This window comes from Lolium rigidum, chromosome 3, assembly GCF_022539505.1.
Source record: "Lolium rigidum isolate FL_2022 chromosome 3, APGP_CSIRO_Lrig_0.1, whole genome shotgun sequence".
Taxonomy (NCBI): Eukaryota; Viridiplantae; Streptophyta; class Magnoliopsida; order Poales; family Poaceae; genus Lolium; species Lolium rigidum.
In genome coordinates, this window is record NC_061510.1 from 152,615,589 (window position 1) to 152,687,677 (window position 72,089).

Sequence of the window (72,089 nt, forward strand, 5' to 3'; positions counted from 1 at the left end):
CTACTGAAAAAGAATTGTTAGCTGTAGTCTTTGCTTGTGATAAATTTAGATCTTATATTGTTGATTCAAAAGTTACAATTCATACTGATCATGCTGCAATTAGATACCTTATGACAAAGAAAGATGCTAAGCCGAGGCTTATTAGATGGGCACTTCTTTTGCAAGAATTTGATTTACATATTGTAGATAGGAAAGGTGCTGATAATCCTGTTGCTGATAATTTGTCTAGATTGGAAAATATTGCTTATGATCCTGTTCCCGTTAATGATAGTTTTCCAAATGAACAATTGGCTGTAATAAAGGTGAGCTCACGAGATAGTCCTTGGTACGCTGATTATGCTAACTTTATTGTATCCAAGTACTTGCCTCCAACCTTTTCAGCTCAGCGAGAGGAGGAAATTCTTTTATGACTTGAGGCATTATTTCGGGATGACCCACACTTATATAAAGAAGGAGTGGATGGTATTCTGCGAAGGTGTGTTCCCGAATATGAACAACAAGAGATATTGAGTAAATTTCATGGTAGTGCTTATGGAGGACATCACGGCGGAGATAGAACCGCGCAAAAGGTTCTACAATCAGGTTTTTATTGGCCAACTCTCTTCAAAGATGCAAGGAAGTTTATTTTATCTTGTGATGAATGTCAAAGGGTTGGTAATATCTCCAGACGCAATGAAATGCCTATGAATTATACTCTTGTTATTGAACCGTTTGATTGTTGGGGATTTGACTTCATGGGACCTTTTCCTTCTTCAGAAGGTAACACTCATATACTTGTTGTTGTTGATTATGTTACTAAATGGGTGGAAGCCATACCTACAAAAAGTGCCGACGGTGAGACCTCTTTAAAAATGCTTTTAGATATTATTTTTCCTAGATTTGGAGTACCTAGATATATTATGACTGATGGAGGTTCTCATTTTATTCATGGAGGTTTTAGAAAAACTCTTGCTAAGTATGGTATTAATCATAGAATTGCTTCCGCTTATCACCCTCAAAGTAGTGGTCAAGTAGAACTATCAAATAGAGAAATTAAATCTATCTTGCAGAAGACCGTTAATAAATCTAGAAAGAATTGGGCTAGTAAATTGAAAGACGCACTATGGGCTTATAGAACTGCTTACAAAAACCCCATGGGAATGTCACCTTATAAAATGGTTTACGGAAAAGCTTGTCATTTACCTTTAGAACTAGAGCACAAAGCTTATTGGGCTGTTAGAGAATTAAATAAAGATCCTAAACTAGCCGGTAATAAGAGGTTGCTGCAATTAAGTTCTCTAGATGAATGGAGAAGTGAAGCTTATGAAAATGCTAAACTCTTTAAAGAGAAAGTTAAAAAATGGCATGATAGAAAGATCATCAAAAGAGAGTTTAATATTGGGGATAAAGTCCTATTGTATCGGTCTCGTCTCAGATTCTTTGCAGGGAAATTACTCTCGAAATGGGAAGGACCATATGTTGTTGAGGAGGTGTATCGTTCAGGAGCAATTAAAATTAGCTCTCTCCAAGGCAATGCTACGCAAGTGGTGAATGGACAAAGACTCAAGCATTATATCTCGTGTGATTCTTATAATGTTGATGTTGATATTATTCAAGTGGAAACACCGGAGGCTTTCATCAAAGGACAAATTGACAGATCCGCCGAACTCGACTTTGAATAGGTAACAGATCGGTAATGAAAAGTTCGCGATTTACTTTCCGAACAATATTTTTGTCTGTTTTTGGAAAATATGAAAAATTACGAGATCGAAACGGAGTGGAAAAGACGCACGAGGGCGTGACACCACAGGCCGGCGCGGGCCCCAGCCTGGCCGCGCCGACCTACGGTGGCACCGCCTCGTCGCCCCTTTCCGACTCTGGTTCGACCTGGTACTTTCCGTTTGTTCTGAAATTTTTATTATAAAATCACCCGGACCCCTGGAGGTCCGTATATCGTTTTCTCGACGTGTTTTGTTTCAAGCTGTTTCTGCCAGGATCTGTTTTCAGTTTAGAAGCACCATGGTCTCCAAGAACAATGGCAAGGAGCTTCCGGATGAAGATAATCAAGATCGTGAGTGGAGAGAAGAGGACAAGAGCGTCAAGGAAGAGCGCACGGATTAGGACTGGAGGAGGACTTCCCCGTCATTACCTAGCTCCAAGTACATCTTCTTCAGGCATTCACCATCCCTTCCGCAATCTAATCTACAATAATCAAATTGAAAGGACCCCCACGGCAGCATTGCCTAGCAATTGGGATATAGATCGTTCTAACACTGCAGGAAGGACGAAGCCTGAAGCTGAAGGTTGGGGAAATAACTCCAAGAATTGGGACTCGCCGTCGGACATACTTCTTAATCGCGTCGAGCACAATTCGAAGATGATCCGCAACCTCATGTACAAGATCGACGAGCTTCAGGAGCTTGTGGAGAAGCTTGTGAGGAATTCATCACCACCATCGCCAAAGGAGTAATTCATCATCAGTATTGGCATCCCCTTGGTTTGTTCCAAGCTTGGGGGAGTGCCGCGGTATCACATCATTACTACCTTTTTACTTTTTACTATCAAGTAGTGTCATATCATGAGTAGGGAAGTTATCGTATGAGATGGGTTGCAGTGTGGAAGTATCTCTCCTTTAGTTTGTCTATGTATCCCTTGGTGTGAGTTATCGTTATGGAATATTAATGAGAAGTCTTATCATTTACATATTGCACACCTTATTTTAGTTTGCAATTTCCACTATATGATTGATCTTGATTTTAGTATTGGTACCACTTTGGGAGCATTAAGTAAATCTATTTGGTTTTGGCAAACTTAGCAATGGTCAATAGCAACAACACTTTGAGTTTAAGAAGAATAGAGGAAACAAATGTAGAAGATGTTATTATCTTTCTTATCGGTTCTTAGCTTAGTATTCTGAAGTTAAAACTGTTTGTGCTTACAAGTAAGATACATGATTGTTTCTATCACATGTATATTTGTTTGTTTCCCTCAACTCCTATGCTTGCTATTTAACCTTGCTAGCCAAAGACCTGTATCGAGAGGGAATACTTCTCGTGCATCCAAACCTGAACCCAAACCCATGCCATTTGTGTCCACCATATCTACCTACTGCATGGTATTTTCTGCCATTCCAAGTAAATACTTCATGTGCTACCTTTAAACAATTCAAAATTTATTACTTCTTATTTGTGTCAATGTTTTATAGCTCAAGAGGAAGTATGTGGTGTTTTATCTTTCAGTCTTGTTAGGCAGCCTCCACTAATGGACTAGTGGCTTCATCCACTTATCCTATAATTTTGCAATAAGAGCTGGCAACGGGGTTCCCAGCCCCAATTAATCAACTTTCATTAATAATTCTCTTCACATGTTTTGCCCTGATTCATCAGTAAGCAACTTAATTTTGCAATAGACACTCCTCCATGGTATGAGATTGTTGGAAGGCTCCCGAGGATTCGGTTAGCCATGGCTTGTGTAAGCAAAGGTTGGGGGGAGTGTCATCCTTAAATAAACTAAAGTACATGTGTAAACAAAAGAGAAGAGGGATGATCTACCTTGTTGGTAGAGATAACGTCCTTCATGGGAGCCGCTCTTTGGAGGTCTGTTTGGCAAGGGGGTTAGAGTACCCGCTACCAGTCGTTGACAACAACAAACACCTCTCAAAACTTTACCTTTTGTTCTCTTTATATGATTTCAAAACTGAAAAAGCTCTAGCACATGATTTAATCCCTGCTTCCCTCTGCGAAGGGCCTGTCTTTTACTTTATGTTGAGTCAGTAAACCTATTTCCCTCCATCTCAAGCAAGCATTTGAGTTGTTGTGATCAAACTATTATATTGTGATTTGCTTCATCATGTCTTTACTCTTTCTTGTTTAGTACAAGTTTTACCCGAATGAATATAGCTTTGAAAGTCATCAATGATTAATATGATTGAGTATGCAAGTTTACCATAAGTTTTAATATGAGAGCGTTGCTCAATAGATAAAGTATAATCTGTTAACTGTTCTCTGACCAAGAACAAAGTTTGCCATCACCAATTATGATTTCTTATGCACCTTTATTTGTGATTACCTTATACTTGTTTCAAGATTGAGTTATATAAGGAAGTTGTTTACTATAATATCTTGTGTGAATGAATATGATGCTTCTAGTCCGTATTTTATTTATCGACTCCTCACTCCATAAACATGTGGACCTGTTTACAGAGTTCAGTTTCGCTTGGGGACAAGCGAAGTCTAAGCTTGGGGGGAGTTGATACGTCCAATTTGCATCACTATTTTATATCATAATTTGCTCGTTATTCATTGATATATTTCATATTGGGACACAATACTTATGTTATTTCATCTATTTTGCATGTTTCATGATTATTTGGAGATCGAGCACCGGAGCCGAGATTCTGCTGGAAAAAGCACCGTCGAGATGCAATATTTCGGAAGATCAACCGTGGAAGGAAGTTTTACGAAAAATCCTATTTTTCCGGATGACGAAGGAAGCCGGAAGGGGAGCCGGGTGGACCCAAGGTGGGCCCACACCATAGGGCGGCGCGGCCCATGGCTCGGCCGCGCCACCATGTGGTGTGGGGCCCCCTCGGCCTCTTTCGCCTCCTTTTCTTCGCGAAACCCTTCGTCCCGAAGACCTAAGCCACGGAGGAATCCTCACGAAGGGTTACAGCCCGCCTCGCGGGGCGGAGAACACCAGAGAGAAAAGAGCTCTCCGGCGGGCAGGAATCCGCCGGGGAAATTCCCTCCCGGAGGGGGAAATCGACGCCATCGTCACCGCCATCGAGCTGGACATCATCTCCATCACCATAATCATCATCTCCACCATCATCACCGCCATCTCCACCGCTGGACATCGTCACCGCTGTAACAATTTGGGTTTGATCTTGATTGTTTGATAGGGGAAACTCTCCCGTACTCGATTTCTACTAGTTATTGATGCTATTGAGTGAAACCATTGAACCAAGGTTTATGTTCAGATTGTTATTCATCATCATATCACCTCCGATCATGTTCCATATGATGTCTCGTGAGTAGTTCGTTTAGTTCTTGAGGACATGGGTGAAGTCTAAATGTTAGTAGTGAACTATGGTTGAGTAATATTCAATGTTATGATATTTAAGTTGTGGTGTTATTCTTCTAGTGGTGTCGTGTGAACGTCGACTACACGACACTTCACCATTTATGGGCCTAGGGGAATGCATCTTGTACTCGTTTGCCAATTGCGGGGTTGCCGGAGTGACAGAAACCTAAACCCCCGTTGGTATATCGATGCAGGAGGGATCGCAGGATCTCAGAGTTTAAGGTTGTGGTTAGATTTATCTTAATTACTTCCTTGTAGTTGCGGATGCTTGCAAGGGGTATAATCACAAGTATGTATTAGTCCTAGGAAGGGCGGTACATTAGCATAGGTTCACCCACACAACACTTATCAAAACAATGAACATTAATCAGTCTGTATGTAGCGAAAGCACTAGACTAAAATCCCGTGTGTCCTCGAGAACGTTTGGTCATTATAAGTAAACAAACCGGCTTGTCCTTTGTGCTAAAAAGGATTGGGCCACTCGCTGCAATTATTTATCTCGCACTTTACTTACTCGTACTTTATTCATCTGTTACATCAAAACCCCCTGAATACTTGTCTGTGAGCATTTACAGTGAATCCTTCATCGAAACTGCTTGTCAACACCTTCTGCTCCTCGTTGGGATCGACATTCTTACTTATCGAAGATACTACGATACACCCCCTATACTTGTGGGTCATCACCTCTCCAACTCACACCATTCTCATGTACTGGCCGCCGGAGTCGGAGAAGAAGCCGACGATAGGAGCCGCCCCTGACTTCGGAAAGTGGTCCAGGAGATGCGCCTCGACGCGTAGAGCAAGTGTGCGGAAGCACGCATCCAGGGGAGCTAGGAATCGGCCTAATTTCAACAATTCCTTCCGCAGCACCTCGCTGGAATCGGCAAATTCCTCGCCGTCTCCGTTCGCAATCGACGGTACCAACCCTATCATCAATACCAGGGTGAGTACGTGCTTCTTTAGAGCCTACTCGCACAACATATAATCGTCTGTGGCTCAATTCCGTGGTTGATACGTCTCAAACGTATCTATAATTTCTTATGTTCCATGCTAGTTTTATGACAATACTCACATGTTTTATATACACTTTATATCATTTATATGCATTTTCCGGCACTAACCTATTAACGAGATGCCGAAGCGCCAGTTCCTATTTTATGCTGTTTTTGGTTTCAGAAATCCTACACAGGAAATATTCTCGGAATTGGACGAAATGAACGCCCAGGTTCTTATTTTTCCACGGAGCTTCCAGAAGACCGAAGAGGATACGAAGTGGGGTCATGAGGCGCCGACACCACAGGGCCGCGCAGCCAGGGTGGGGCCCACGCCGCCCTATGGTGTGGGGCCCCCGTGCCTCCTCTGACTCTGCCCTTCCGCCTACTTATACTCTTCGTCGCGAAAACCCTATTACCGAGAGCCACGATACGAAAAAAGTTCCAGAGACGCCGCCGCCGCCAATCCCATCTTGGGGGATTCAGGAGATCGCCTCCGGCACCCTGCCGGAGAGGGGAATCATCACCTGGAGGACTCTACATCACCATGATCGCCTCCGGACTGATGTGTGAGTAGTTCATCCTTGGACTATGGGTCCATAGCAGTAGCTAGATGGTTGTCTTCTCCTCATTGTGCTATCATGTTAGATCTTGTGAGCTGCCTATCATGATCAAGATCGTCTATTTGTAATGCTACATGTTGTGTTTGTTGGGATCCGATGAATATGGAATACTATGTCAAGTTGATTATCAATCTATCATATATGTGTTGTTTATGATCTTGCATGCTCTCCGTTGCTAGTAGAGGCTCTGGCCAAGTTGATACTTGTGACTCCAAGAGGTAGTATTTATGCTCGATAGTGGGTTCATGCCTCCATTGAATCTGGGATAGTGACAGAAAGTTCTAAGGTTGTGGATGTGCTGTTGCCACTAGGGATAAAACATCGATGCTTTGTCTAACGATATTTTTGTTGATTACATTACGCACCATACTTAATGCAATTGTCTGTTGTTTGCAACTTAATACTGGAAGGGGTGCGGATGCTAACCCGAAGGTGGACTTTTTAGGCATAGATGCATGTCTGGATAGCGGTCTATGTACTTTGTCGTAATGCCCTAAGTAAATCTCATAGTAGTCATCATGATATGTATGTGCATTGTAATGCCCTCTCTATTTGTCAATTGCCCAACTGTAATTTGTTCACCCAACATGCTATTTCTTATTGGAGAGACACCACTAGTGAACTGTGGACCCCGGTCCATTCTTTTACATCTGAAATACAATCTACTGCAAACTCTGTTCTCTGTTGTTCTTCGCAAACAAACATCATTTTCCACACCATACGTTTAATCCTTTGTTCACAGCAAGCCGGTGAGATTGACAATCTCACTGTTACGTTGGGGCAAAGTATTTTGATTGTGTTCTGCAGGTTCCACGTTGGCGCCGGAATCCCTGGTGTTGCGCCGCACTACACTCCTCCACCAACAACCTTCACGTGGCCTTCATCTCCTACTGGTTCGATAAACCTTGGTTTCTTACTGAGGGAAACTTGCTGCTGTACGCATCACACCTTCCACTTGGGGTTCCCAACGGGCGTGTGCTTTACGCGTCATCAGTAGTCTCGCCGGAGTTGCTCCGCCGCGGACATGTATGCCGACGATGCTCCGGTGAACCATTCAAAAATCTAGCACCACCACGGTGTTCCGCGTGTCGAGGGGAGTCGAGAGAGCTTAGCCGCGCATCTGGGAAGGCCGTAAATCGGCGGCGCCATCCCCAGTTGACCGCCGGCGTTCAACCATCGGCAAGGTCAATCGCTCGGTCAAACATGACCAGTCATCGCTTGTGTGGCAGCCGACGTGTCACTGACCCCACAGGTCAGTGACTAGGGTTAGGGTATGCCACGGTAACAAAAGTGTTGTTCATTTAAATTTAATTCCAGAAAATTGCTGCAACTTTAAATAAATCTAGAAAATTCATATTAACTCAGAAAAATACAAATGAGTTATCAAAATTCTTAGAAAATAAAAATCTATTCAATAAAAATATAATATGAAATTTTTATTTTAATAAAAATTCAATTATTTAATACTTGTTATTTAAGCCTTATTTATTAATTCTAAATTCAATTAAAATTCAATAATTAGGAAAACTTTCCAAATTAAATAAAAACCAGTAAATAAATACAGAAATCATTAAAACTAATTTTCTTTATTTGTTATTTTGTTAAATCATTATTAGAGAGATTTAAACTCTAGTTAATAATTACCTTAATTATTAATTCATTAAAAATAATAAAATGTCAAATCCAGTATTATTTTTATTTCATAGTTATTAATAACTTCAACTTGATAATGAAGTTATTAATCATAGACCTATATGGTAATTAGAAAACCCTAATTCCATATTGAATGATGTTACAACCTTATCATTTCATGTGATTCCTAAAACCCTAATACAAATAGGAACCCTAGCTTCATTAATCATTATGAAACCTAAATTGTCTCTAAACCTAAACCCTAGGTTAGAACATGTGATCATGATACTATAATTTCATTCATAGCTCTATAGTAGTGTTATCACCAGAATTTGACCGAGTCAGAGGTGGGCCGCGATCAAGATGGACTCGAAGAATATATATATAGAAGAAATACGTGAATCGGCCTTACATGCAAAGTTTGGGTTAGTTTGCCCTTGTATCTGTAACATATTAGATTGCGTGTCGGTTAGTTAGAGTTTTACTCGTGCACGGTTAGGTGCACGCCCGAATTAGAAAGTCCCTTGGACTATAAATATGTATCTAGGGTTTATGGAATAAACAACAACCAACGTTCAACACAAACAAATCTCGGCGCATCGCCAACTCCTTCGTCTCGAGGGTTTCTCCGGTAAGCACCATGTTCGCCTAGATCGCATCTTGCGATCTAGGCGAGCCTAAGCCTGCCCACGTTGTTCATGCGTTGCTCGTATCGAAGCCTTTTTGATGGCGAGCAACGTAGTTATCTTAGATGTGTTAGGGTTACCATTGTTCTTCGAATTACATGCTTTCGTTATGCAACCCTTGCACATCTAGCCGCCCTTACACCTATCTTAGGTGTAGGGGCGGCACCCCGCTTGATCATAGTTTAGTAGATCCGATCCGTTACGATTGCTCCTTGTTTCATCAAGGATTAGTTTAACATCCGCAATAGTTAGGCCTTACAAAGGGTTGGAGGATCCAGCGGCGTGTAGGGTGGCGTTTGCTAGCCCTAGAAAGGATGTTCCGGGATCAACCTCGTGTTGGTTTTTAGGCCCTGTCTAGGATCGGCTTACGGTCCCGTGCGCGAGCGCGAGGCCCAATCGTGAGTAGGATGATCCGATTATGCGGTGAAAACCCTAAATCGTCGTAGATCTAATTAGCTTTATCTTGATCAAGCAGGACCACCATATATTCGGACACCTCGTTCGAATCATGGGTGGATCGGCTCTTTGAGCCGATTCACGGGATAACTCGAGAGCCGATCGAGGCTCGTATTTAATGTTTACGTGTATGCCATGCAGGAAACTAAGCGAGGCATCATCCACACCTTCCCGACCGGGTATAGGTCGGGTGGCACGCCCTTGCGATAGCATCGGACGTGCGACCGGGAGGCTTTGCGGGCCGTCGCTACGAGGGACCGGGGCCGGCCGCAGCCCTAGTTGTTCCCGGCTCTACTTGTGTTGCCCGTCTCTGCCCGCCAGGGGGTTTCTGACGTCAACACATTCTGGCACGCCCGGTGGGACGACCTTCGACATCCACATCATCGCCATCTACATCCGAGATGGCGGAAGACACTCCGGTCACGTACGAGGATCTGCCTGATGAGCTCAAGAAGAAACATGACGAGATCAAGGCAACCCTCGAAGCCGAACTCATCGGCTCTTTCCACCGAACCCGCTCCCATGGCGTCAGGTGGAAGGGTTTCACACCTGAAGGCGCACTCGATGGAGTGGACCTGTCCGCCCCGTCGGAAGAACGCACCAGGTCACTGCGGCAGGAGATCAACTACATGGTGGCTCATTCGCTGCACCGCCACTCTGAGAGCCTGGTGAACACTTTGGAGCGTGTCGCTCTGCGCGTGGTCCAGGAAATCATGAGCCACCGGTATTCTCCGTCGGGACCAGCTGCGGGGACTTTCAAAGGAGAGATGCCACTCCAGCCCCGGCCGTTCGCATGGGCAGCACCGGAGCTGCCGAACTCATCGGCATACGTCGTCTACAAGATTGGTGGTGATCCTAGTGACTACCAATTCCTACCGAGGCACCCAAGGAGATCCCGCACGGATACGCGTGCGCATACGTACTCGGACCGCAACGCTCGGGCACTCTCGAACCAGGCTGCACCGTCGGGGGCCTCCGGAACGGCGGGAGGAACGTCGGGAGCCGATCTCGAGAAGCAAACGTGGCTAGCTAAGTACGCCACTCCGACAAACCTCCACAGCCCAGCTCCTGCGGTTGGCTTAGAACCGGAAAAGCAAGCATGGCTGGTTAAGTATGCCACCCGGCGAATCTTCGAGGGTTCGACACCTTCAGCCATCACGACGGATCAGATTTGTGCAATCCTGAAAGATCAGTTCGGCATGATGCCGAAAAGGAAGGCGTTCGGCTACACCAAGCCGTACCCCAACGACTACGAACTGATCCCGCTACCACCCAAATATCGGCTCCCGGACTTCACAAAGTTTAGTGGATCGAGATGGTTCCGGCTCCATCGAGCATGTGAGCCGATATTTGGCACAGCTGGGCACGATCTCGGCATCGGAGCGAGTTGCGTGTGAGGTTCTTCGCACGGTCCCTCACAGGATCGGCTTTCGGGTGGTACACATCGCTGCCACCGAACTCCATCCGGACTTGGAAGCGGTTGGAGGAGCAGTTCCATGAGCAATATCACTCGGAGGCTTCCGATGTTGGTATTGCCGATCTAGCACAAGTACGACGAAGCGCGGGGAGACGAGTGTCGGGAATACGTCCAACGCTTCGGGACCATTAGGAACCGATGCTTTTCGGCTCATATAAGTGAAAAAGAAGCGATCGAGTTAGCGGTGGTGGGTCTCTCATCATCGATTAAGGACGTGGCCTCCCAAGCGGATTACCCTTCATTGGCGCACATGGTGCGAAGGCCGTCGGCATATGAGCAGCGCCACCCAGATGTTTACCAGGACAAATTCAAGCGTGCGGTGACCCTGGTTGAGGCAGACGAGGATGAAGGTGCTGCGGGAGATCGAGAGGTAGCAGTGGCTGAATGGACTCAAGCGACAGGCCCTGTGACCTGCAAATGGGTGAAGCCACAAGGCCCTCCAAAAGGGTTCGACTTCGACGTGACCAAGACTGAGCAGATTTTTGATCTCTTACTCACGGAGAAGCATATAAAGGTACCCGAAGGCCACAAGATCCCCACGGTGCAAGAGCTGAACGGAAAGCCATACCGCAAGTGGCATAACACGTTCACCCACACCACCAACGACTGCAGGGTGTGGCGGCGGCGGATCCAAATGGCGATAGAAAACGGACGGTTGATTTTCAACCAATACGCCATGAAGGTCGACACACACCCTTCCCCGCCGTAAACATGGTGGAGTATACTTACCATGGAGGGTGCCAGCCGGATTTCTCGTGCAATATCAACATGGTAGGACCTGGACACCACTACGGTAAGGACGGAGATGAGGGCAGCTGCTCTCATAGCAAAGATACGAGAGGAAGCCGCTCCACGCGATCGGCTCCGCCAAGACGGCAAGCGCTACGTCACGGAGGGAGAGGTGAAAAACATAAGGTATCAACGACCTCTCTCTGATCACCTCCTCAACAAGTATGTGAGTCAGTATGACCAACGCCGGCGATACAACGGCGATGATGAAGAAGATCGGCTGGCTAGGGACGACAGGAGACGTCGTCGGCATGATCGTGATGAGGATGAGCACGAGCGCCGTGCCAAGGAAAAGTTGGGGGAGCGAGTCGACGAGGATAAGCACTGGAACTGTCCCTTCTTCAGACACTGCTGGGATTCAGGAATGAGCCGATTGCCCACAATCGGCAATTGCCCAGAATGCAACCAGAAGAAGAAGGAGACAGCCAACGTGTCCGTGTTCAAGTGCCTAGGGCCTCTCCCGCCACAAAGCAAACGTGCTGAGTCCCCTCGGTTGGAAGATCTCGAAGATTCGAGAAGACGAGGGAGAAGAAGAAGACAGTACCACCGGCCAAGGTGGTGCCACGATGGACTCAGCCGTTCCCGAAACGCGGGGTTCAGCGATTGCGCGGCCTGGAAGAAGCCGAAAGGTTATACTTGCATACATTGAGGAAGGCAAGGCCTGATTCGGCCGCGAAGGTTCGGCGAACCCTGGATGAAGAGGGTCGTCCACGGAAAATGGAGTGGCGCCCCAAGCAAAGGAAAGCCGATGATGAAACATCGGCTGGCACAAACATGGTGCTCGTTCTTCCGACGAAGCTTAGTGCTCCACGATTATACGATGCACTCAAGGTGGACGACGAGCAAGCGCACCAACATGATAAAGTCAGAGATTGGGCTGGTTTTATCTACCGGCCTGAACGAGTAGCAAGAGCACGTCAATGAGCAAATGTGGCGAGGCTGATCCTTGTGATCGGCCCCAAAAATTTATGAAGGGACCTCACAAAACCTTCACCGAGCAAGCAACATGGAGGCCGATTCCAGCAATCGGCCAAAATTATCCTCACCATTCATTCTGCATGGGTTCAACATGTAATCCAACGAGCCGATACCATCAATTCTCTTGACAGAATCGGCTCGGGGGGGCACCCAGGTGGATAAGACACGAGGATATGCAGTAGAAGTGTCTCATTCTTTGATGATGGGTATTGAGGTATGGGGGCCGATGCATAAGTCGGCTGTAAAAAATCCAAAAAATCGAAAAAATTTGAGCACAGCCGATGCAGTAGTCATCGACTTAAGGATATAAAAGCCGATGCAGGGCCATCGACTCAAGAGGTATAACTGTCAGGGGATCAATGGAGCAGGAAGTGGACCACGAAGAGAGACTATGATGGGAGAACTCCTCAATGGAGTGGTTCAATGGTTCAATGGCTCGGATCTTCTCTCCAAGAACATGCTGAGAACAGCATGGGCGTGCAAATCAGGGTAAGGAAGGAGCTGATCTGACCTGCAAGGCGCAAGAAGTAGATTGAAGAAGCTCGGGGGGCAGCTCACCCTGAAGGTTCTCTGCTTTGGGGCTACGTCATGATTTGAGGCTAATGTCGGCACATGTGGCTGATTCGCCTTGATTAAGGCTCGGGGGGCAGCTCGCCCTAAAGGTCTTTGCTCTGGGGAGCCGATTTGGTTGGAATCGGCTAGCCCTACGACACAACCGAGTCCGGAGAGTGGTGTTCTGTTACGGAGTCATCGGTTTGAGCATCCAAGACAGTTCCGGGGCTCTTTTAAAGACGCTCGCTCAAGATCAAGTCGCCAGCCTACTAAGATCGGTTGTGCCATCGTCATCGGCAGAGCTGGCTAGCTTGGAGGGATGGCTAAATTGGCTCGTCTCGCGATTATCGTGAAACTGATGCGTTGCCATCAGTCATTAAGCATGGATTAGGCCAACAGTCGACAAACTCAGCATGAAAGAAATCGGCGAAATCAAGTTAAGGGAAATTCTTCATTAGTATTGGGATTTCTTACAATGGAGAGCCGATTGCTCAAGGAAGGAAGAACAAAAGAAGGGTCTATTGACCAATCTACTACTTGCTAGGCCTATACTAGTAGATCCTAATCTACGGGCCATCATCTGCCCTCATCGTCATCCTCGGAACTCTCACTCGGCACTGCTGCCGATGGGCTCCTCGTCGCTACTCCCGTAGCCCTCCACGGGAGCTTCATCCCCGTCTTCATCGTCGCTGCCGTCGTCGTCCCACCACATGCGGAGGCGTTTCGCCGGCGGGTAGCCCTCGAGGGAGTCATCGTCGTCGTCGTCGCCTTCCTCTTCCTCTTCTTCAGAGGTGGGGCAGCCGTCCCGGGGTACCGGTCGTCCTCGCTTCTCGACTCCGAGTTCCCCGTCGGCGAGGAACCGAAGATCTTCGTCCCCGCTGGTCAAGGACTTGTCGTCCTCGGACCAAATGGAGGAGGCGTGGCTCTCCTCGTCCCATTTTTCACGGGGCACGGATTTCCGGCGGCGTCTCGCGGGAGGAATCGGACCCGTAAGAAAGCTCGAAGGAGGAGGAAGAAGACATGGTGGCACAGAGGGTTTTTTGGGGCTAAGGCGAGGAGGACGAAGGAGGCGCAGGCTGTTGAGAACGGTTAAATAAAGGGGATATGAGGGAAATTCAATGCCACGACGGTTTCCGAGGAGATGTTGCCCAACGAGGAAAATTTTACGGCCACGTGGAGAAGTGGAGAGGGCAAGGCATCATGATGAGGATTCTCGCGGCGGTTTTTTGCTCGCCACGACATGACCCGACGAAAGGAAAGCGTAATGATTTTGGAAATGTCATTTCCAAAACCAGGGGGGCATGTGTTATCACCAGAATTTGACCGAGTCAGAGGTGGGCCGCGATCAAGATGGACTCGAAGAATATATACATAGAAGAAATACGTGAATCGGCCTTACATGCAAAGTTTGGGTTAGTTTTCCCTTGTATCTGTAACATATTAGATTGTGTGTCGGTTAGTTAGAGTTTTACCCGTGCACGGTTAGGTGCACGCTCGAATTAGAAAGTCCCTTGGACTATAAATATGTATCTAGGGTTTATGGAATAAACAACAACCAACGTTCAACACAAACAAATCTCGGCGCATCGCCAACTCCTTCGTCTCGAGGGTTTCTCCGGTAAGCACCATGTCTGCCTAGATCGCATCTTGCGATCTAGGCAGCACTAAGCTTACCCACGTTGTTCATGCGTTGCTCATACTCGAAGCCTTTTTGATGGCGAGCAACGTAGTTATCTTAGATGTGTTAGGGTTAGCATTGTTCTTCGAATTACATGCTTTCGTTATGCAACCCTTGCACATCTAGCCGCCCTTACACCTATCTTAGGTGTAGGGGCGGCACCCGCTTGATCATAGTTTAGTAGATCTGATCCGTTACGATTGCTCCTTGTTTCATCAAGGATTAGTTTAACATCCGCAATAGTTAGGCCTTACAAAGGGTTGGAGGATCCAGCGGCGTGTAGGGTGGCGTTTGCTAGCCCTAGAAAGGATGTTCGGGGATCAACCTCGTGTTGGTTTTTAGGCCCTGTCTAGGATCGGAAACTACGGTCACCGTGCGCGAGCGCGAGGCCCAATCGTGAGTAGGATGATCCGATTATGCGGTGAAAACCCTAAATCGTCGTAGATCTAATTAGCTTTATCTTGATCAAGCGGGACCACCATATATTCGGACACCTCGTTCGAATCATGGGTGGATCGGCTCTTTGAGCCGATTCACGGGATAACTCGAGAGCCGATCGAGGCTCGTATTTAATGTTTACGTGTATGCCATGCGGGAAACTAAGCGAGGCATCATCCACACCTTCCCGACCGGGTATAGGTCGGGTGGCACGCCCTTGCGATAGCATCGGACGTGCGACCAGGAGGCTTTGCGGGCCGTCGCTCTGAGGGACTGGGGCCAGCCGCAGCCCTAGTTGTTCCCGGCTCTACTGTGTTGCCCGTCTCTGCCCGCCAGGGGGTTTCTGACGTCAACAAGTAGCAACTAAACAATTGCCTTGGCTTCATAAGATAATAGAGACCCATCTCTAATACATTGGTATTAAATGTGTTCATGCTTAGCTGATCAAATAGGACCAACCCTAGTTCCTATCTTCTGAGACACCAAACTTAGTTATCCATGCTTAGCATCACACCAATGTGATGAACCTCAGGAGCAACTATGCCAAATCTTGAGCATTACCTAACCATATTCCACTAAACCCTACTAGTGTAGGATACTTATCAACCATCGTATTTAGGAGCCAATTATTCCTTACTAGAACCAACAGTAAAACCTAGACCCCCTCAACCCTAATTGATATACTTCTTATTATTTAAGAAGTATGTTCTTCAAAAGTTATTCTTTTGAAGTAAATATAGAATCATCATCAACCCTGCCTATAAGGACCTATAAACCCTAGCTAGCTATCACCAATAAGATGAACCAATCCTGATAGCAACCTTGTATGAATAATTGCTTAGAATGCCCAAGCTTAATTCAACCTTACAAGCCCTAGGTGTCGATGAATCCAACGTTGCTGTGATTCATCTAATACTTACTTCAGAGACCAATTGGAACTATAGGAAACCATAGAACCCCACAAACCTAACTGTCATACTTGTTTATATTAAAGAACATGTTCTTCAAAAGTTATTCTTTTGAAGAATATAACTAGTAATCATTAACCATGCCATATATTACTAAAACCGACAACTGTTCTTTACATATTAACATTATGCCAATTATAATTCCTTGTGTGCTACATTGATTACTATGCTTTACTATATAACTTGTTTATAATCCCAAGTAATCAAACCTTAATAAAGAACCTTGTTTGTGAACCACTCTAAAAGTACAACACACCCTGAACTAATCATTACCACTCACTAATCCTAAATCATCGGGGTTAGGTCATGTTTAGAGCGCTTGCATCTCATACTTATGCATTATTGCATCCTTGCCAATCTTTTAAACATCGTCCTTACCGGACGATGATGCTATTTCAGAATTTGGAGTTATTGCGTATCGAAGACCTTGTCTGCATAATCTTGCAGCCAAGAAAGGCAAGTTCATCACTTGCTCATGTCATTTGAGTATTTTTACCAAATTACTTGCAAAGTACTATGTTTATCACAATTGCATAAAAAGCAAAACCACTATTTTCATAACTATGAATATGACTATGTGGTGGGCAATGGAACCATGGATTGTGTTGATATGGTGGAGGTTCCATTGCAAGGGTTTATACCCATCTAGGATTAAACAACAAATGTCGTCCAGTGATTCTTGTGCCGTAATAACCGTGTTAACCATAAGATCTGGAGTGGGACGGAATAGTCAATCGTATTTCCACTTGTACATCAACGGACGCGCTTTACCGTAGACACCTGTATTCCAAGGGGGCAAGCGGTAGGCTGGGGAAGCCATAAATTCCCCACGGCATTGTCCGTAGACACTTGTCGCCCGAGAACAGGCGGTAGGGTCGGGAAGCCATAAGTTCCCCACGGTATTGCGGTCTATGAGGGGTTGCATCTACCGGCGAAGGAGTTTGGTTCGATCCCAGATTGTTATCGTGGTCGGGGCCATCCTTAATTGGTATAAGTACACCGGCGAGGACCCAGGGTCGGGGATGCAACAAAGGGTGGGTGTGCGAGGTAGCGGAGGAATATGATTGGCTATGACCTTATACCGGGCCTCACACCAAAGGAAGTGTGGACGAGAACATGACTCGGTTGGCACCAAGGTTAAGATCTCTTATGGGTAAAGCAACACACCTCTGCAGAGTGTAATGAATCGTGACCTGTCACTTTCTGTTCCGGGTTTTGAAACTGCGAACGCTGCCGGAAAGGAACTCCATGAAGTTCTAGTAAACCGGTGAAGGCTGACGGACATAGTTCTTCTGAATAAAAGAAACATTTTGAAGAAATGGTTATGAAAACCTGCATTGGTATTAGACTTTCTGGTCTGATGCTGTAGCTAGTGCATTAAACACCTCTTTCCTATAATGAACTTGTTGAGTACGCTCGTACTCATCCCACTCTTAAATCCCCTGCTTAGATATGGAGGCATCGAAATAGGATCTACCATGCAACTCGAAGACCGAGGAGTCTACAACTACTTCAAGGGAACAGGACCCTGTCAGAGGAGTCAGATACCACATCCAACAAGGAGAAACCTAGATTCGCAATAGAAAGGAACGAGCTTCCTAAACTTAGCTCCTATTTAGCTAGAATCTATTCATAGCCTCTGTAGCTAATTAAATACTCTACAAGTAGAGTTCGTGTTAGGATTAGACCACGAGTCGTTCTTCTGGAGTTTATTTGTAGTTTTACCTCATTGTAAAGTAGGAGGCTATGATGATCTTATGTAACAGAGTCTGTGTGTAATTCTATAGACATGCCTTGGACCCGCATATGTTTCGTTGTACCACCTCGAGCGATATAATACTAGTGGAATGGTGTTTCATTGGTGTTATATCAAACTTGCATACTACACCATGCAGTGGTATGTCGGGTCACCACACAGATGCTCCTCCCCCAACTCTGGCGCCGCCAGCACCGCCAAGCTCGGCAGTCGTGACCAAGCCCGGAGATTGGCTAGCGTCCTCCATCACGAAGCGTGATGAAAAGAGGGCCCAAAGCCTTGGTCTAATCTCCTCCGACGAGGGGAATGTGATTCTCCCAGGTGCGATCTCTCGGCCCAATCCTCCTGCTGGTTTTACCGTGATGTTCTTGTCGTTCTTGTATCGGGGTCTCTCGCTTCCTGCTCACGAGTTCCTTCATCGCCTTCTGCGGTCTTACGAAATCGAACTGTGGCAACTTACCCCCAACTCAATCCTTCACGTTGTTGTGTTCATCACCCTTTGCGAGGCGTTCTTGGGCATCGAGCCTCACTTTGGGTTGTGGAAGAAAATCTTCTTCGTAAAGAGAGACAACAGTAGCAATGGACCCTTCGTCATTGGGGGAGTGGGATTCGTTGTCCGTTCAGAGGTCAATTATTTCAGTTTTCCAATGAGAGAATCCGTGCAAGGATGGAGACTGAAATGGTTTTATGTTAAGGATTCCTCAACAATCGAGTCCCAGCTTCCTTGCTTTGCCGACGTCCTTGAAGCCAAACCTAAGCATTCTTGGATGAACATCCTCTCTCCCGACGAAAGGACATCAGCCGATGAGTTATTTTCCAAATTTCTTCGGATCAAAGAAACCGACGGCCAAACCATGATCGGCACAGAGGTGGCTGCGGTGTTCTTGAAACGTCGAGTCCAGCCAGTCATGGTCAGGGTTCGTCCGATGTGGTTGTATTCGGGTCCGAAGGATGAGACCAGGATAAACATTGCTGAACTATCGGAAAAGGAGCTGCTTGACGAAGTTCGACGCCTCACTCTCTTTAGTCAAGAAGACTCGATCCCGTTGATATCTTCTTATTCACCTCTTGATGCCGATCATCCGCTGACATAGGTAAATTTTCCTTCTCACACTCTTATTACCCTGTTCCACTTGGTTGACACGACTATTACTGTTCTTATTTGTTCTTTCCTTCGGCAGATCCCCATAGTTTCAGAAAACTTGCATGATCTACCAAATGACACTTTCGAGGGAAGAGGTTCCTCAGCTCCTGTTGATTTTCATACTGCCGAGTTCATGAGCTCAAAGAATGAACACGATGATCCGATAGATTATGAAGCTGTCTTCACCGACCTTCCTCCCCCAGCCAACGATACTTGCGACATAGCGGGATCAGTGCGTGATGAAAACGCTGATCATGATGCCTTTGTTAATGCAGCTGTGGAGGAGGCCAGAGCTTCGCCTGCGAAGATATCAACTGGCGGCTTTGCCGATGAAGACGATCTCTTTGACCTGTAAGTGCCTTTTTCCTAAAATTCGTATTTTGCTTTCATCATTCGCATTTCTTTCATAACTCTTGCCAACCATTCTCTTTCGTAGTGACGAAGGTTTCATCGAGCCTCCGTCTAAGAAGGCCAAATCTGACGCAGTTACGCCAGACGTCGCAGCTTCCGAAGCTTCGGCTCCTACTGCAGCCCCCGCGGCCCAAGTATCGGCCGCTTCCTCCCTTTCTAGGGGGAAGGATATTCCTTCGACTTGCCGCCGCCACGACCCCTCCTTCAGGAAAACCTGTAAGTCTTTCTCGATCATAACGCAAACTTTCCTGAATGTGCCTTGATTAATGATTCTTCGTCAAACATCTATTTTCCCTTTCCTTAAGGATCTGCGAGGCGTTATATCTTCTTTGGTGGCCTTCGCCTCCCAATTTACTTCCACAGAAGCGAGACAAGGTTCGGCTGCGAGAAGGAAGTTAAATCTTCTTCCTCGAAATTGGAAGGCGCAATCAAAATAGCCAGCGAAGCTCGCCAAGAAGTTGACTCCCTGAAGGAGGAACTTGGCAGGCTAAAGGAAAAACTGAAGGAGGAGGAAGCGTCTAGGCTGGTTGCTGAAGCTTGGGTGGCCGAAAAAGATGATCTTCTTCGCCAGTCTTCTTTGGCTTTGCTTGGTAATTCCTGTTTATGCTTCTTTGTCGATTATTACTTTGCGAATGCGATCCTTTGTTGGTAATCTCTCCTATTTCATTCTCTTGCAGAGGCCGCTGACATCCCTGCCCATGCCTTGGATAAAATTCCAAACAACTCTCCGGCGAATGGTGTGTCAATGACTCTTGCCTCACACCAGCTTACACGGGAGCTCCTTGAAAAGGGCAAAGGTGCCATGGCGCGGATGCACTCGATGATCTTCCCAAAAATTAGTCAAGACAGGACTCTGGGGCAGCTGATCGATGCCTTCGCAGTCGACACCAAGGAGGTTATCGAGGTATTCAAACGTACTTCGCGTACCTATGGTGCCCTCCTAGCCTTCCAACTTATGATGGGTCATGGCTTCAAGGCCGATATTAAGGAGATGTCTAGGGAGCTGCCGAAAGATCAAGATGGGCAGTTCATTGATTTAAGCATCTTCAAAACGTCAGCTCTTAAGTAAGCACGCCAGCTCCTTGAGCTGGTTTCATCAAAGAAAACATCGGCTGGCCCAAGTTTATCGACCCAGACCCAAGCCCCTTGATTTTTGTAACAAACTTCTTTTTGAATTGATGTGAAACAATGTTACGTCGCAAAACTTGTGGTTGTAATAAATTCCGTGCTAGCAATGTTGCTAGTACACTCTTGTTATGACATTTTTACTTGCACTCTCCCGATGAGAGTTACTTTCAATGCTTGAAGCGATACGATCCGTCATACCCTTGACGCTGTTTTTGTAGGTTTTCCCAGTGCCTGCGTTTGTCGATGATTCTTCGGGTGCTCTTTCTGAAGATGATCGAATCCAACGTATGAAGGATCGGATCGCGCAGATGGAAAAGGATCTGCGCAATACCTATGCCTTGGCTGCCATTATCAAGAAGAAGAGCAAGATTGCAGCCGACGTAGAGCGCTATGCTCTTACTAAACTGCATAAGGCCACCGAAGTTTGAACTGTAAGTTCCCTGGTCCTTGCGCTCATTACTCTTTGTCAAAAATGCATTGTCTGATCTTCTTTTGATTCCTTTGCTAGTCATAGCTCTGAACCGTGCTGAAGAGAACAAGCGGATTCACGAGCGCGTGAACGCATTAACCCAGCTGTCATCAGCCGATGAGATTTTCTGGAGGGAGCACTCGAAAGCTTCGGCTGTCGCCCAGTTCCTGGATCGGGTTCAGCAGGTCCGCCACTTCTTCGACAAGTGCTACAAAGCCCCAAGAGTAATTTGGAGGATGATGTTCCCCTTGAACACGGTCCCTCCTACACTGTTGACTACGATGTACTGAATTTAGGAACACCAAGAAAATTCGAGACTTGGTGCGAGCTCGAGGTTTTGCGGGGGCCGGATTTACGCTTGCCCTCGTCCTTGCACGTTATCCTTCGACAGACTTGCTATCCATTGCCAATGCAGTGGGCGATTTGGAATTTCTGTACCCGAAGGTGATACTGCCGTCCAATATAATTGTCGAGAGGCTGGAAAAAGACTCGAAGGTACCTGAAGAAAAAGATACTTTGCAAGAGTAATTCAGGGTCAAGTTCTTATTGTAAATAGATAATTTGACTACTTCATCCAAGCGTTTGGATTGTGTAGTTGAAACTTATTTTTTCGGTAGGTACATATATATATGTACTTTTGCCGTGTTAATGCCGTTGGCAAATTTTGAAGGAGCAAATCTTAATTGCCCGTTTAAGCGTATGTGTATTCATTGGTCAGCAAATTGTTTGAGTGATCAGCTCGTGTTGCAGGTCTTGCTAAACCCGTTGTATGTGCAACTTTGCTTTCAACCGATGTATGTTACGACAGCGAGCTCCCGAATGTATCCGAAGCACTAACTCTGCTAGATGAGCCCGTTGTTCTTTGATATTTCCATAAGTAAAATATCGAACGTGGGTTGTTTTATATGTATTTCCAGACTCTTGCTATTTACGGCGCTCGTAGAGGCATCTGTAGCAGAGGGAAAGGTCAGCGTCCTTGTTTGTTTTGCATCCTTTAGCGCTCGTAGTTTCAGAGGATTTTTCGGAGCACAATCTTTTGCCGCGTACTACGTTGCACCATCGTTCGCCGAGGGGCGTAAGCAAGGTTTACGATGATGCGGTTTGGGTGCTCCGAATTACTGCAATGCTTTTCAAGGAATCAAAACTTAAGTTCTCATTAATAAAGTAAGCACGGGACTAAGGGGCGAAAAAAGGAAGGCCCTGTTGAAAAGAAAGGAAAAACTAAGCACTATTCATCCGCCTAAGCAAGGAAAGGGTTCTTCTTATCTTCCGGCTTGTCGACCACGTTAGCGGTTTTCGAAGCGTCGTTGATTTCACTAGGGGTCTCGACGGCGATTGCCAGTGTCTTGCTTTCTCCTATGACTTGCTGTGCTCAGTCAGCTGCCGAAGCTTTTCTTGCCGAAACTTCTGGGGCAAGGTTGGCTGGCTTCTTCTTCGTTTCCCTGACGTGTTTTTCTTCCTTATTATCGCGTGGCGATGACTTGGAAGGGAGATCGGTGATTTCCTATTTTAACCCAAACTTTGCAGCAATCCTCTGAAAGTCGCGATCACAATTGTCTGAGCGTGAGAAACTTCCATAGACTGTGATGTTTGTCCCGTTGCTCCCAGGCATTTTCAGCTTGAGGTATGCGTAGTGCGGTACAACCATGAACTTGGCATAAGCTGGTCTTCCGAGTATAGCGTGGTACTCGTGATTCCCAGTTCACGACTTCAAACTCGATCTTTTCCTTCCTGAAGTTGTCGGGTTTGCCGAAGACGACGTTCAGGTAAACTTTGCCAAGAGAGTACGCCGGTGAAGTGGGGAGAATCCCATGAAAACAGGTGTCAGTATCCTCTAGCATTCTCATGCTGATCCCCATACTTTTGATTGTGTCGACGAATATCAGGTTTAGTCCGCTTCCACCATCCATGAAGATTTTGCTCATCTTGAACCCCCCTATTTGCGCCTCGACTACTAAGGCAGTGTGTCCTGGTTTTGGTATGGTCATCGGGTGATCTGCTCGGCTGAACGTAATGTTCTAAGATGACCACTCGACATACTCAGGGATGTTCGCCATGATACTTTCTGCCAGATTGATTTCTCGGGTGAGCTTCTTCATTTCTCTTCTTGAAACACCAGTCCTGTGGATCATGCTCATCTGCCCACGTGGAGGTGGAAACGCCTCATTGGGTTGGTGAGGCTGAGCCTGCTGGACCTGGTGCTGCGGTGGGGGTGGTGGTGGTGGCGGATGTGGCTGCTGCTGGATGAGTTTCTGCATTTCAATGAACTGCCTACAATCCCTGAGCAAGTGGCTTGACTTCGATTTGTTGTCCTTAGAGTCGACGTACGAATGCAAGTAGCAAGGAGTGTTTATCTGTTCGGCAAAGGGTAGCTCGGGAGTCCTCTGTGGTCGTGGTTTGTAGTTACCGCGGTTTCCAGAGTTGTTCCGATTGCCATCCTGCCGATCATCTCGTCTGTCGTCGTACCGATTGTCCTGCCGATCAGAGTATCCTGCAGCTACCAGGTTACTATCATCGTAACTGCGGTTTTTTCTTTTCTTATGGCGATCCCTTCGTCCACTCGAGTCGTGCTTCGGCTGGTCGTCATCTTCGTCGTCACTGCGCTGTTGCGGCCTTCGTATGTTGTCCTCGCCATCAGCCCAGCTGTTGGCGATTTCCATTAACTTGGTTATAGTTTTTGGCTTTTTGCGCCCGAGTTCCTCTATGTAGGTTTCACGTCGGATGCCATCGCTGAAAGCATCGATTGCTCCGTCGACGAGAGACATCTTCGGCATCGTTTAAGAGCTTGGTGAATCTCCCGATGTATGCACGCATCGATTCCTTCTGCTTTTGCTGGCAATGCCGCAATTCCTCAATCCCGACGGGCCTTTTGTATGTTGCTTGGAAATTGGCAACGAAAGCGTCTACTTGGTCGTCCCATGATTTGATGGAACCCTTCGGCAGGCCTCTTAGCCAAGCTCGTGCTGAATCCTTCAGGTAAGCTGTAAGCATTGCATTGCTGCTATCTGATTTCCCTTGTGCAGAATCACGGTCTGCAAGTAGTCGTCTATCCAGGACCTCGGCTCCTGCTGTCCATCGTATTTGGCGGCGTCAGTAGGGATGGGCTTGAACTTTTTGGGTGGCATCGCCTCGCGGATTTTGTAGCTTAAGCAATCAGCCCCCCTTAACTCGCCGTCGTTCTCCTGGCTTTCATCCGAAGAATCACTGTCATATTCCTCCCTAGCGGCGCGTCGCCGTCTTGCTTTGTCGATTCTACTCTGGTTGATCTCATCTCGAGCATCTCTCGCACGATGCTTTGAGCCGCTGGCCTGTAACGTGGTTCTTTCCTTCTGCGGGACCAGGTTGTCTCCTAATATTGCGAGACTTTCTAGGGCACCCCGATGGGCTTGGGCCATAGAACCTTCAGGGCGCTGATTGATGAGGTATGCTGCGAGATTGGCAGTTGCTCCCGCGACGGTTTTTGGCCGTGGCATGCCCGCGGTGTCCGTGGTCATGAAGGACTTGGTCAGATTCGACGTTATTTCTCTGGCGTCATCTTCCGAAAGTCTGGATAACCTTGATCGGTGCTTGCCTGCTCCTTGAGTGCTTCGAGAGGCGCTTCCTCGCGAGCCCCTCCGTCGTTCACTAGATTGGTCGCGGCGGATAAGCGTCTCTCGAGGGTGGCTTGCTCTTTCGATAGGCGCTCCCGGTTTTTCTCCAATATAGAGCGATAAGCGTTGAGGGTCCCAACCGAGGTTCCTGCGGGGAGCGGCGTGTTGTTAAGCACGGCTGCCTTGGCTGCTGCCCACTCTTCCTCTGCGATGGTGTAATCGCTGTTGTTGTTACTGGCGCTGTTTCCAAAACTTGCTCGTCTGCTGGAGGGGGGGTGTGATCTCCATCTCCCCTGTTCCTTGTGTTTCCTGTGTTATTGGCGACATAAACCTGGTGGTGTGCCGTTTTCCGGGTGGCACCGTGGAGGATGATGTCGACACTATCCTCTCCCGATGAATACTGGGCGTTGCAGATGAACGGTGTGTCGCTTGATCCTAGCCCGTGCCTGGTATCGCAGTTCAAGCAGTAGTACGAGGTCATCTCCGAAGATGCGGGATTATCGGATCCGACCGACATTGAAGACGTTGAACGAGGGCTTGACGAAGGCGAGTTCGTTGAGTCCGTCAGACCAGCCGAAAGGTCGACTGACGACGACGTGCTTGGACTTGTCGATCTGGAGGCGAGTAGTTCTAGCAGTCGAAGGACTCCTTCCGAGTTGACGTTGTAGTGGACGCTGCCGAAGCTCATCTCCATGTTTCCTTGTAGATCAGAAAAGGTCGAGCGAGAAGAGTCGCTGTGCGGGGTGAATTCATAGGAGCCGAATCGAATCGGGCTTCCTAGACTTGGCGATGATGGCGTCGATGAAGCTGCTGATGACATGACTGGATCTGCCGATGATCGATCTTGTGCCGACATGCTTCCCACAGATGGCGCCAATTGTCGAGGGTACTCCTCGGCAATGCCCTCCGATTGGGGCTTAGGGTTGATGGAATCCTGTAGGCTGACACGAGACATCGGTTCTCAGACAAGCGGGGAGAGCAATTTACCCAGGTTCGGGGCCCTCGATGAGGTAAAACCCTTACGTCCCGCTCGTCCGATCTTGATTATGAGAATATTGGGTTACAATGGGGTGCCGAAGGTTTCGGCTGAGATCTCGTCGAAAGGCTAAGTGCTGCGGCGACCTAGCTCTAGACTTCTGGTGGCTAAAGTTGCTAAGATTGATTGTCCCTCGGTAGCCCCTCTCCTGGCCTTCATATAGGAGGCCAGGTCTCAAGAGGTCCAACCGGGTACGACTAGGTTTACAGGAGTCCTAGCTCTAAACTTTCCTTGTTCGGCTCCCTCTTTGTCTTGTCCGTCAAGGAATCTTCTGCTGCATCGTCCAAGTGCCCGCCTTGCCATCGAGTACCTTCATGGGCCTCCAGTTAGATTGTACAGGATAGGGCAATGTTGGTTACCCGAAGGGTAATGCCCACGTCAGATGGTGCACATCAGGGAGAAAAGAAAGATGGGAGTGGTCATGATATCGACATGGACAACAAAGGAAATGATATGGAGGCAACTTCCAACACTAATGAGCAAGATGCTTCACATATGAATAATGGAGGTGATAGAATGCAAGAGAAACTTGGTAATTTGGATGCTATTCAGATTGGCACAATGCATGTAAAACTTACTCCTATAGGTATACCTCCTTGTGCAAAAAATTTGAACCAAAAAGAGCTATTTTATAAGGCTTTATCACATGTTGATTTTGTGTCACTAAAGGACATTTCTTGCACGGATTTTGCTGCAGATCAGCACGCTAGAGGATCTCCCTCGGGATCTCACCTGGTCGGTCCTTGGGGCGTGGAGCCGCTGTCTGCCGTTGGGCAGCTGGTGGCCGGGCGACAGGCCAGCGCGCATGCAGCCAATGAGGAGGGCCGACAGCAGCAGCAGACGCTGCCAACTGCGCCAGCTGCACGCGTGTGCGTCAGCTCTGCGGAGGCGGTCGACCAACTGGGCATGGCCATGTGTAGGAGGGAGGTGCGCGAGGGATCTTCTGCGGATGCTGACTGCCGGCAAAGGGAGTGTGGTCTCCCAGAGCCACAGACAATCCTGAGGACTGGTGCCGGCGGGCCAGGGCGGGGAATCTTTGCAGGTGGCAATGATTTGCAAATGATGGGCACCGATTCTGTGGCAGCAAATGATTGGATGAACGAATCTGTTGTGCCAGGCTGTTCTGCGGGTAATGGTATGTCTGAGGATAATTTAAATGATTCGATTTCTCATGATTTTGATTTGGGGAATGTGCAGAATTGTAGTTCGTTTTTAAATTCCAATCCCTTTCACGATGGAGGTTTTTCTGATGGTGCAGGTTTTGTTTTGGAACACACATTGGTTAGTTCGCTGGAACAAACTAATGGAGGTACTACATATAGGTTGATGGCTGCAAGGGGGGAAATTAATAACATTGGTCTTCAGGACTCGGTGGGGATTGCCTCATCTACAATGACTAATGGTAATACCCAGTGCCTTTTTCGACTTCACCGAATACTGCAAAACCATCGGTTTCTTTATCCCTAATAGATTGTTCCTCTCAAAATATGTCAGTTCAACCTACCATGGAGGAGGTTATTGCTTTTGGGGGAATTCCTAAACCTTCAGTGGGTGTGAGGACTAGCTCTAGGCTGGGATGCCGGCCTAATGTGGATATGCCTCAGATGGAGAAGGCAATGATGAATGCACAGTTGAGGGATAGCTCTTCCAGTGCAGGTAAGCCTTTAACTCCTAAATATTTTATTGTTAATATACCCGATTCTAAAATTATTCTTAAGGCGGAGCATTTGGGAATATATTTAGGACAGTCCAAAGGGGAGGTAGTAGAATCTATTAAAGGGATTAAGTTGGTAGAAGAAGAACAAATTTTAACAATGTTGCAAAAGAATGTAGATGAGAATGTGAAGGCCCGTCAACTCTTGTGATGTCTAAAGTTTCTACTTTGTGTGAGGATTTGATTGAGGATGATGGCATCCCACTCGACTTAGATGATTAGTTGGATCATTTACAGCCGGTAATTAAGGGAAAGAAAACTCGGGTCAGAAAAACTTATGATACTAATAATATTCGTAGAAGTACTAGGAGAAAAATTAGAAAACAGTTTTCTTAATGCAGAATCTAAAAGGTAGAAATTGGAATCCTGGTGGTTTTGGGGATATGACTAAGCATTTGTTTGTGAAAGAGGCAATTAGGGAGCATAAATTAGATTTTGTAGCCTTATTGGAGACTGGAAGATCTAATTTCTCTATTCATTTTTTGAAACAACTTGCTGCGGGGTTTAATTACTCTTGGTTCTGTTTACCACCACATGGTCGACCTGGAGGTATTTTAGTTGGGATTAATTCTGACACGCTTGAGGTGCTAAAAAAGTGAGCACTAGAGACTTTCGTGTAAAACTCCATATCAAGTGTAAAAGAGATGGTTTTGAATGGATTCTAGTGCCAGTTTATGGGGCTGCTCAAGATGCACATAAAGCTGAATTCTTAGCGGAATTAGTCAGAATATGTGAGGCTGAAACATTGCCTATGTTGGTAGGTGGTGATTTCAATATTATTCGAAAGCGAGAAGAAAAAAATAATGATAATTTGAAAGCTCGCTGGCCTTTTGTTTTCAATGCAATTATTGAACATTTGAACCTGCGTGAAATTGCTCTATCGCGGAGACAGTTTACATGGGTGAGACGTCGAGAGGAACCAACTTATGAGAAGCTAGATAGAGTGCCAGCCTCCATCTCTTGGGAACAAAAATTTCCCTTGGTCACTATTCGTGCATTGACAAGGGCGGATTCTGATCATACACCGATTCTTATTTATTCAGGGGTGAAAGCACATTTGGGTAATAAGCCAAAATTTTCCTTTGAGTTGCATTGGTTGCGACAAGAAGATTATTTTGATATGATTGAAAAAGAATGGAATTCGTAATGGTGGGATTGAATCCGATGGATGTTTGGTTGAATAAACTTAGGCATATCAGAAAATTTCTTAAAGGATGGGGAAAGAACCAAAGCGGGAATTATAAAAAAGAGAAGGAGATGCTACTTGGTATTATTGATTATTTAGATGTGAAAGCCGAAATAAATAACTTGACGTTGTCGGAGAGAGGAGCTCTTAAAAATGCAAATGAAAAGCTGGATAAATTAAGAAGAGAAGAGGAGTCTAAATGGGCTCAAAGAGCTAAAGTTAAGCATATTCAAGAAGGAGGGAATAATACGAGATATTTCCATTTGATTGCAAACGGGAAACATAGAAAAAAGAAAATATTTCAGTTAGAGCAACAAGAAGGAACTATTGTTGGTGAAGAATTTGAAAGTTTATATTACTGAATTCTATAAGAAATTATTTGGGGCACCGATTCCAAATAATATCTCTTTGGTAGAGGAGGAGATGCGGCACATTCCTCAGATATCAGATGTTGAGAATGAGATCTTGACAACTCCTTTTTCTGAGGAAGAGGTTTATGAGGCACTTTTTCAGATGGAATGTAATAAATCTCCAGGGCCTGATGCTTTCCCGGTGAAGTTTTATCAAAAAAAAATTGGGTGGTAATAAAGGATGATTTGATGACGTTGTTTAATCAGTTCAGTAATGGGGACTTGCCTCTTTACAAATTGAATTTTGGTGTAATAACAATACTACCAAAGAAAGAGGATGCGATGCAAATACAACAATGTAGACCAATTTGTTTACTAAATGTGTGTTTTAAAATATTTATTAAAGCAGGTACAAATAGTATAACGGGGTTTGCCCCACGAGTTATAAAACCAACACAATTAGCCTTTATGCCGGTGAGGAATATCTTAGAAAAGGTGGCCATTCTTCATGAAACCATTCATGAGCTACATAGTAAGAAAATGGACGGAGTTCTATTTAAGATTGACTTTGAAAAGGCATATGATAAAGTGAAATGGCCATTTTTACAACAAACTTTGAGAATGAAGGGGTTTGCTCCAGAATGGTGTAGGGTTGTTCAACAATATGTCCAAGGGGAAGTGTCGGGGTAAAGGTAAATGATGACATTGGTCATTATTTCCAGACAAAAAAAAGGTTTGAGGCAAGGTGATCTGTTGTCTCCTATACTTTTTAATATTGTGGTGGATATGCTAGCCATCATAATTGAACGAGCAAAAAATGATGGTCAAGTAGGGTGGGCTTATTCCTCATCTTGTTGAGGGGGGATCTCTATATTACAATATGCTGATGATACTATCCTTTTCTTGGAACATGACCTCCTGAAAGTTGTGAATATGAAACTGATTTTATATCTATTTGAAGAACTCTCAGGGCTTAAAATTAATTTTCACAAAAGTGAGATTTTTTGTTTTGGTAAGGCAAAGGATGAGGTTGATCAGTATAAACAGATATTTGGATGTGATGTTGGCTCCTTACCATTTAAATACTTAGGTATTTTTATCCATTACAGAAAGCTTAGAAATTCAGATTGGTACCCAGTGGAGACCTGGTTTGAAAGTAAATTGGGATGCTGAAAAGGTAAATTACTGTCCTATGGGGATAGATTTGTCCTTATCAATTCAGTTTTAACAAGCTTACCTATGTTTACGCTGTCTTTTCTAGAGATACCTGTTGGGGTAAGAAAAAGATTGGATTTCTATAGGTCTAGACTTTTTTGGCAATCCGAGAAAAATAAAAGAAAATATAGACTTACCAATTGGAATATTGTCTGCTGACCCAAAGATCAAGGGGGTTTAGGTATTGAGGTTCTTGAACTCAAAAGTAGATGTTTATTGAGTAATTAGCTTTATAAACTTCTTAACGAGGATGGAGTGTGGCAAGAATTGTTGCAGAATAAATACCTAAGACAAAGGACCTTATCTGAGTCAAAAGCTAGACCTACAGACTATCCCTTTTGGAAGAGATTGATGGGGGTTAAGAACGATTTTTTAGTAGAGGTTTTTTCAAAGTGTGTAATGGAGTAAATGAAGGAGATATGCCCTAGAGGCAATAATAAAGTGGTTATTATTTATATCTTTATGTTTATGATAAATGTTTATATATCATGCTAGAATTGTATTAACAGAAACATTAGTACATGTGTGATATGTAGACAAACAAGAAGTCCCTAGTATGCCTCTTAAACTAGCTTGTTGATTAATGGATGATTAGTTTCATAATCATGAACATTGGATGTTATTAATAACAAGGTTATATCATTGTGTGAATGATATAATGGACACACCCAATTAAGCGTAGCATAAGATCTCGTCATTAAGTTATTTGCTATAAGCTTTCGATACATAGTTACCTAGTCCTTATGACCATGAGATCATGTAAATCACTTATACCGGAAAGGTACTTTGATTACACCAAACACCACTGCGTAAATGGGTGGCTATAAAGGTGGGATTAAGTATCCGGAAAGTATGAGTTGAGGCATATGGATCAACAGTGGGATTTGTCCATCCCGATGACGGATAGATATACTCTGGGCCCTCTCGGTGGAATGTCGTCTAATGTCTTGCAAGCATATTAATGAGTTCATAAGAGACCACATACCACGGTACGAGTAAAGAGTACTTGTCAGGAGACGAGGTTGAACAAGGTATAGAGTGATACCGAAGATCAAACCTCGGACAAGTAAAATATCGCGAGACAAAGGGAATTTGTAATATATGTGAATGGTTCATTCGATCACTAAAGTCATCGTTGAATATGTGGGAGCCATTATGGATCTCCAGATCCCGCTATTGGTTATTGGTCGGAGTGAGTACTCAACCATGTCCACATAGTTCGCGAACCGTAGGGTGACACACTTAAAGTTGGATGTTGAAATGGTAGAACTTGAATATGGAATGGAGTTGGAATATTTGTTCGGAGTCCCGGATGTGATCCCGGACATCACGAGGAGTTCCGGAATAGTCGGAGAATAAGATTCATATATAGGATGTCATTTTATGTGAATAAAATGTCGCGGAAGGTTCTATGGAAGGTTCTAGAAGGTTCTAGAAAAGTCCGGAAGAAATCACCAAGGAAGGTGGAGTCCACAAGGGACTCCACCTCCATGGCCGGCCAGCCCTAGATGGGGTGGAGTCCCAAGTGGACTCCACCATAGGGGGCCGGCCACCCCACATGGGAGGTGGAAATCCCACCTTTGGGTGGGAGTCCTAGTTGGGCTAGGTTTCCCCCTCCTATGGAAGGTTTTTGGTTCGGGTCTTATTCGAAGACTTGGACACCACCTCTTGGGGTTCCACCTATATAATGAGGGGCCAAGGGGAGGGGGCCGGCCACCTAAGAACCACCAAGGTGGCCGCACCCCATAGTGGCCGGCGCCCCCTCTCCCCAAACCCTAGCCGCCCGCTCCTCCACATCCCGCATAGCTTAGCGAAGCTCCGCGGGACTTCTACACCGCCACCGACACCACGCCGTCGTGCTTTCGGATTCAAGAGGAGCTACTACTTCCGCTGCCCGGCTGGAACGGGGAGGTGGACGTCGTCTTCATCAACAACCGAACGTGTGACCGAGTACGAAGGTGCTGCCCGTTCGTGGCGCGGAACCGATCGTGATCAAGATCTTCTACGCGCTTTTGCAAGCGGCAAGTGAACGTCTACCGCAGCAACAAGAGCCTCATCTTGTAGGTTTTGGAATCTCTTCAAGGGTGAGACTCGATACCCCCTCGTTGCTACCGTCTTCTAGATTGCATCTTGGCTTGGATTGCGTGTTCGCGGTAGGAAATTTTTTGTTTTCTATGCAACGTTATCCTACGAGTGGTATCGAGCCGTGTCTATGCATAGATGGTTGCACGAGTAGAACACAATGGTTTGTGGGCGTTGATGCTCTTGTTATCTTTAGTTGAGTACTTTGCATCTTTATGGCATAGTGGGATGAAGCGGCTCGGACTAACTTTACATGACCGCGTTCATGAGACTTGTTCCTCGTTCGACATGCAACTTGTATTGCATAAGAGGCTTTGCGGGTGTCTGTCTCTCCTACTATAGTAAAGATTCAATTTACTCTTCTATTGACAACATTAGTATCAACGTTGTGGTTCATGTTCGTAGGTAGATTAGATCTATATCGAAAACCCTAAACCACGTAAAATATGCAAACCAAATTAGAGAGCGTCTAACTTGTTTTTGCAGGGTTTGGTGATGTGATATGGCCATAATGTGATGATGAATATGTATGAGATGATCATTATTGTATTGTGGCAACCGGCAGGAGCCTTATGGTTGTCTTTAAATTTCATGTTGACTAGTATTTCAAAGTAGTTGTAATAGTTGCTACATGGAGGACAATCATGAAGACGGCGCCATTGACCTTGGTGCTTCGCCGACGATGATGGAGATCATGCCCGAAGATGATGGAGATCATGTCCGTGCTTTGGAGATGAAGATCAAAGGCGCAAAGACAAAAGGGCCATATCATATCACATATGAACTGCATGTGATGTTAATCCTTTTATGCATCTTATTTTGCTTAGATCGCGACGGTAGCATTATAAGATGATCCCTCACTAAAATCTCAAGATAATAAAGTGTTCATCCTTAGTAGCACCGTTATCAAGTCTTATCGTTTCGAAGCATCTCGTGATGATCGGGTGTGATAGATTCGATAAGTACTTACAACGGGTGCAAGACAGTTTTGCACATGCGGATACTAAGGTGGCCTTGACGAGCCTAGCATGTACAGACATGGTCTCGGAACACGTGATACCGAAAGGTAGAGCATGAATCATATGATTGATATGATGAACACTTTGAGTGTTCGCCATTGAAATTACACCTTTTCTCGTGATGATCGATTTGAGGTGCGATGGATTTGGTTCGTGTGATCACTAAGACAATGCGAGGGATATTGTTTTGAGTGGGAGTTCACCTAGATTTTTAATTATGTTGAATTAAAATTTGAACTCAATTTGTCATAAACTTAGTCTAAACTATTGCAAATATATGTTGTAGAGATGGCGTCCTCAATCAATTTTAACCAGTTCCTAGAGAAAGAAAAGCTTAAGAGCAACGGTAGCAACTTCACCGACCGGTTCCGTCATGTGAGGATCTTCCTCTCCGGCGGAAATCTGCAATATGTGCTTGATGCACCGCTAGGTGACCCTCCTGCAGAACCGAAACCGATGAAGTAAAAGCTGTTTACGAGACTCGGAAAACTCGGTACTCTCAAGTTCGGTGTGCCATCCTGTGCGATCTGGAATCCGATCTTCAAAAACGTTTTGAGCACCACGATCCTCATGAGTTGATGAATGAGCTGAAAGCTATTTTTGAGACTCATGCGGCCGTGGAATGCTATGAAGCATCGAAACATTTCTTCAGCTGTATGATGGAAGAAGGCAGCTCCATTAGTGAGCACATGCTCGCCATGACCGAGCATGCGAAGAAACTCAGTGACTTGGGAATAGTGATTCCTAACGGATCGGGGATTAATCGTGTCCTTCAATCACCGCCACCAAGTTACAAGAACTTTGTGATGAACTACAATATGCGGAACATGAACAAGGAGTTACTCGAACTCTTTGGCATGCTAAAAGCTGCTGAGATTGAGATCAAGAAAGAGCACCAAGTGTTGATGGTCAACAAGACCACCAGTTTCAAGAAACAGGGCAAGTCTAAAGGAAAATTCAAGAAGGGTGGCAAGAAAGCTGCCACGCCTCCTATGAAACCTAAGAACGGCCCTAAACCTGATGCTGGAGTGCTATTACTGCAAGGAGAAGGGACACCGGAAGCGTAATTGCTCCAAGTATTTGGCAGATCCGAAGAGCGGCCTTGTCAAGAAGAAGAAAGAAGGTATATCCGATATACATGTTATAGATGTTTATCTCACTAGTTCTCGTTCTAGTACCTGGGTATTTGATACTGGTTCGGTTGCTCATATTTGTAACTCGAAACAGGAACTAAAGAATAAACGACAACTGCTGAAAGATGAAGTGACGATGCGCGTTGGAAACGGATCCAAGGTCAATGTGATCGCAATCGGCACACTTCCTCTACATCTACCTTCGGGATTAGTTTTAAGCCTAAATAATTGTTATTATGTACTGCGTTGAGCATGAACATTATATCCGGATCTTGTTTAATGCAAGACGGTTATTCATTCAAGTCTGAGAATAATGGTTGTTCTATTTTTATGAATAATATCTTTTATGGTCGAGCACCACAAAAGAATGGCTTATTTCTATTAGATCTCGATAGTAGTGATACGCATATACATAACATTGATGCTAAGCGAATTAAATTGAATGATAATTCTACTTATATGTAGCACTTGTCGTCTTGGTCATATTGGAGTGAAACGCATGAAGAAACTCCATGCCGATGGATTACTTGAATCACTTGACTTTGAGTCACTTGATAGATGCGAAGCATGTCTAATGGGAAAAATGACTAAAACTCCATTTTACGGTATGATGGAGCGAGCTACCGACTTATTGGAAATCATACATACCGATGTGTGCGGACCAATGAGTGTAGCATCGCTGCGGTGGTTATCGTTATGTTCTAACCTTCACGAGATGATCCGAGTAGATATGGGTATATCTATTTCATGAAACATAAATCCGAAACTTTTGAGAAGTTTAAGGAATTCCAAAGTGAAGTAGAAAATCAACGTAACAAGAAGATTAAATTTCTACGATCTGATCGCGGAGGTGAATATCTAAGTTATGAGTTTGGCATGCATTTAAAGAAATGCGGAATACTTTCACAATTGACACCGCCGGGAACACCACAACGAAACGGTGTGTCCGAACGTCGTAATCGAACTCTCTTAGATATGGTTCGTTCTATGATGTCTCTTACTGATTTGCCGTTATCATTTTGGAGTTATGCATTAGAGACAGCTGCATTCACTTTAAATAGAGCACCATCAAAATCCGTAGAAACGACACCGTATGAATTATGGTTTAATAAGAAACCTAAGTCGTCGTTCCTTAAAGTTTGGGGTTGCGAAGCCTATGTAAAAAAGTTACAACCGGACAAGCTAGAACCCAAAGCGGAGAAATGCGTCTTCATAGGATACCCTAAGGAAACTATAGGGTACACTTTCTATCACAGATCCGAAGGCAAAAATCTTTGTTGCTAAGAACGGTACCTTTCTTGAGAAAGAATTTCTCACTAAAGAAGTGACTGGAAGAAAAGTAGAACTCGATGAGATTAATGAATCTATACTCGTTGATCGAGTAGCGCAGATACGGAAGATGTACCTGTACCGCCTACACCGGCAACGAGAGGAAGCTAATGATAATGATCATGAAAACTTCGAACGAGGAAAATACCGAACCTCGCGGATCGACAAGGGAACGTGCCACTCCAGATTGGTATGATCCTTGTCTAAATGTCATGATTGTGGATAACAATGATGAGGACCCTGCGACGTATGAAGAAGCGATGATGAGCCCAGATTCCAACAAATGGCAAGAGGCCATGAAATCCGAAATGGGATCCATGTATGATAACAAAGTATGGACTTTGGTAGACTTACCTGATAGCCGAAAGGCTGTCGAGAATAAATGGATCTTCAAGAGAAAAACAGATGCTGATGGTAATATTACTCGTCTATAAAGCTCGACTTGTCGCAAAGGGTTTCCGACAAATTCAAGGAATTGACTACGATGAGACTTTCTCACCCGTAGCGAAGCTAAAATCTGTGAGGATTTTGTTAGCAATAGCTGCATTTTTCGATTATGAGATTTGGCAGATGGATGTCAAAATGGCGTTCCTTAATGGAGACATTGAGGAAGAGTTGTATATGGTACAACCCAAAGGTTTTGTTGATCCTAAAAATGCTGACAAAGTATGCAAACTTCAGCGTTCAATCTATGGACTGAAGCAAGCATCGAGAAGTTGGAACCGACGCTTTGATAAGGTGATCAAAGACTTCGGGTTTATACAGTGTCATGGAGAGGCCTGTATTTACAAGAAAGTGAGTGGGAGCTCGTAGCATTCCTGATATTATATGTAGATGACATATTATTGATCGGGAATGATATAGAACTATTAAGCAAGTGTAAAAGGTTATTTGAATAACAGTTTTTCAATGAAAGACCTTGGTGAAGCATCGTATATATTAGGCATCAAGATTTATAGAGATAGATCAAGACGCCTAATAGGGCTATCACGAGTACATACCTGGACAAGATTCTAAAGAAGTTTAGAATGGACGAAAGTAAGAAAGGGTTTTTACCTATGTTACCGAGGCAAGGTCTTGAGTAAGACTCAAGGACCGGCTACGGCGAAGAAAGAGAAAGGATGAATCAAATCCCCTATGCTTCGGCAGTAGGCTCTATTATGTATGCCATGCTATGTACAAGACCGGATATAGCGCATGCTGTTAGTTTGACTAGCAGATATCAAAGTGATCCAGGAATGGAACACTGGACGGCGGTCAAGAATATCCTGAAGTACTTGAAAAGAACTAAGGATATGTTTCTTTGTTATGGAGGTGACCAAGAGCTCGTTGTAACAAGTTACACCGATGCAAGTTGGAACACTGATCCTGATGACTCTAAGTCACAATGCAGGTACGTGTTTATATTGAATGGTGCTTGCGATGAGCTGGGCAAGCTCGAAGCGAGTGCACGGTGGCGAAGTCTTCAACGAGAATCGAGTACATAGCGGCTTCGGAGGCTTCATCAGAAGCGGTATGGATGAAGAGGTTCATTGTAGAGCTCGGTGTGGTTCCTAGTGCATTGGACCCATTAATCATTTACTGTGATAACATGGGTGCCATCGCCAATGCACAAGAGCCAAGGTCACACAAGAGGCTGAAGCATATCAAGCTGCGTTACCACTCGATTCGCGAGTACATCGAAGATGGAGAAGTAAAGATTTGCAAAGTACACACCGATCCGAATGTAGCAGATCCGTTGACTAAAGCTCTCCCTAGGGCAAAGCATGACCAACACCAGAATGCCATGGGTGTTAGGTATATTACAATGTAATCTAGATTATTGACTCTAGTGCAAGTGGGAGATCGAAGGAGATATGCCCTAGAGGCAATAATAAAGTGGTTATTATTTATATCTTTATGTTTATGATAAATGTTTATATATCATGCTAGAATTGTATTAACCGAAACATTAGTACATGTGTGATATGTAGACAAACAAGAAGTCCCTAGTATGCCTCTTAAACTAGCTTGTTGATTAATGGATGATTAGTTTCATAATCATGAACATTGGATGTTATTAATAACAAGGTTATATCATTGTGTGAATGATATAATGGACACACCCAATTAAGCGTAGCATAAGATCTCGTCATTAAGTTATTTGCTATAAGCTTTCGATACATAGTTACCTAGTCCTTATGACCATGAGATCATGTAAATCACTTATACCGGAAAGGTACTTTGATTACACCAAACACCACTGCGTAAATGGGTGGCTATAAAGGTGGGATTAAGTATCCGGAAAGTATGAGTTGAGGCATATGGATCAACGGTGGGATTTGTCCATCCCGATGACGGATAGATATACTCGGGCCCTCTCGGTGGAATGTCGTCTAATGTCTTGCAAGCATATGAATGAGTTCATAAGAGACCACATACCACGGTACGAGTAAAGAGTACTTGTCAGGAGACGAGGTTGAACAAGGTATAGAGTGATACCGAAGATCAAACCTCGGACAAGTAAAATATCGCGAGACAAAGGGAATTTGTAATATATGTGAATGGTTCATTCGATCACTAAAGTCATCGTTGAATATGTGGGAGCCATTATGGATCTCCAGATCCCGCTATTGGTTATTGGTCGGAGTGAGTACTCAACCATGTCCACATAGTTCGTGAACCGTAGGGTGACACACTTAAAGTTGGATGTTGAAATGGTAGAACTTGAATATGGAATGGAGTTGGAATATTTGTTCGGAGTCCCGGATGTGATCCCGGACATCACGAGGAGTTCCGGAATAGTCCGGAGAATAAGATTCATATATAGGATGTCATTTTATGTGAATAAAATGTCGCGGAAGGTTCTATGGAAGGTTCTAGAAGGTTCTAGAAAAGTCCGGAAGAAATCACCAAGGAAGGTGGAGTCCACAAGGGACTCCACCTCCATGGCCGGCCAGCCCTAGATGGGGTGGAGTCCCAAGTGGACTCCACCATAGGGAGCCGGCCACCCCCACATGGGAGGTGGAAATCCCACCTTTGGGTGGGAGTCCTAGTTGGGCTAGGTTTCCCCCTCCTATGGAAGGTTTTTGGTTCGGGTCTTATTCGAAGACTTGGACACCACCTCTTGGGGTTCCACCTATATAATGAGGGGCCAAGGGGAGGGGCCCGGCCACCTAAGAACCACCAAGGTGGCCGCACCCCATAGTGGCCGGCGCCCCCTCTCCCCAAACCCTAGCCGCCCGCTCCTCCACATCCCGCATAGCTTAGCGAAGCTCCGCCGGACTTCTACACCGCCACCGACACCACGCCGTCGTGCTGTCGGATTCAAGAGGAGCTACTACTTCCGCTGCCCGCTCGGAACGGGGAGGTGGACGTCGTCTTCATCAACAACCGAACGTGTGACCGAGTACGAAGGTGCTGCCCGTTCGTGGCGCCGGAACCGATCGTGATCAAGATCTTCTACGCGCTTTTGCAAGCGGCAAGTGAACGTCTACCGCAGCAACAAGAGCCTCATCTTGTAGGTTTTGGAATCTCTTCAAGGGTGAGACTCGATACCCCCTCGTTGCTACCGTCTTCTAGATTGCATCTTGGCTTGGATTGCGTGTTCGCGGTAGGAAATTTTTTGTTTTCTATGCAACGTTATCCTACAGTAAAGACTCGTGTTTTGGAAGATACTTGGTTAGGAAAAACACCATTAGCTCAACAATATTCATCCTTATACAATATTGTGCATCACAAGAATGTAACGGTACCTCATGTGTTAGCTCAAACGCCTCTGAATATCAGTTTCAGAAGGTTGTTGGTGGGAAAACAAATGGACTTTTTAGTTACAGTTTTGCCAAAAGCTTATGAGGATTAATTTAACTGATGAGAATGATCAATTTGTTTGGAGTTTGACGACAAATGGTTTGTTTACAGTGGAATCTATGTATGAGGATCTTATGAATGACCACACACCTTTTCTGCGAAAATACCTATGAAAAGTTAAAGTTTCCCTTAAGATAAAAATATTTATGTGGTTTCTGAGTAATAAGGTTTTGCTTACTAAAGATAATTTAGCTAAAAGAAGGTGGAATGGGTGTACAAAATGTGTTTTTTGCGGAGAGCAGGAGACTATTGAACACTTGTTCATCACTTGTCCTTTACCTAAACTACTTTGGCGCACGTTTAATTTTACTTTTGATCTTCCACCTTCAACCAATATTACGAATATGTTTTGTAATTGGTTAAATGGAGTTGATAGACAATCTAAGACTTTCATCCGTATTGAGGTTTCTGCCTTATGTTGGTCTATATGGAGGACGAGGAATGATATTATTTTCAACAACAAAAAAATCTTTTTACTTTTTGCAGGTTATCCATATGGTGTCACATTGGATTCAGCTGTGGGCTCTACTATCACCGAAGGGACGGCGGGATGCTATGGCTACTGGATGCACACGGCTTCAGATGGTCGCTCAGCATATCTTGTGCCTGGCTGGCTGGCGGCATAATAGACGGCTACGTTGATGTGTAGTCCAGTTTCACTTTGTTTTCTTTCGCTGGTTAATTCTTGTATCAACTTTAGGCGATGCCTGAGATGTTCTAAACTATGTACTCGTAACTATTTTTAATAAAAGACCGTGTGCATCATCATAATGCAAAACCGGGATCATATTCCCCATTTCGAAAAAAAATATACGGTCGATTGCTAAATATGAAACTGGACATCTACAAGACCAAGAATGTACTCCTATATAAGAACATATAAGATGTGACACAACCCGTAATAGTAGTATCTAACGACAGCATGAGCTCTCTAAAGTAATTCAAGTTGGCACTCGAATAATTTACATTGCATTGGGCGATCCGAGAAGAAGGCCAAGAACAACGGCGGAGAGAAGAGCCGAGGCAGCCAGAGACGCGACCTGCCGGCAGCCGCTGCCGTAAGGATCGAGCGTGCCGCTCGGGCCGAATGTCCCGATCCCCGGTGGACCGAATGAAGACGGGGGACCGAAACCAGATGGCGGGCCGAAGCCAGATGGCGGGCCAAAGGCGGACGGAGGAGTTGTGCCGGCTCCCGGAGGCCCGAAGTCGGAAGGAGGGCTGGAGCCGAACGGAGGAGTGAGACCTGACGGAGGAGTGAGGCTCGTCGGAGGGCTGGCGCTCGGCACGCTCGAGTTGGAGCCTCCTGCCGTCGAGCTGCCATGAAATTGTTTTCGTGTCAGATTTTCGTGAAATGATATTATGTGTATATATGCTGTTTCAAATATATATGGCGCGAAAGCCAGCTCACCTTCCCGCGAAGACGCACGATCCCGAACCTGCAGTGAGAGATTGGCATGAAAGGATCAGAGATCATAAGCAGCGATCCATGGTGGTGGTCGGTGGTACAGAATACGAAGGTCATCCAAATCGAAATGGCTGCTTACTGGGATCGGTGGCAGTAGTGGTGGCGGTGCCATTGAAGGAGCAGGTGGCGCCGGTGTTGGCGTTCTTCTGGTAGTAGTCATTGTAGGCGTAGGAGGCCAGCGCCGCCACGTCGTTCTGCTTGTAGCAGGCCCCGCCGGGCTGTATCGTGGAGCAGTCGGCGTGGCCCTGCCCGCACGCCCAGCTCAGCCCCGCCTGCAGCGCCGTCGGGTCCGCGTTCTGGAGCGCCACGCAGAACGTCCCCGTCGCCAGCGACCGCCGCGCGCCACGGCGGCCTGCGTACATGTAGCTGTGGTACACCAGCTCCGCGCCTCCGCCGCCGAGTTCCTCCTCCCCCGCTTCCGCCGCGATCACCGGGATGCCACTCGAGAACCCCAGCGCGCGCATGGCGGCGTAAACATCGTCGACTCTGGCATCGGTAGCCTCTGAGGGATTAGCAGCCTTCAGAAAGAACGGCGAGCCGGTATCCCTCATGAACCGCAGAAGCTGCCCCGTGACGGCCGACTGAACGACTGCGAGCGGAACCCCGGACAGCGCGGTGGACACCCTGACGCGGCCGTCGAGGCGGGCGGCGACGAGCGCGGTGTGGAGGTTCAGCATAGCGGGAACCAGCGAGTACGCGGCGTCCTCGGAGGAGCTGGCCAGGACGTCGCTGCCGGCCAGGACGTGAGTGATCCTGGTCGCTGGGAGGAACGGCACGACGTTCGTGGCGACCCAGAGCTCGGCCTCTTCCCGGAACTCGGCGATGTGCTGCAGCTGCTCGTTGGGGATTGTCAGCATGATCTCCGCTCCGGTGTTGGCCAGGGATCGCAGCAGCCGGTGGTCTGCACCGCTGCATACCCGCGCTTGCTTGGTCTGCTTAGACTGGACGATCTTCGCGAAGTCTGACGGCGAATTCTTTGACGGGAGGATCGCGCTGCCTGTCCACCATGAAACGCAACAGAGCACAGTTCAGTAACTTCAGCTCAGTTGTCAGTGCAGTTAAGCTATAGCTCTTTCGTGCTACTACAATGGTTGTAATAATTTTCCGCGGTAAGTGGGTAAAGAAAACTTGTTGCTTAATTACAGGATAGTAGGACCTTAAAATATGGGTTTAGTACTTGAGCGGCAAATGTTCTTTACATAGTTGAAGAGGGTGATACTTGAGTGGCAGATATGCAAATGCAAGGAGACCATGTTAGGTTGATCTCCACCACGTTCGAGCCCAACGGCTCGATGTGCCCTTTGATCGCGCCCTGATCGGGGGCGCCCAACCGTTCGCTGGTTGGTGGGCCCCTGTCGCCTGCACTATATATAGAGTGGTGGGGCAGTGGCACGCATCACGAGGTTACCCTGAGCTGCCACTCGCCCCACCAGACGACCCACCGATTAGGGTTAGTGCAGTGCCGACGGGAAGCTCCGCCGCCACCTCTCTCCCTCGACCTCACGCCGTCGCCGTCACCACCTCCACCATGTCGACTGCGGCGGATTCCTCCTCGAAGGGAGAAGGTAAACCCACAGTATCTTTACTTCTACCCGGTATTGATCTACACCTAGTCGATCCAGCAATGTTTACAGACCATCCATAACTCTTTTGCATGTGTCACAGTGGTACAATTATCAAGAATGAAATATTAGGTAGGTGGTCGCATCATTTAATTCAGTTTCTTAAGCATGTGAGGCCATAAACCGATGAGCTTCAGACGCGTGTCGCAGCTATTTTGCTTGGGACTCGAATTGAGATAAGACTCTGTAAAGGGAACGCAGAAGCATCCATATCCTAAACATGGCAGCTTCAAAGTCCCCTTGTAATGCTGCACACTTTCTTTGAAAACTTTGTGTGCCGTCATCTCCTTGGGAAAACACGTATTGTCATGTCACATCATTTCTTTCTTTCTGCGATGCTGTCTACGGTCATGTATTCGGAGTTAAGTAAAGAATCTTGGGCGACAGAAAACAAAGTAAGAAAAGAACCCGGCAGTACTGTAGTGCTGAATTACACGGGATCACATACCTGACGCGCTCGAGAGAAGAACCGCGAGCAGAAGCAAGCATCCCTGCCATCGTTGCCGCAACATTCTCAAGCGACGATCGAGATGTCTGACGACGACGACGCGACCACCTCCTGGAAATACAAGCAGCAGGTTTCAGAACACCTCCTAAACCAATAAAAGAAGGGCTGTGCTCCGGTGTCCCCCCCTTGGTGAACGATGTTCAGGTGGTAAACGTGCGTTTGGTTCGTGACCAGAAAATATGGATGATCCCATCCAAAAAGTCGAATATTCTGAGAAAGGCTGAACCATATGATCCGTGAATTTCATGACTAATCTCACTAGCCGCCTGAGAATCCATGGCCGTCGACGCGACTCCGACACCTGCCACCGTCGTATGTGTGGCTCCCCAGCTCAGCGGCGGCCACCATGTCACGGCGAGCGGTGGGCTTGCTTTTCCGCGTGGCTCATCAGCTCGACATCGGCGGCCTCCAGGACGCGGTAAGCGGCGGGCTTGATTTTCAACGTGGCTCCCTAGCTTGGCGGCGGCGGCCTCCATGGCGTGGCGAGCAACGAGCTTGCTACGTCTGCGCCACACCCAGTCGAAGAAACGGCCTCACTAAGTATGTGCGGGTAGTGACCTTGCTAGGCACGGGTAGGCGGCCGCCTGCTAGGTCCGGCCTCCACCACAAAGGGAAAAGGACCCGTTAATTACATATTAACCGGTGTGTTAATGGCATATTTATATTTTTCTATTAATCGTTAATTAAACATATTTTATCCCATCCCATCCTGCACATGTTTGCCCATGAACCAAACACACATGTTAAGTCAACTCACGAAGGGGTATCAGCAGATCCTAGCCGTCTAAATAGAATAAAGTTTAGAGAGGGGGGGACACCGGAGCAATAGCCATAAAAGAAATTGCGACTCAATGTCGACAGAAGCTGAATTCCTGCATGATATCCGCTAAATTCACATGTTCCAACCTACTGTGAGGAGAAAAACTGAATAATTATTGTTCACGGGATGGAACGTTATTAATACAGTATTATGTTTCTCCCAGGAACATGGCATACACCGGCCTGCAGCATTATTTGAGCTCCATGCTCATAGGAGCCTCCATGATGCTTCCAGACCGTCGTCACCAGCAACACTAGTCTACAACAGGGGACGTCACCGGGAAAGAAGCAAATAATTCAGATACGGATCACCCGTCAGAGGAGAAGACGGAGCGGAACACTATGGTCACTATTTTCAGTGTCCGCGTGTGACACCAACTGATCAACCGATTCGGTACATTAAGGCAAGTGTCAACGTCTGATATGGGCACCGTTGCATGGTCCAAGGATCAATGGGTTTATTATCCAATTTGGTGGGTGAGCTAAAACACCTAATTAAGTAGCAGCACTCCTCCTACTTGACAGTTAACACTATCTTAACAAGGATACTCCATGCGCTGAGTAACTGCTTGAGCTACAGCGACTGAAATGGATTCTGGTCCTGATCGACAGCAGCTTCACCTGCAACACTGCAGACGGTTGGTGCATGCAATGGAAGCAGAGATATGAGTTGCCCAGCGAAGACATGGTCCTTGCGTGGAAGAAGAAAAAACACATAGTTTTTGGATTGGTTCCATTAACAGTTAAGCTTTGTATTCCTAGTACTACGAAGCCACCAATTGGGCTATCTTTTGTCCTGATGATGTAGCTAGGGGTTGAATGGAACTAGAAACAGATGGAACAAAGTGCATACATGCTACTATGGACCGAAAGCATACTGATCAGGTAAATTTCTAGATGAGCTGGCAAGATTACCAGACTGGAACAGAATCATACATACCTCAAAACACCCAAGATTCTACGCGCATAGAACCATAAGCGGGCCCAGAAAATTTTTGAAGCCTGGGCAAATAGGTTTAGTGTGCTAATTTTGTATCAAATACATGTGAAACAGGGACGAAAATAAGCTCGTCAGCCGGCCGGAAGCCTGGGCGGCCGCCCGGGTAGGAGGGATGGTAGGTCCGCCTATGCATAGAACCCAGGAACCAACATAAAGATCTATCGAAAGAGGTTAAAAAGCTCGGCTTCTTTTTCCATACAGAAGAAGGGAAAAGGAGAGCGCAGAACTACAGAATTTAGGAGCAGAAAGTTCAGCGACAGCATAGGAAGCCCTCAATGGAAGAACTGGAGGCTGCTGACGATGGCCGTACCTCAATCGAGCACAGGCTTCAGTTGGTCGGACCCAGGAGCGATCCGGGGTTTGCTTCTCCTTGACGAAAAGCTTCTTGTATAGAAACGAGAAGCTTAAGGCTCTTGAAACTGGAGATCCACTGTTTCTTGGGGCGAGCTGTGCGCAGCATAGATGACTCCATGTGGGCAGAAGCGGGAGGCCTTCTTTATACACGCACTGGGTAGGCGCACGGTGATGTGCGCTAGACGACACACGCACAACTGATTTTGAGTGACACCGCGATGAAGAGGAGATACGACACGATACGAGGCGGTGCAAACGGCACGGCTTTGTGTTGCCGACCTACCTGGGTGTGGGTGTGGCCGGCTGTGCGCGTCGAGTACACACGGGGATTGCTGCTGATGGAGGAAAGAAGAACACACAGAATTGCTCGTGGACGCGTTTGGTAGCATGTATGGTCTTCAAACAGGCCCCATTGGTACGAAATCGATGCGATTGGTTCGTCGCGTGAAGCCTCCGTCTCGCACAACACGATATGCAAAGCACCACTGAGGCAGGCCAAGCGATAACGGCCGAATAGACCGTTGTTGTCGAGCCATGCTAGGGCAAAACAAAAGCGGGCATACACTAGCGTCCTGTATTTGCGGTCGGTAAGGCAAGAAATTAATGCGACAATTCCCGCCATGCGTACCCTCATCTTCCCATGTGGTTCACCTCTCTGCTTCGAACCCTCACATAAAAATCCTCATTTTCCCCTTTCGGCACCCATGGCGGCGGCATGCGGCTGAGACACGGATCTACGCTCCCTTGTGATTTCCCCAACTCCGACACCAGTCTTGAGCGGCAGCACGTGGCTGAGACGTGGATCTACGCCCCCCCGGCGATTTCTCCAACTCCAGCGCTGGTCTTGGGCTGAGACGTGGATCAACCCTCACTCTATAGCCTTGGCTTCCTACTCCCTCATCAACAAATGCCTTATCACACCCAAGTAAGGCTAGTTCTTGCATTTGCATTCTCCACAACTGGATATTGGGGTTTGGCCTTGATGAGTTTGTACCGGGGAAGAAAAGGAGGGGGAGGAAGTTTGTATCCCCGATTTGCCCATCGTGTTCATCCACCTTCCTTACGAATTTCCCCGTCACTAGGCAAATCCGTAAGATAGGTACATCCCACGAGGCTTAGCCCACATCATTCTTCTATCAAATTCCAACGAAGACGTAGTGCCGCAGTGTATCTATGGCCCAGAGTGGAACGGTGTCCCTATGGCTTATCGCTACAGAAGTTTTTTAACAGATTTTTGCACAGACTTGTCGTGTTTGAGGGCAAGCTCACCGGTCGTAGGTTCTACGGCTATCACTTCTTAACCCGAGGCGCTCGTACTTGTTATGGATTGACCGACTGCAGTCCAATCAACTACATCGAGCGTTGGTCCAACTATGGAAGGAAACTAAATAAGTGGGCGATTACTCCGACCATGAGGATTTTGACATGGAACCAAGGGAGCAAGCCACAATAGGACTTGGCGATTTACTAGAGGTGATTCGCGGAACTTACCAAGGATTGTCCGAATCTCTAGAGGTAATTAGGGCTATGTTAAATGAAGCAGCGGTTGGCATTATTGATGATTAACGAGTGTACTCTTTTAACTAAGGCTCCATCTTTTGTCAAAACTATTTTCATTTCGTGTGAAATAATAATTTGGGGAACCTTCATCGCTCATTTGTGCAAATGCAACCCACTTTTGCAAGGGCCCATAAAACAAATCCTAACCCTCACTCCTCACTCCCATTTTATATTTAACAACTACTCTGAACAAGCCCACGCTACTCACTCACAACTATGAATCCACTATCCTAGATCTCCCAACTCCCCTCCCCACTTCTCCTTACGATCCTCACAAGAAGACGCGAGCGATCTGTCCTCATCGGGTGACTTGGTGTGGCTTGTCTCCTCAAGTTGTGCCCAATCGATTCCTCCCGGCGTTCCCAGCCCGCATGTGTGTTCCGCATCCTATCTACAAGCCTTTCCCGATCGTGATTTTGTTTTTGTTTGTTCCTTTCACCTCCTAATTATCTTTCCTATTTCTCAGATCATATGGTGGAGACTAGATCCGTGGCAAGATCGTGAGCTTAAGATCGAGGGGTGGATGAAGAGCATGTCGGTGAGCTTAAGATCCATATTTAAGGGCACAAAATATAGCGCACATATTTTAGATGACAAAAAATATGGCTCCAACTGAATTTTGGATGATGCAAAATAGGGCATCGACCAACACATCAAATGTTGAGATTTTGAAAATTTGACACATTTTCGATAGTTAAAAACAACACATAGTTCGACACTTTGATAGATTTGCATTTCAACACTTCAATACATCAACACTCGCCCACTTCGATTCATTTTGATTGTGACACTACATTGTCTTCGACACATAGTTCGACTCTAAATTCAACACTAGTTCGACTTCGACTTCAACTCGAGTTCGACACTACATAGACCTCTACTCCGAGCCAAGCTTCACCCAGAAGGCATTGTCCACCACATTGTCATCATCGGAGGAGGCGCCAAGCCTCTCCCAGTAGGCATAGTCCAACCCATCGTTTGACAACGATACGATGATGGTGGAAGGGCAAGCCTCACCCTCCGTTATTAAAGCTTACTTCTTCGTCTTCTTCGCGGCATCCCTCCGAGCGTAGAAGTTGAGCTTATCCCACACAAAGCTCCGGGTGCTCACGGAGAAAGCTCTCCATAGTTGCCTCATCAGACCCGCGGGTGCATAGCTGCAGGTACGACGGTGGAATCTCGTGCTCCTGCTCGCGGGTCACCATTCAGACCCATCAGATGCACGTCTTTTTAAGGTTATTCGTACGGTTACCCACTCGATTCATGGGTGGTCCTATCTTCTACTAGAGACGCAGTGGGCAGATGTGAATTCTAAATACAACTAACTGAAGACGGTTGATCAGGCTATCTACAATTAATGTAGATGGGGGCTTCCTAGAGAATACAAAATGCATAGGCAATATATTTTCATATTTTCTTTGGTTAAACCAACCCTATGAGGTCCATATAAGATGTGTAACTACTGAACCTAGAATTTTTTGTAATAAAACTGTTGTAACCATTCATTAATTGGTGCAGAGACCAGGGCTGAGCTCCCCATTTGGGAAACAAAAACGGAGACTTGCTTATCTCCGTAAGTTGTCCGCTGTCATCCTGTCCCTGAAACGTGTGTGTTTTTCACAGGGGCGCCTGTCATTCAGCCGAATGCGGTGTGTTTGTTTTCCATATCTTGGATTGCGGCCGGGAGGTGTGCCAGATGGATATGGAGCCGCCAATTCGTGGCATCAGTTGTTGCCCTTGTCGCCGAAAGATCGAGATTGTTTCCTGGCCAGCTAGTTCAGTTTGACCAAGAGTTTTGCTTCAGCTCGCAGTTCTGACTTGGGGAAATCGTAAGCATCAACAACACCGTAGATTGCATTTTAAGAATGTTCACTATTTTCCAACCACTGTTGTGATTAACTGAAGAAGTAGAAGACAGTAGTACCCATCAGCATCAGTTATAAGCCGAGCACACGAGTTCTGCCTAACGACCGTGATGGGTGAGAAATCGAGGTTGGGCTTACATGGGACGTGTGTCGTGTGGTGGCGTTGGGTACAACTTCAAACCAAAACTCCCACACAAAGACTACCACAACAGCGAGAGTTCAGAATGGACTCCCCCAACCCCAGTTTGCCTGGACGTGTGGTAGAGTTGGGTACAACCCCAAAAACCCAATCTCCCCGAGCAAAGCCTCGCGCAACGGCACAACCCTAGATTGTCAAACCGGCCGGAACACCCACCGTGGGTGACCCACGCTCGCCGACCCCGTCGTCGGCCGCTCCGGATCAGATGAACCATCCAACCGCACATCGATCGCCTTCCAGCGCCCCACGAAACATGATCCCCTCTTTCTTTCTCTCCTTTATCTAGCCGAATAATCCCTATCCCCCCTTTATCCGGCGCCGAATCAAAAGCAAAGCATGGGCCTATGTCGTTGATTATACTTAGCTCATGTCGATCTCAGCTTACTTTCTCAACCTGGTGACGGCAACTCGTGGATATCCTCATGTGGACGAGGCCTTTCCGTATCATTAGCGCCAAGGTTTTCCCTCTGGTTGCACCAAGAAAGGGCCAAAAGGGAGAAGCTCTAGAAATTCCTTTCTGCCTTTCGGATATGTCTATCTAGCTAGCGCCGTCGACGGCAAGTGCTTGCTGAGTCCCGCCTTTGGGTCGCTGACAGCGAGCCTCACATGCACGCACGACCTTAATGTTTTGCCTCACCCGGATTTCGACCATTCCATGTCATTGGGTCAAATTCTACCGTTGTGCAGACATTACTGGCCAGATTTACATAGCAATCACTGTCGAGGTTCCACTTACAAACAGATAAAGAGAATAAGCATATCCAAGTGTGGGCTAAAATGTTTCCCGCACGCCTAACAGCCGTAAGAGAAGAAGCCATTGCAGCAAAGCCAAAGATTTTCAGCGACAACAAGAGTATCTACTCCCTCCGGTTCTAGGGTCTAGAGTTGGCATCTCCAGCACATCAGTCCGGTGCAAACGGACGCAAAGTGACTGTTTGTGTTCGTGCGGATAAAAAATAAGTTTGTCCCTAGTCCGGCTACCCGACGCATAGTGATCGGGCTATCCGCGTGGATGCAAAGGCGGCTCAAATTTGGGATTGGAATGCGTCTGCGTGGATGCGGGATGAGTCCTTGTGCATCCTCCTCTTCCTCCTATATAGCCCACCAGTGGCACATAAGCCACTTCCATTGCCGCCACACCAAAATATCGTATTCGGGCGGTGCCGCGGTGTCAAAAACCCTACCAAGCGATGAGCACCCACGTTATCGTTGCCACCATGGAATCTGGCGAAGCCACCGCAAATACCGCCCCAGGCAGCCAAGATATCGCACCTACAGCGGGCTCAAAGAGCGTCGCCTCCGCCGGCCACGAGACAAAGCTTAAGGTGCCACAGAAGGTGTTGACTAAGTGGCTAATGAGGAGAAGCTCATCGAGAAGAAGAAGCGACAGGACCAGCACGCCAATGCGCGGCTAAGGGAAGCCCAACAAGCCGCAGATGGCAACGTGAGGGTGGCCACATCGATGGCTTTAGATATGCATGACGAAGCCAACACCATGTGAGGCTAGCGCCTATTGTGGCAGAGGCCATGCTCCTCATCAAGCAAGAGGGGACCGTTGGTGAAAGGATAGAGATGGTAACCTAGACGGGGAGGTGAATAGGTTCTACAAAAAAAAAAATCTTTTGCACTTTTAGGCTTTGCGAAATAGTAAGTGAGCCTAATGCAAACTAGGTGAGATAACCTATATGATGATACATGGTACTTCAAGCACGAATACTATCACATGAGTAAATAACACAAGTAAGAGATTAGTTAGGAATAACCGAAGCGTAGATGAAGATGTATTCTCGGCTTCCCTTCCTTGGGAAGAAGGTACATCACGTTGGAGAGATTGTGGGATCCCACGAAGGATTTCAACGCCACAAAATCTCACCTTCTTTTCTGGAGTCTATTCCACAAAGGAATAGTTCGCTTACTCATGGTAGACTTTAAGATAATCTCCAAACCCTCACAAACTTCTTCTTGGAGCAAATCCGCTATCCGGATGCTTCCAAGTGACTCTAGCCTCCTAGGGTTTTACACAAACCCAAGAGTAACAAGCTTGCTCATTGAACCCAACGGGGAATGAAGTTTGGCTTGCTGGAATCGTAGATCGGTAAAGAACAATCAAGAAAGGCGTTTCATTTTGTTGCGGTCCAGATCATCATCATCTAGCTAAAATGGAATGCGCAAGGTTAAGGTCTGTTCTTGATAGGGGTTTCTTTATTACAGATCTCGTGGTGTAGTTGGGATACCGATTTATAGGATAGTTGGACGTTCTATGGCGAGGTCTCTCAATGAGTAACTCGATCATATCGCTAGAGAACTCAAACCTTTGCATGCTTGCATCATAATTTTTATTTGTTATTTGGATCTTATCCATATGGTGTTTTAGAGTTTGCACTTATACTTATGACAAGATCTAGTTCATCGAAAATGAATTCCTCAAGAAATAATTGTTGCATTTTCGATATTGGAGTTTTTCCCAATTCTTTGTATTGAGAGGTTTCACCTCTAAATTCCTGGAAAAAATGTACCCACTTGTTATTGAGATTTTCACATTTTTTTGGAGTAACTCTTGTCGTCTCTTTCTAATAAAATCGGTTTCACCTAAATCGAAGTTTTCTAACTCAAGTTATTGCAATTTCAATATGGAAGATTTTATCATTTTTTCTTTTATGGATAGGCTAAATCTTTCTTCATTTAATTTTACCTAACTTTATTAGACTATGATGGTTCTCTGCATGATGATCTTGTAGATCTCTTTGCTAGGTTCGAAATAAACCCAAGACTATCAAATCGGAGTCTGAAGCTCAAGTTATGGCGTTTTCGCTAAGCGTTGTCTCTTTGGCTAGACATGTCCGGCCAACCCCGACCAGCCCGCACCAGTCCGGCCCACTTGGTTTGGGATAACTCCAAAGTGTTTGGGTTTGCTTCGCGGTATTGGTCCTGCCAGCCCAGTCATTCCGCCCAAGCGTGTTTTTCAACCCAACGGTTAGATTTCCTATGGGGCTATTTAATGGGTATTCTTTCCCAAACTTCTCCTTGAACACATTTTTGATCTCCATTGTAGACTTTTTTTGATTTTTATTTCTCCCAAACCCCTCGATGATTCTTGCACATATTTGAGCAAAAAGAGAGAGAAGATCTAGATTTACATCTTCATCAATCAAATCCCTCTCTTTGTGAGGGAAACCCATTAGATGTACATCTTTGAGAAATTTGATGTTTCCTTCTTTGTTCATCTTCTCTTATTCCGCGAACAGATATTGTAGCTTTGTTAAAATTTTAGAGTGAGGGACTTGTCATCGTACTTGGTGCATCGGTCTGAGTTATTCACGGTGATACACTAAAATGAAAGTTCGTGAGTATATCTCTTTGGGAGCTTGTTCCCGTAGTTTGTTCCTCTTGGGATTTTTGACCCTAGAAAACTTTGTGACTTAGTGGTGTTCTTATAGCCTCCAATTAAGTCATGGAGATTCCTCAAGCATGAGACTTTCGTGGTGATTTTTGGGGAGCCTTTAATTAAATTGTGAAGATTTCCCCGAACTTTGGTGGAAAGGTTTGAGGAGAATACGCGCTACTAGAAAAAATGCTATCCGGTGCACCCATTTTTGATACCCGTGGTGCATCACCCATGCACCAAGACTACACCGATTGGTATGCCACGGGTAGTGCATATACTCGTGGTGCACCAGCCGGTCTGCGACAAGTATATTTTCAAGGTGCGCCAAGGATATATTATCGAAAATTAATTTGCGATTTTTTTTGCTTTTTTCATATTATTCCTTTCTGCTTGATTTTTTTTTGGTCGTTTCTTTCTTTACTTTTTTTCTCCATGTCGTGGATCTCCCTGTAGACAGTGGGGCACGCTGATGACCCACAAGTATAGGGGATCGCAACAGTCTTCGAGGGAAGTAAAACCCAATTTATTGATTCGACACAAGGGGAGACAAAGAATACTTGAAAGCCTTAACAGCAGAGTTGTCAATTCAGCTGCACCTGGAAACAGACTTGCTCGCAAGATTTTATCAGTAGTAACAGTTTATAGCAGTAGCAGTAGTGAAATCACAGCAGCAGAGTAACAAAGATAGCAGTAGTGATTATAGTAAACAGCAGGATTAAAATACTGTAGGCACAGAGATGGATGACGGGCGTTGCATGGATGAGAGAAACTCATGTCAATCAAAGCAGGGCATTTGCAGATAATAATAAAACGGTGTCCAAGTACTAAGCAATCCATAGGCATGTGTTCCGTATATAGTCGTACGTGCTCGCAATGAGAAACTTGCACAACATCATTTGTCCTACCAGCCGGTGGCAGCCGGGCCTCTAGGGAATCTTCTGGAAATTAAGGTACTCCTTTTAATAGAGTACCGGAGCAAAGCATTAACACTCCGTGAACACATGTGATCCTCACATCACCGCCTTCCCCTCCGGTTGTCCCAATTTCTGTCACTTTGGGGCCTCGGGTTCCGGACAGCGACATGTGTAAACAACTTGCAGGTAAGATCATAAAACAATGCATATCATCATGAAACAATAACATGTTCAGATCTGAGATCATGGCACTCGGGCCCTAGTGACAAGCATTAAGCATAACAAGTTGCAACAATATCATCAAAATACCAATTACGGACACTAGGCACTATGCCCTAACAATCTTATGCTATTACATGACCAATCTCATCCAATCCCTACCATCCCCTTCAGCCTACAGCGGGGGAATTACTCACACATGGATGGGGGAAACATTGCTGGTCGATGGAGAGGCGTCGGTGATGATGATGGCGATGATCTCCTCCAATTCCCCGTCCCGGCGGAGTGCCAGAACGGAGTTTCTGGTCCTGAGAGGAGTTTCGCGACGGTGGTGGCGTACTGGATGGTTTCTGGCGACTTCGACTTCCCCTCTCGCGTTTTTAGATCGAAACCCTTAAGTAGTCCAGAGGGGGGCGTCAGAGGCCAGCCGAGGGGGCCACACGCTAGGGCGGCGCGCCCCCCCTCCCTAGCGTCTGGGGGCCCTGGGCCTCCCCCTGGCCTGCCCTTCTGGCTCCGTGATTCTTCTGGAAAAATAGGCCCTTTGATATAAATTCCGAGGATTTTCCTGAAAGTTGGATTTTTGCACAAAAACGAGACACCGGGGCAATTCTGCTGAAAACATTGTTAGTCCGTGTTAGTTGTATCCAAAATACACAAATTAGAGGCAAAACAATAGCAAAAGTGTTCGGGAAAGTAGATACGTTTTGGACGTATCAACTCCCCCAAGCTTAGCTTATTGCTTGTCCTCAAGCAATTCAGTTAACAACTGAGTGCGATAAAAGAACTTTCACGAACACATTTTCTCATATGATGTAAATATTCTCATGATATGGACAAGTACTTAGGCAATTCATAATAAGATACATGCAAATAAAATCATCTAATAGCTATGTCAATCATGGAAAGGTACCAAAGAATTAATAGTAAGCATCATGAATCATGTCTATCGGCAGGATTGCAATGTTCATAAAAGGATATGATAAAGTGGTATCTCGCTTGCCCGTATTTGTACAGCAAAACATAAATGCTCGAGCACCTCTGAAGTTCATGGAAAGACTAGAAATAGAGATTGTCAAATATAAAAGCATCAAAGTTATACCACAGTCAATCATATTTTGGGACAAGCATATTATACTAAGAATGACAGTTGTGCTCTCAAGAAAGTGATCAAAGAAAGGATGGCGACTCAACATAAAAGTAAAAGATTGACCCTTCGCAGAGGGAAACAGAGATTAACATGCGCTAGAGCTTTTCATTTTTAAAACAGGAGTAAAATTATTTTGAGAGGTGTTTGTTGTTGTTGTCAACGAATGTAATGGGTACACCAACTACCTCGCCAACCAGACTTTCAAGAGCGGCTCCCATGAAGGACGTTATTTCTACCAGCAAAGTAGATCATCCCTCTTCTCTTTTGTTTACACATGTACTTTAGTTTTATTATGAGGGACACTCCCCCCAACCTTTTCTTACACAAGCCATGGCTAACCGAATCCTCAGGTGCCTTCCATCAATCACATACCATGGAGGAGTGTCTATTTGCAAAATTAAGTTGCTTACTAATGAATAAGGGCAAAACATGTGAAGAGAAATATTAATGAAGTTATTAGTTGGGGATGGGCACCCCGTTGCCAGCTCTTATTATGAAAGTCTGTCAAAAATAAATGACAAGGTTGAAGGATAAACACCACATACTTCCTCATGAGCTATAAAACATTAACACAAATTGAGAAGCATTTTGAAGGTTTAAAGGTAGCGCATGAGAATTTACTCGGAATGGTTTGAAATGCCATGCATAGGTATTTATGGTGGACACTTTGGAATGACTTGGTTTTCAGGGGTTTGGAAGCACGAGCAGCGTTCCCGCTCAGTACAAGTGAAGGCTAGCAATAGACTGGGGAGCGACAATCAAGAGAGCAGTCACTGTCATAATCATGCTTGCGGCAAAATAAATTAACGGAGGCATAAAAGTGATACAAGAACTCTAAAGCAAAGTAAATCATCGAGTCTTAATTGACTTTTGTTCAGTCATATGCATGCGTGAGCATGTGCCAAGTCGATTCGAATGAATTATTCAGAGGAGGATACCACAATGTCATACCTATTTATGAATAAAACAATGCAAGCAAACATCCATGACATGCTACTCATATTAATAAATTGGAGCTAAACATGAGAGATCATGAACTACTAGACTTTCTTAAATGACATATACCTCACATGAACCAACTAAGCATGCTCACATGGATGAGTATATGTACAAAAATGAAAACAAATAGAGTTCATACCAGCCTCTCACCACGGTCGAATTGTCGTAGATCGTCATTATTGCCTTTCACTTGTGTAGCTTGAATAATATGAAATGAAAACCACGCTCCAGCCACCGAAGACCATTGAACTCATAATGAACTTTACAAAACCAAAGAAAAACAGCAAATATTTTTGATGTTTTCGAATTGGAAACAAGAACAAAAGGAAACAATCAAACAAAGCAAAATCTTTTTGGATTTTCTTATAGCAAACCAACGATAGCAAATAAAGCAAAATAAAAGCAAGAAACCAAAATAAGCAAATGGTGAAGAGAAACAACAGAAATATTTTTGGTATTTTTGTGTTTTAGGGAAGAAACAAAGCAAAAACAAGAAAATGAAAACTAGAAGAGTCGCATAAACACAAAGCAGCAGGAATTCGTCAAACTTGACAGCAGTACAGTAATCGATTTTTAAGAAATTCTTCCGCAGCTCAAATCGAAAAGTGTTCAACTAATGAAAGTTAGATAACAACCTGGGGAACATGCACAAAAATTGGCTTCGCAAAATAACGTTCTCGATGTTTTTGAGAATTTTTTTGGTATCAGTCCAGAATCTGTTTTCAGGCAGCACTTCCCCAAATATCATCTCCCTCTTATTAGAAAACCACTTAAAGAAGCTAAACAAGTATATACAAGTATCCAGCAACTATAATATGCAAATAATGAGTGATGCCGGTATACCTCCCCCCAAGCTTAGGCTTTTGGCCTAAGTGGAGTTCAACCCCAGCGAGGGTCAGTGTTCCACGCCGGTGGATCATACATGGCGTAGTCATAGTAAGGTCCCGGTGCAGAAGAAAAGGGCGAAGGCTCCACATGCCCAAAATGTTGATGCGAAAAACTTGCTGCGTCGGATGACGAGTCGAGGTGTTCCTCGGCCTCCGTGCCGTCTCTTGCATGATGGCCATCTCCCTCCAAGTATACATTCAGTTCACCTTCCGTGACTGACCAATCCTTCCTGGAATCAAGGTTAAACAGAACAGGTGCAGGCAATTCTACTAGTATTTCAGTTTTCTTAGTTGTTCTCCAAGTTTTCTTATAAAATGTTATCTTGTAAGACAGGTTACTCAAATTAGACAAATCAGAAACAAATTCATGTTTAATCATGGAGACTATGTCAAGTTTCTCTACGGAAAGCTGAATATCAAGATGGTGAGGTTCTACACCATGCATAGCTAATAAACGAGAGGCGATGAGACCTCCGCAAATTCCTCCCTTCTCACGGTTAGTAGCAAGTCTATAGGCTATCAAAGCACCCAAGTAAGTCCTATCACCTTGTAATGCAGCAGCTAGAAAAGCTAAATCCTGGATAGATAACTTACTTGATTCTTTTTAGCAAGAACGCACTTGGTGATGAAATAAGCAAAGTAACGAATAGCTGGGAGTTGAATACTACTGATTTTACCACCATCCTCTGATAAGCTTCTTCCATGACAAATCATCTTGTAGAGATTCAAGAGCTCTTACGGTGATCCCCTTATCTTCTCGCATGATCCCCATTGCGACACTCTAATTGCTGCACAAAAATCATCGAAAGGCAAGTTGACAGTTTTATTATAAATTTTGTATCAAACCATGGGGTTAGATTGAGACCAATTGAATTCAAAACCCTGCACTACAGACATAGTCAATTTTGCATATTGGCATGGTTCACCAACAACAAAATCATCCAACCCTGCACTGGAAATTAGATTTTGAGCATCTCGCAAGATTCCTGCACTTCTCATAAAATCTGTACACGGGTAGTTGATACGTCTCCGACGTATCGATAATTTCTTATGTTCCATGCCACATTATTGATGATATCTACATGTTTTATGCACACTTTATGTCATATTCGTGCATTTTCTGGAACTAACCTATTAACAAGATGCCGAAGTGCCGATTCTTTGTTTTCTGCTGTTTTTGGTTTCGAAATCCTACTAAGGAAATATTCTCGGAATTGGACGAAATCAACGCCCGGGGTCCTATTTTGCCACGAAGCTTCCGGAAGACCGAAGAGTCAACGAAGTGGGGCCACGAGGTGGCCAGGAGGGCAGGCGGCGCGGCCCCACCCTTGGCCGCGCCGGCCTGTCTCTCGGGCCCCTCGCGACGCCCCCGACCTACCCTTCCGCCTACAAATAGCCTTCGTCGCGAAACCCCCGGTACCGAGAGCCACGATACGGAAAACCTTCCAGAGACGCCGCCGCCAATCCCATCTCGGGGGATTCAGGAGATCGCCTCCGGCACCCTGCTGGAGAGGGGAATCATCTCCCGGAGGACTCTACGCCGCCATGGTCGCCACCGGAGTGATGTGTGAGTAGTCTACCCCTAGACTATGGGTCCATAGCAGTAGCTAGATGGTTGTCTTCTCCTCATTGTGCTTAATTGTTGGGTCTTGTGAGCTACCGAACATGATCAAGATCATCTATCTGTAATGCTATATGTTGTGTTTGTTGGGATCCGATGAATAGAGAATATTATGTTATGTTGATTATCAATTCATGTCTATGTGTTGTTTATGATCTTGCATGCTCTCCGTTATTAGTAGAGGCTCTGGCCAAGTTTTTGCTAGTAACTCCAAGAGGGGGTATTTATACTCGATAGTGGGTTCATGCCTCCGTGAATGCGGGAAGTGACAGAAATCTCTAAGGTTATGGATGTCTTGTTGCCACTAGGGATAAAACATTGATGCTATGTCCAAGGATGTAGTTATTGATTACATTACGCGCAATACTTAATGCAATTGTCCGTTGTTAGCAACTTAATACTTGGAGGGGTTCGGATGATAACTCTGAAGGTGGACTTTTTAGGCATAGATGCATGCTTGGATAGCGGTCTATGTACTTTGTCGTAATGCCCAATTAAATCTCACAATACTCATCATAATATGTATGTGCATGGTCATGCCCTCTTTATTTGTCAATTGCCCAACTGTAATTTGTTCACCCAACATGCTGTTTATCTTATGGGAGAGACACCTCTAGTGAACTGTGGCCCCCGGTCTAATTCTCTTTACTGAAATACAATCTACTGCAATACTTGTTCTACTGTTCTCTGCAAACAATCATCATCCACACTATACATCTAATCCTTTGTTACGGCAAGCCGGTGAGATTGACAACCTCGCTGTTTCGTTGGGGCAAAGTACTTGGTTTGTGTTGTGCAGGTTCCACGTTGGCACCGGAATCCCTGGTGTTGCGCCGCACTACATCTCGCCGCCATCAACCTTCAACGTGCTTCTTGGCTCCTACTGGTTCGATAAACCTTGGTTTCATACGGAGGGAAAACTTGCCGCTGTACGCATCACACCTTCCTCTTGGGGTTCCCAACGGACGCGTGCTGTACGCGTATCAAGCTCTTTTTCTGGCGCCGTTGCCGGGGACCTGAAGAAAAGTTACACCACAGAGATCTCTAACTCCCACGTCAACTTTGCGCCAGCAGCTCTTTTTTTGGCGCCGTTGCCGGGGAGATCAAGACACGCTGCAAGGGGAGTCTCCACATCCCAATCTCTTTACTTTTTTTTTGTCTTGCTTAGTTTTATTTACTACTTTGTTTGCTGCACTAAATCAAAACACACAAAAAATTAGTTGCTAGTTTTACTTTATTTACTATCTTGTTTGCTATATCAAAAACACAAAAAAATTAGTTATTTGCATTTACTTTACTTATTTCATCATGTTTCCTCCTAAGTTTGTTCTTAAAGATGTACCGGTAGGCCGAGGGTCTATCCTTGGGAAAGATAATATAGAAGATTTTTTCACTCATATTAGTACGGTTGAAGATTTTGAAGATAGACACTTGGTAGAACTTGCTCCTACTTATGAAATTGCTGTTGCTTCTTTAGTACACGCGTTAGAAGCTAGATTTGTTAATCTTAATCCTGTAATTCAACATATGTTTCTTACACTCGGTGATATGGAAGAAGGGGAAAAGAAAGACTTTGTTTTAGAAACCCTTCTTAGAGAATTTGGTGGTATAGCAAGAGAAGCTAGAAAAGTCTTCACTAAATATAATATGCTAGGCTCTTATACCAACTTTGCCAGTACCCTTGAGAAGATGGAAAAAGATAGACAAAAGTACACTAATGAAGTTAATTATGAGGGGGATATTAAAACATCAATACCATGCAAGCTCCTAGCGATGAATGATGCACTAGAAAATAACTATGCTTGGCTTGTTCCTGAAAATTTGTTTGATGAGAGTAGCAAGCCCAAGACTAATGAAAAGGGAGACGCTAAAACTTATGTATCCAACATACTATGCATGGTTGAGAAAACTCCACACCCCGCTGTAGATGCACCATCTTTCGATAATACTTGATACACACTTTCTGCGCCTAGCTGAAAGGCGTTAAAGAAAAGCACTTATGGGAGACAACCCATGTTTTTACTACAGTACTTTGTTTTTATTTTGAGTCTTGGAAGTTGTTTACTACTGTAGCAACCTCTCCTTATCTTAGTTTTGTGCATTATTGTGCCAAGTAAAGTCGTTGATAGCAAGGTTCATACTAGATTTGGATTACTGCACAGAAACAGATTTCTTTGCTGTCACGAATCTTGGCAAAATTCTCTGTAGGTAACTCAGAAAATTATGCCAATTTACATGAGTGATCCTCAGATATGTACGCAACTTTCATTAAATTTGAGCATTTTCATTTGAGTAAGTCTGGTGCCTCAATAAAATTCGTCAATACGAACTGTTCTGTTTTGACAGATTCTGCCTTTTATTTCGCATTGCCTGTTTTGTTATGTTCGATGGATATTTCGATTCCATTGACTTTCAGTAGCTTTGTGCAATGTCCAGAAGTGTTAAAAATGATTGTGTCACCTCTGAACATGTATATTTTGATTGTGCACTAACTCTCTAATGAGTTGTTTTGAGTTTGGTGTGGAGGAAGTTTTCAAGGATCAAGAGAGAGAGATGATACAACATGATCAAGGAGAGTGAAAGCTCTAAGCTTGGGGATGCCCCGGTGGTTCACCCCTGCATATATCAAGAAGACTCAAGCGTCTAAGCTTGGGGATGCCCAAGGCATCCCCTTCTTCATCGACAACATTATCGGGTTCCTCCCCGAAACTATATTTTTATTCCGTCACATCTTATGTACTTTGCTTGGAGCGTCGGTTTGTTTTTGTTTTTGTTTTGTTTGAATAAAATGGATCCTAGCATTCTTTGTGTGGGAGAGAGACACGCTCCGCTGTAGCATATGGACAAGTATGTCCTTAGGCTCTACTCATAATATTCATGGCAAAGTTTCTTCTTCGTTAAATTGTTGTATGGTTGGAAACGGGAAATGTTGCATGTGGTAATGTATAATAAAATACTTGTAGGACATTGAGCTTTGATAACTTGATTCTTTGCAAATGTTTTGAGATATTTAGATGGTAAGGCTTGCTGGATAAATAAGTTAAAATTAGTAGTGGATTGTTGTCTTTAAGCTTGTGCCGTACTACAAACTCTATTTAAATAGTTGAAGGCGTAGTTGGACTTGATAGCTTTCCATGTCTGAGAGTTCATCGTAATAACTAAGTTGTGCTTGAAGGTCGAGGGAGCTAGCGGGGTACTTGTGCCATCGTGAACGGCCCTCCTTGGAGTAAATTTTAATCATGCTCTTAATGATGAACCTCGCTAGTTGTTTGCAATAAGCTTGTGAGTTCTTTTTGACTAATGTTAAGCTACGGTTTTTGGCACTTCCACCATCCAAATTTGCTAGCCTCTTCGGTACTTGTGCATTGCCTTTTGCTCACATTGAGAATTGTGCATACTTCGCCGGTACATCCAAACCCGTGGGAGAACTTTCTCTTGTTCTCCTACACATAAGCTCATACATCTCCTCAAAACAGCCACCATACCTACCTACCACAGCATTTCCATAGCTGTTGCGAGATATATTGCCATGCAACATCCATTTTTACATTACATGCCATGTTGTCATTTATTATTTATATATTGCTTTGCATAATCATATACAGCTGATGTGTGGTTTACCCATGTTACGCTAGATCATTGCACATCCTGCTACACTGGCAGAGGCATACAGTTTCATACATCATGTTTCATTCATTATGAGTTATTTGTACCAAAAAGTGTGTTGTCATATTAGGATGTTGCCCCTAAAAATGAAAAGAGCCGTGGAGGCCATCAAAAAGAAAAGAAAAAAGAAGAAAGAAAAAAATTGAAAAGAAAGAAAAAAAAAGAGAAAAAAAGAAAAAAGAAAAAAAAAAGAATAAAGAAAAAGGGGGCAGCATTACTATCTTTTATCCACACTTGTGCTCATGTTTTAGCACCCGCATTATTCATAGTCATCATTTGTGCTCATGTTTAGCACCTACATTCATATGAGAGAGTTTTCATGTTTTACTAGTATAACTATGTGGGGAATTTACACTATAGAACTTGGGTTGTATATTCCAATGATGAGCCTCCTCAAAAGTGCTCTAGGTCTTCGTGAGCAACCAAGTTGGATGCACCCCCACTAGTTCCATTGGAGAGCTTTCATACACATATAGCTCTATGTGCATCCGTTGCATGGCAATCACTACTCCTTGCATAGCTTCGATCATAAGGCTTCCTCTTGTCTAATGGTCATTTACAGCTTTGCAAGCCTTTCTTCCATTTGGCCTTCCAAACCCCCATTAACGTTCTTTATGCCATAACATCCTGGTGCTAATACCAAATGCTTGCGCTCACCGGTTGAGTAGACTTCGAAACAGTTGATTCATGACGTTCATGTTTATGTTTACTTGACTGAATCCTTCTTATGTTGTGAAAATTTACTTGATGCTTGGAATGAAGGATAGAACTTCTATGTTGAATACTTAATACATCTTTAATGAACTTTGTACGGTTGCATGTCTTTAAAGCAATAGTTCATGAAAACTTCTAGCTTGTCTAACTCTTGCATTATCATCTCTTATATCAATATAGATACTTGCTTTGAATGATTTCATCTCAGCTCATATGCTTTACAATAGTATGATCAAGGTTATGATGGCATGTCACTCCAGAAATTACCTTTGTTTATCGTTTACCTGCTCGGGACGAGCAGAAACTAAGCTTGGGGATGATGATACGTCTCCGACGTATCGATAATTTCTTATGTTCCATGCCACATTATTGATGATATCTACATGTTTTATGCACACTTTATGTCATATTCGTGCATTTTCTGGAACTAACCTATTAACAAGATGCCGAAGTGCCGATTCGTTGTTTTCTGCTGTTTTTGGTTTCAGAAATCCTAGTAAGGAAATATTCTCGGAATTGGACAAAATCAACGCCCAGGGTCCTATTTTGCCACGAAGCTTCCAGAAGACCGAAGAGTCAACGAAGTGGGGCCACGAGGTGGCCAGGAGGGCAGGCGGCGCGGCCCCACCCTTGGCCGCGCCAGCCTGTCTCCTGGGCCCCTCGCGACGCCCCCTGACCTACCCTTCCGCCTACAAATAGCCTTCGTCGCGAAACCCCCGGTACCGAGAGCCACGAGACGGAAAACCTTCCGGAGACGCCGCCGCCGCCAATCCCATCTCGGGGGATTCAGGAGATCGCCTCCGGCACCCTGCCGGAGAGGGGAATCATCTCCCGGAGGACTCTACGCCGCCATGGTCGCCTCCGGAGTGATGTGTGAGTAGTCTACCCCTGGACTATGGGTCCATAGCAGTAGCTAGATGGTTGTCTTCTCCTCATTGTGCTTAATTGTCGGGTCTTGTGAGCTGCCAAACATGATCAAGATCATCTATCTGTAATGCTATATGTTGTGTTTGTTGGGATCCGATGAATAGAGAATACTATGTTATGTTGATTATCAATTCATGTCTATGTGTTGTTTATGATCTTGCATGCTCTCCGTTATTAGTAGAGGCTCGGCCAAGTTTTTGCTAGTAACTCCAAGAGGGGGTATTTATGCTCGATAGTGGGTTCATGCCTCCGTGAATCCGGGAAGTGACGAAATCTCTAAGGTTATGGATGTGTTGTTGCCACTAGGGATAAAACATTGATGCTATGTCCGAGGATGTAGTTATTGATTACATTACACGCAATACTTAATGCAATTGTCTCGTTGTTAGCAACTTAATACTGGAGGGGTTCGGATGATAACTCTGAAGGTGGACTTTTTAGGCATAGATGCATGCTTGGATAGCGGTCTATGTACTTTGTCGTAATGCCCAATTAAATCTCACAATACTCATCATAATATGTATGTGCATGGTCATGCCCTCTTTATTTGTCAATTGCCCAACTGTAATTTGTTCACCCAACATGCTTGTTTATCTTATGGGAGAGACACCTCTAGTGAGCTGTGGCCCCCGGTCCAATTCTCTTTCTTGAAATACAATCTACTGCAATACTTGTTCTACTGTTCTCTGCAAACAATCATCATCCACACTATACATCTAATCCTTTGTTACAGCAAGCCGGTGAGATTGACAACCTCGCTGTTCCATTGGGGCAAAGTACTTGGTTTGTGTTGTGCAGGTTCCACGTTGGCGCCGGAATCCCTGGTGTTGCGCCGCACTACATCTCGCCACCATCAACCTTCAACGTGCTTCTTGGCTCCTACTGGTTCGATAAACCTTGGTTTCATACTGAGGGAAAACTTGCCGTTGTACGCATCACACCTTCCTCTTGGGGTTCCCAACGGACGCGTGCTGTACGCGTATCAGTAGTAAGAGGGGTATACTCCCTCTTCGCGGAGAACTCTCATGACTTGTTGCACCTCCAATTCTTGTTGGTTTAGTTGATGACTATTCCACTCCATTTTCTGAAATTTTTGAACAAACATTATAAAATTTGATTTAGTGACATATAATTGAGGGAAACTACTATAGAAACTTGCTAGAGTACTAATCATGCATCAAAACTAGTTTTTACAACTTAGAACAAGCATGCAAGCTCACTAAACATGTTACCTACAGCAGTAAAATATTCAAGATATACTCAACCAAACAAAATTCTACTTGGATAATCGGAGGAGTCACATATCGGAGAGCAAATGTGCCAAATTTCAGACAGAAATCTGGGCTGAGCAAAGAGATCGAGAAATCTTGAGCTCTTGAGCAGAAACGCGAGTGAGAGAAAACTGGTGCTGGTTTTTTCGGGAGAGAGAAGAGAATGGGAGGAAGGGATGAAGTAGTGGGGCAAGGAGGGGCCCACAAACCAGGGTGGCGCGCTGATACGTCTCCGACGTATCGATAATTTCTTATGTTCCATGCCACATTATTGATGTTATCTACATGTTTTATGCACACTTTATGTCATATTTGTGCATTTTCTGGAACTAACCTATTAACAAGATGCCGAAGTGCCGATTCTTTGTTTTCTGCTGTTTTTGGTTTCGAAATCCTAGTAAGGAAATATTCTCGGAATTGGACGAAATCAACGCCCAGGGGCCTATTTTTCCACGAAGCTTCCAGAAGTCCGAAGACGAAACGAAGAGGGGCCACGGGGTGGCCAAACCCTAGGGCGGCGCGGCCCCACCCCTGGCCGCGCCGGCCTATGGTTTGGGCCCCCCGTGCCGCCTCTTGACTTGCCCTTCCGCCTACTTAAAGCCTCCGTGACGAAACCCCCAGTACCGAGAGCCACGATACGGAAAACCTTCCAGAGACGCCGCCAACGCCGATCCCATCTCGGGGGATCCGAGGAGATCGCCTCCGGCACCCTGCCGGAGAGGGGAATCATCTCCCGGAGGACTCTACGCCGCCATGGTCGCCTCCGGTGTGATGTGTTAGTAGTCTACCCCTGGACTATGGGTCCATAGCAGTAGCTAGATGGTTGTCTTCTCCCCATTGTGCTATCATTGTCGGATCTTGTGAGCTGCCTAACATGATCAAGATCATCTATCCGTAATTCTATATGTTGCGTTTGTTGGGATCCGATGAATAGAGAATACTTGTTATGTTGATTATCAAAGTTATATCTACGTGTTGTTTATGATCTTGCATGCTCTCCGTTACTAGTAGATGCTCCGGCCAAGTAGATGCTTGTAACTCCAAGAGGGAGTACTTATGCTCGATAGTGGGTTCATGCTGCATTGACACCAGGACAGTGACAGAAAGTTCTAAGGTTGTGTTGTGCTGTTGCCATTAGGGATAAAACATTGATGCTATGTCTAAGGATGTAGTTGTTGATTACATTACGCACCATACTTAATGCAATTGTCTGTTGCTTTGCAACTTAATACTGGAGGGGGTTCGGATGATAACCTGATGGTGGACTTTTTAGGCATAGATGCATGCTGGATGGCGGTCTATGTACTTTGTCGTAATGCCCAATTAAATCTCACTATACTCATCATGATATGTATGTGCATGGTCATGCTCTCTTTATTTGTCAATTGCCCAACTGTAATTTGTTCACCCAACATGCTTGTTTATCTTATGGGAGAGACACCTCTAGTGAACTGTGGACCCCGGTCCAATTCTCTTTACTGAAATACAATCTACTGCAATACTTGTTTTACTATTTTCTGCAAACAATCATCTTCCACACAATACGGTTAATCCTTTGTTACAGCAAGCCGGTGAGATTGACAACCTCACTGTTTCGTTGGGGCAAAGTACTTTGGTTGTGTTGTGCGGGTTCCACGTTGGCGCCGGAATCCCTGGTGTTGCGCCGCACTACATCCCGCCGCCATCAACCTTCAACGTGCTTCTTGGCTCCTCCTGGTTCGATAAACCTTGGTTTCTTTCGAGGGAAAACTTGCTGCTGTGCGCATCATACCTTCCTCTTGGGGTTCCCAACGAACGTGTGAGTTACACGCCATCAAGCTCTTTTTCTGGCGCCGTTGCCGGGGAGATCAAGACACGCTACAAGGGGAGTCTCCACTTCTCAATCTCTTTACTTTGTTTTTGTCTTGCTTAGTTTTATTTACTACTTTGTTTGCTGCACTAAATCAAAATACAAAAAAATTAGTTACTTGTTTTACTTTATAATATCATGCATGTTTTTATTACACTAGTTTGGCATAATGGACAAGAATGATCTTCTTATTCTATTTCCTGATTTAAAACATAGATTGTTTGATGCGAAAATTAAAAAACCTATGGAATCTTATTTGCATGCTGGTAGTAATATTAGTATGAACGCTTTGAACACCATTGTTGATAATAATATAGAAAGTTCTAAGCTTGGGGAAGCTGGTTTTCATGATCTTTTTATTCCCCCAAGCATTGAGGAGAAAATTTACTTTGATGATACTTTGCCTCCTATTTATGATAATGATATTGGTCTTTTAGTACCGCCTGTTATGGAGGATAAATTTGATTATGATTACAATATGCCTCCTATATTTGATAATGAGAATAATAATGATAGCTACTTTGTTGAATTTGCTCCCACTACAACTAATAAAATTGATTATGCTTATGTGGAGAGTAATGATACTTTTATGCATGTGAATAAGAATGCCTTATGTGATACTTATATTGTTGAGTTTGTTCATGATGCCTCTGAAAATTATTATGAGAGAGGAAAATATGGTTGTAGAAATTTTCATGTTACTAAAATGCCTCTCTATGTGCTGAAATTTTTGAAGCTACACTTGTTTTATCTTCCTGATCTTGTCATTTCGCTCTTCATGAATTTATTTGTGTACAAGGTTCCTTTTCATAGGAAGCATGTTAGACTTAAATGTGTTTTGGATTTGCTTCTTGATGCTCTCTTTTGCTTCAAATACTATTTCTTGCGAGTGCATCATTAAAATTGCTGAGCCCATCTTAAAGGCATTAAAGAAAAGCGCTTATGGGAGACAACCCATGTTTTTACCTACAGTACTTTGTTTTTATTTTGTGTCTTGGAAGTTGTTTACTACTGTAGCAACCTCTCCTTATCTTAGTTTAGTGTTTTGTTGTGCCAAGTAAAGTCGTTGATAGAAAAGTTCATACTAGATTTGGATTACTGCGCAGTTCCAGATTTCTTTGCTGTCACGAATCTGGGTCCACCTCCCTGTAGGTAGCTCAGAAAATTAATCCAATTTACGTGCATGATCCTCAGATATGTACGCAACTTTCATTCAATTTGAGCATTTTCATTTGAGCAAGTCTGGTGCCATTTTAAAATTCGTCAATACGAACTGTTCTGTTTTGACAGATTCTGCCTTTTATTTCGCATTGCCTCTTTTGCTATGTTGGATGAATTTCTTTGATCCACTAATGTCCAGTAGCATTATGCAATGTCCAGAAGTGTTAAGAATGATTGTGTCACCTCTGAATATGTTAATTTTTATTATGCACTAACCCTCTAATGAGTTGTTTCGAGCTTGGTGTGGAGGAAGTTTTCAAGGATCAAGAGAGGAGTATGATACAACATGATCAAGGAGAGTGAAAGCTCTAAGCTTGGGGATGCCCCGGTGGTTCACCCCTGCATATATTAAGAAGACTCAAGCGTCTAAGCTTGGGGATGCCCAAGGCATCCCCTTCTTCATCGACAACATTATCTGGTTCCTCCCCTGAAACTATATTTTTATTCCATCACATCTTATGTGCTTTTTCTTGGAGCGTCGGTTTGTTTTTGTTTTTGTTTTGTTTGAATAAAATGGATCCTAGCATTCACTTTATGGGAGAGAGATACGCTCCGCTGTAGCATATGGACAAGTATGTCCTTGGTTTCTACTCATAGTATTCATGGCGAAGTTTCTCCTTCGTTAAATTGTTATATGGTTGGAATTGGAAAATGATACATGTAGTAATTGCTATTAATGTCTTGGGTAATGTGATACTTGGCAATTGTTGTGCTCATGATTAAGCTCTTGCATCATATGCTTTGCACCCATTAATGAAGAAATACATAGAGCATGCTAAAATTTGGTTTGCATATTTGGTTTCTCTAAGGTCTAGATAATTTCTAGTATTGAGTTTGAACAACAAGGAAGACGGTGTAGAGTCTTATAATGTTTTCAATATGTCTTTTATGTGAGTTTTGATGCACCGGTTCATCCTTGTGTTTATTTCAAATAAGCCTTGCTAGCCTAAACCTTGTATCGAGAGGGAATACTTCTCATGCATCCAAAATACTTGAGCCAACCACTATGCCATTTGTGTCCACCATACCTACCTACTACATGGTATTTTCCGCCATTCCAAAGTAAATTGCTTGAGTGCTACCTTTAAAATTCCATCATTCACCTTTGCAATATATAGCTCATGGGACAAATAGCTTAAAAACTATTGTGGTATTGAATATGTAATTATGCACTTTATCTCTTATTAAGTTGCTTGTTGTGCGATAACCATGTTCACTGGGGACGCCATCAACTATTCATTGTTGAATTTCATGTGAGTTGCTATGCATGTCCGTCTTGTCCGAAGTAAGAGAGATCTACCACCTTATGGTTAAGCATGCATAATGTTAGAGAAGAACATTGGGCCGCTAACTAAAGCCATGATCCATGGTGGAAGTTTCAGTTTTGGACATATATCCTCAATCTCAAATGAGAAAATTATTAATTGTTGTTACATGCTTATGCATAAAAGAGGAGTCCATTATCTCGTTGTCTATGTTGTCCCGAGTATGGATGTCTAAGTTGAAGAATAATCAATAGCGAGAAATCCAATGCGAGCTTTCTCCTTAGACCTTTGTACGGGCGGCATAGAGGTACCCCTTTGTGACACTTGGTAAAAACATGTGCATTGTGATGATCCGGTAGTCCAAGCTAATTAGGACAAGGTGCGGGCACTATTAGTACACTATGCATGAGGCTTGCAACTTATAAGATATAATTTACATGATGCATATGCTTTATTACTACCGTTGACAAAATTGTTTCATGTTTTCAAAATCAAAGCTCTAGCACAAATATAGCAATCGATGCTTTTCCTCTATGGAGGACAATTCTTTTTACTTTCAATGTTGAGTCAGTTCACCTATTTCTCTCCACCTCAAGAAGCAAACACTTGTGTGAACTGTGCATTGATTCCTACATACTTGCTTATTGCACTTATTATATTACTCTATGTTGACAATATCCATGAGATATACATGTTACAAGTTGAAAGCAACCGCTGAAACTTAATCTTCCTTTGTGTTGCTTCAATGCCTTTACTTTGAATTATTGCTTTATGAGTTAACTCTTATGCAAGACTTATTGATGCTTGTCTTGAAGTGTTATTCATGAAAAGTCTTTGCTTTATGATTCACTTGTTTACTCATGTCATATACATTGTTTTGATCGCTGCATTCACTACATATGCTTTACAAATAGTATGATCAAGATTATGATGGCATGTCACTCCGAAATTATCCGTGTTATCGTTTTACCTGCTCGGGACGAGCAGAACTAAGCTTGGGGATGCTGATACGTCTCCGACGTATCGATAATTTCTTATGTTCCATGCCACATTATTGATGTTATCTACATGTTTTATGCACACTTTATGTCATATTCGTGCATTTTACGGAACTAACCTATTAACAAGATGCCGAAGTGCTAGTTGCTTGTTTTCTGCTGTTTTTGGTTTCAGAAATCCTAGTAAGGAAATATTCTCGGAATTGGACGAAATCAAAGCCCGGGGGCCTATTTTTCCACGAAGCTTCCGGAAGTCCGAAGACGAAACGAAGAGGGGCCACGGGGTGGCCAAACCCTAGGGCGGCGCGGCCCCACCCCCGGCCGCGCCGGCCTACGGTTTGGGCCCCCGTGCCGCCTCTTGACTTGCCCTTCCGCCTACTTAAAGCCTCCGTGACGAAACCCCCGGTACCGAGAGCCACGATACGGAAAACCTTCCGGAGACGCCGCCAACGCCGATCCCATCTCGGGGGATCCGAGAGATCACCTCCGGCACCCTGCCGGAGAGGGGAATCATCTCCCGGAGGACTCTACGCCGCCATGGTCGCCTCCGGTGTGATGTGTGAGTAGTCTACCCCTGGACTATGGGTCCATAGCAGTAGCTAGATGGTTGTCTTCTCCCCATTGTGCTATCATTGTCGGATCTTGTGAGCTGCCTAACATGATCAAGATCATCTATCCGTAATTCTATATGTTGCGTTTGTTGGGATCCGATGAATAGAGAATACTTGTTATGTTGATTATCAAAGTTATATCTACGTGTTGTTTATGATCTTGCATGCTCTCCGTTACTAGTAGATGCTCTGGCCAAGTAGATGCTTGTAACTCCAAGAGGGAGTACTTATGCTCGCTAGTGGGTTCATGCCTGCATTGACACTGGGACGAGTGATGAGAAAGTTCTAAGGTTGTGTTGTGCTTGTTGCCACTAGGGATAAAACATTGATGCTATGTCTAAGGATGTAGTTGTTGATTACATTACGCACCATACTTAATGCAATTGTCTGTTGCTTTGCAACTTAATATCTGGAGGGGTTCGGATGATAACTTCGAAGGTGGACTTTTTAGGCATAGATGCATGTCTGGATGGCGGTCTATGTACTTTGTCGTAATGCCCAATTAAATCTCACTATACTCATCATGATATGTATGTGCATGGTCATGCTCTCTTTATTTGTCAATTGCCCAACTGTAATTTGTTCACCCAACATGCTTGTTTATCTTATGGGAGAGACACCTCTAGTGAACTGTGGACCCCGGTCCAATTCTCTTTACTGAAATACAATCTCCTGCAATACTTGTTTTACTGTTTTCTGCAAACAATCATCTTCCACACAATACGGTTAATCCTTTGTTACAGCAAGCCGGTGAGATTGACAACCTCAACTGTTTCATTGGGGCAAAGTACTTTGGTTGTGTTGTGCGGGTTCCACGTTGGCGCCGGAATCCCTGGTGTTGCGCCGCACTACATCCCGCCGCCATCAACCTTCAACGTGCTTCTTGGCTCCTCCTGGTTCGATAAACCTTGGTTTCTTTCTAAGGGAAAACTTGCTGCTGTGCGCATCATACCTTCCTCTTGGGGTTCCCAATGAACGTGTGAGTTACACGCCATCACGCGCCCCCCTTGCTGGCCGCGCCGGCGTGTGGGGTGCCACCCTGGGGTGCCCCACTCGTCATCCCCAGGTGCTCCCAGGTGCGTCTTCAAAAAAATAAGACCAACGGTATAATTTTTGTGAAATTTTGAAAACTTTGAAAAATGCACATTTCTGGGTATTAAATTTATTATTGCTGGGCAGAAAAAGATTTTGAAAACTCTAATTGACTAAAGAACTTTGCAAAACAAAAGTACTACAACAAGTAGAACAAGTGGAGAAAGAAA

At 44.9% G+C, this 72,089-nt stretch overlaps 1 protein-coding gene across 1 annotated transcript; it reads right to left on the bottom strand.

Annotated features, from left to right (window-relative positions):
- Positions 1-40,703: 40,703 nt before the first annotated feature.
- On the bottom strand, positions 40,704-45,843 carry LOC124698440 (glucan endo-1,3-beta-glucosidase 7-like). Its single transcript, XM_047230926.1, has 5 exons — positions 45,466-45,843; positions 43,277-43,387; positions 41,286-42,203; positions 41,150-41,177; positions 40,704-41,055 (listed from the first exon to the last, which is right to left on the bottom strand). Exons 2-5 carry the CDS (start codon positions 43,338-43,340, stop codon positions 40,704-40,706), a joined length of 1,362 nt encoding a protein of 453 aa, XP_047086882.1. The 5' UTR covers positions 43,341-43,387; positions 45,466-45,843.
- Between the last annotated feature and the right edge of the window lie 26,246 nt (positions 45,844-72,089).

What these genes read in the sequence shown, in the direction of transcription:
- LOC124698440 (XM_047230926.1), bottom strand. Translation starts at nt 43,340, where the DNA reads ATGTTGCGGCAACGATGGCAGGGATGCTTGCTTCTGCTCGCGGTTCTT. An exon ending in CACTACTGCCACCGATCCCA is followed by an intron (nt 41,178 to 41,285) that starts GTAAGCAGCCAT and finishes CTCTCACTGCAG; the next exon opens with GTTCGGGATCGTGCGTCTTC. An exon ending in TCGTGCGTCTTCGCGGGAAG is followed by an intron (nt 41,056 to 41,149) that starts GTGAGCTGGCTT and finishes ATTTCATGGCAG; the next exon opens with CTCGACGGCAGGAGGCTCCA.